This window comes from Polyodon spathula, chromosome 5, assembly GCF_017654505.1.
Source record: "Polyodon spathula isolate WHYD16114869_AA chromosome 5, ASM1765450v1, whole genome shotgun sequence".
Lineage (NCBI taxonomy): Eukaryota > Metazoa > Chordata > Actinopteri > Acipenseriformes > Polyodontidae > Polyodon > Polyodon spathula.
The window spans coordinates 68,839,515-68,911,603 of NC_054538.1; the positions used below are offsets into that span (position 1 = coordinate 68,839,515).

Below are 72,089 nucleotides of genomic sequence, written 5' to 3' on the forward strand. Positions count from 1 at the left end.
CCCACATGTTGGGTCTAAAGTAATGTCACTTCCCATAATCACATTTTTTTTTCATCTTAATTTTGCCATCATATTGCCATAAAATGCCATAAAAGTGACCTCAAGATCATCTGCATGACCAAGTGGGCATTTTAGAGAGGTTTATTTTTATATCATATCTATATAAATCAAACATAAAAGTGCATGCATGTAGCAAGCACAGTATTTAAATAGATAAAGAAGAAATTGACACAAATGTAACATCAGCTTTCAGTCTCCTGGGAAGAAAAAGGTTTAAATTCTGGCCCTTGGCAGTGTTGCCATGCAGAGGTGGAATGCCTTGTGCACCAATGAAGAAATAGGAATAATTGCATGGTAATCACTGTTTTACACAAGGGGAAATACCCTCTACATTGCATGTACAGTACCATTGCTGAGGGGGGTGCCTTTAGAGCAGTCTGACCCTTTTTTACCTACTGTGTGCATGCCTGGGAAACAAGCGTGAACTTAATCAGTCTGCTCTGATAAAATTAGATTATAAGAGTGTGAAATAGTGTCAGCTCGACTTAGCCCAGAGTAAATAGCACAATACATAACATTCTAAAGGGCTTTGACATGTTATTGGTATAGTACTTCAAATCGAAAACACACTTCAGCAAGTGGCACTTTGACTCACTCATGCCAATGTACCGGGGGTGGTGTATGTACATTAGCCAGTAGTCACAAAGAAGACATTAGCTTTATGTGACTTCTGACCAATGTGCTCTCTAAACTGTGCGCATGCGCAGCCACTCAGCAATCTCACGCACAGCATTCCTCTAGCTTTAGGAGTATATATATATATATATGGAAACTAGGATTTTTTTTTCATAATTGACAATGTTTTACATCGCATACGTTTCTATAAATACTTGAAAATGAAAAAACATGTTACAATATACAAAACAAAACATAAGGAGTATCAAAGCAATGTTCAAGAGAATTGAAAATTGTCTCTAAATCTTGGATTCCTCAAAATAGCCACCCTTTGCCTTAATAACAGCTTCACAAACACGAGGCATTCGGTTAACAAGTTTCAGCAGGAAATCACCCTACTTGTCTTCCCAGCTCTTCTGCAGCAATTCCCAGAGATGTAGGACACTTCTGGGTAGCTTTGCTTTGACTCTTCTGTCCAGTTCATCCCATACAACTTCTATGGGATTGAGGTCTGGAGACTGGGCAGGCCAGGTCATTAGATTGAGTTGTCCTTCACTTTCCTTCTTCACCAGATAGTTCTTGTACAACTTTGAGGTGTGTTTCGGGTCATTATCTTACTGAAGAATGAAGGACTGACCAACTAGCCGTAATCCTCATGGAATGGCATGCCTCTGAAGTATACTATGCTAGCCAAGATCACCAACTCTGTCACCAGCAAAGCAACTCCAGACCATGACACTGCCTCCTCCATGCTTGACAGTGGGAACCACACATGCAGAACTCATGCGCTCACCCTCTCTGCATCTTATAAATACTCAGTGGTTGGACCCAAATATTTCAAATTTTGACTCATTGGTCCATAAGACCGATTTCCACTCCTCAAACGTCCAGTTTCTGTGTTCTTGCAGTTAAGCCAGCTTCACGCAATCCCCTCTGAACAGTTGATGTTGAAACATCTGTACTTCTAGTAGCATTTAGATGAGCTTGTATTTCAGGGGCAGTTAATTGCCGGTTTCGCAGACTTGTGACTCGAATGAACTTGTTCTCTGATTCTGAGGACACCCTTGGCCTGTCTGACTTTGTTCAGTTCTCATGAGTGCTAGTTTCTTCAAATCGTTTGATGGTCTTGGCCACAGCAGTTACACTTGCAAAGTTCTTGCGATTTGTCTTAAAGATTGACCTTCATTTCTTAATGTCTTTTTTCTTTGCTTAACTGAGAGTATTGGGCCATTTTCTGCTCCCTTACATTCAGGAATGACAAGCTTGTGCCTATGCTACCTATATTTATAGTAATCATGGACCCTTGCCTGTTAACAATAATTGGTGACAAAAGGTTAATTAGGTAACATGCTAGTTAACTCAGAGAACATCTAACAAAGACACTTTTATACTTAGGCCAGTGTCCTAACACTGTGTTATACACATTTCAGACTTTTAACTGACTTGGGCTTCAGACTGAAATCCTCTTGCTTTGGGTGACCATTTCATTGAAATTGACAAGATTTACATTTTCATTTAAAAATTGAATTTTTGAATGCAATTCACTTATGATTATCAGCTTATATAAGTACACGTACAAGCATAGATAATCATGAAAAACCTGGTTTCAAGGTGTACTGACTGGTACTGTGTGTATGTGTGTGTGTGTGTGTGTGTGTGTGTGTGTGTGTGTGTGTGTGTGTGTGTATATATATATATATATATATATATTTTTCTGTCGATAAAAATTGCATTGCAGCGGAGGTATCAATCACCTGCTTTGCGTATATCAGAAACGACATATAGTCTAACCTATAGCTTTTAGGATAACCTAGCTCTAGCCATCGTTATCGGTTAAGCTGCAGTGCCAAAATTCTGATCGTCTTGACATAGAACTAAAAACTAAACATTTTGAATGAGACTACGGCGTGCCGCAAACGTTTTAGAATTATTATTATTATTATATATTAATTATTATTATTATTATTATTATTATATTATTATTTTTATCTTTTGGTGTTAAGTTACAGCAAACAAACACAAAAGGAAAGAAGAACGGTTTCTGACACCGTTGCAACGTTTCAAAGTTAAGAAGTACTTTTTTTTTAAAAAAAGACAAATATGATTAAATTGTGTGTGTGTGTGTATATATATATATAATATACCTCCATATATATAGCTGTATTATCTATGATATATATATATATATATATATATATATATATATATATATATACGTAGAAACATAAATCCCTACAACACAAGTGAGCTCTCTTTAGTAGTACGTGAACTTTTTGATAAGTGCATTGGTGTGCGCTTCCTGCGCTTCTCTTTGATCGTAGATAATACTGTGTGAGTGCAATGTGTTATTTCTTTGGTTTGATAATTAATAGGAAGGCGCTGAAAGAATGGAAAGTGTGGTCGGACGATGTTAAAACCATAATTTATTTAAAATCTTGAGCATTTGTAGTGTCTTGTTCTTGCTGATATTTTTTAGTGTATTTGTTGCGTGTGTTGCATTTACTGACAGCGACGTTTGCTGGTGATCATTGTTTAGGAGGGCAGTGTATATCAACTATGATGTCACTTATTTAATATTCAACTAAGCTGTCCATTGACAGAAAAGTAAATAAGTTTGTAGTCGGCTCAGAACAACAACAACAACAAATAAAATAGAGGGAACTTTGCTTCTGACACTTATTTAATATTTCCCTTTTACCCTTAAAATAATGCATGTCTCTGGTCATTTGCAAATTAAAATAATACAGTTAGGTGGGAAAAGGCAACCATTATTCACCGCCCTTTGAATTCGTGCCTCTGTTGATACACTGTTACCATAGTAACGAGACTCCGAAACAATGCAATAACAATGCACAACAAAACCACTAATGATAACCCTTACAAAAAAAATTAAGCTGCCACAACATGATGTTGGTATATAGCAGCGATATTGCTGAAACTTACCTGTAACCAGTCTGCAGCATTATTGCAGCTCCACAACTTATCAGCAAATTAGGTTCCTGCAGGCTCTTTCCTTTCCAGCTAATCCATAGCAAGATTGCAGGAAACTTTGTTTTTTTTGCTGCTTATATTTATTTATTTATTTATTTATTGTAAATTATATACCTCTTATCTAAAACAAAACAAAAAAACCCTACACACTGTTCTAAATGCATTATTATTAATTTGTTTTCAGCAATTAAATTAATTATTTTAAAACTTTAAAAAAAATAATAAATACAATATTTGTACGAGACATTTTAATCAAATTTAATCAATACATGAAATAAACTAAGAAAACAGCAAATATCTATAAAATCTAGAATATTCTAAAAAAATATATTGTTATTGCATGTAAGTAGTTACATTAAATTGAAAACAAAAATCACTGTATTGTACATTGATTAAGCCAAGAGATCACCATACTCTTGACTAAGACCTTTGTTTTCTATACCAAGATGAACACACTCTTTCCCTTTTCATCATACTTTTAAAAACAATACAGGAATACATTGATTCTTAACATAATTGAATGAAAACATTTTGGAATGTCGTTGGACTGTTCAACCTAGCACTCCAGAGACATAGCCTGTTATCTTTCATTGGTACAAAACACAGGAACAAAGGGAATAGACGAGAGTTACAGTCTGTCTCCTCTGTGCTTTCTACCATGTGCTGGTAATGACTGCAATATATGGGCTGTGTGCTAAAATGTGTTTGGTTTGTTTTTAAAAACTTACATATTTTCCCTGTTCAAAGCATGATTTCATGTCACCACTAGGGACTGTGGAAGCCACATTCATCTTCTTTCATGTGTTTCCTTTAAGAACATTTTCAGGTGATGTTCGCTGGGGTATGGCTTGGCACATTCCTTGCTGAGCTCTGTCACATGTCTCTGATAATCGTCACAGTTTATCAAGATTGCATCCATTCGTTTTGGGTCCATTCTAAGTGAAACATTTTTGCTTTTTGTGTGGTATTTCAGCCCCAGTGCAAGTTAGTAATTCAATTAAGTTTAGTAATTAAATTAAATTCAGTAATTAAATTAAATTAAATGTTGGATGCGAGCACTTCATGTTTTGCAGAAAAAAAGTAGCTAGAAAATAAACACATAGCTGTTAAACAGTCAATATTACTCTATGCTCACACCTTCAGCATCTATGTAAAATTAGACACATTTCAATAATTAAACATAGTTCCACAATTAAAGATTCCACAAATCGTTGTTTACTATTGACACCCTGACAGCAGCTTTGCAAAATGGTAAAATAATGACCTGATACATATACAGTACATTTTCTGTAACTTCCCTTTCTAAATGAATGCACTGCCTCCAATATTTCCCTGATTTGTGTATTTATTCACAACCCTTTATTCTGGCTGCAAGTCAGAGGCTCAAAACCCAGCTCTAGCATCCTCCGCATTGGATGCTCATTCAGTAACTTGTTCCATGAGTGAATTTTCTGTGCTCCAATCTCTCAGCGTTCCAAATAATTCTCTGCTGCTGATGGGAAGACTGAAATATCCCTTTCGCTCAGTCTCAGTGGCTGATGGAAATAATGCTTTAGTCTTAACAGACAGCAGTCTGTAACACATCACAAATTGCTCCTTTACATCCATGCTAATGGAGAAGCCCATATTGCAATTGGCTGTGCTGTCCCTCCTCAGAGTACACTAGTAGTTTTCATGAGCACTCAAATCCAAACAAGCAATGAAAAAACCATTTTCTTTAAATTCATGTTTGGGATTAATACAGGAATGTTGAATGTCGGCAAGATTACTGTGGTGTTTTCTGATTCTATTTTTTTTAAAAGATGATTTTCAAAGTTTAAATATTTTCTAATAGCAAGTCAGCAAATTTGACCAAACAATTTAGGAAATAAATATGTCATTTCTTATCTGTAAATACAAATTGAAAGATTATTTTTCTCTTTTGTCATGCATTTAAAGTATTTTGAAATTAATTCAATGTTTTTGAAACTATGTTAATAAAAGTATAAATCTGTATAGCTGATAGGAAGCTAACAGGCTATACAAGGATCATCTATAATTACCATAGAAAACACCCAAAATAGGTATTACACATAAGAAATCATAGGCATTACAATGTTAATAATCATACAGAGGATTCTAATAGGATTTGTACAGTTTTAAAACTGAACCAGTGCACTAAGAAAACAATAAAAAAAGTGTCAAATTTAGGCTGTACAAGATTGCTTTATTTCAAAATAATAATAATAATAATAATAATAATAATAATAATAATAATAATAATAATAATAATAATAATTGTATTTGTTGTGTTACAACCTGAAATCTCGATGTATTTAAATGGGATTTTTTTCCCTTTGATTTACACAACCTACTCAACACTTTCAATGTGTGAAAATGTTTTCCTTAGATAAGTGTTCACCCGCTTTGCTATGACACTCCTCCTTGACACTCCTAAATAAGCCCAGGTGCAACCAATTGTCTTCAGAATTCACACAGTAAGTTAAATGGAGTCCATCTGTGTGCAATAAAACAGGTTCACATGATTTTAGATTAAATACACCTGTCTCTGTAAGGTCCCACAGTTGGGTAGTGCATTCAAAGCAAAGATACTACCATGAAGACCAGGAGCTTTCAAAACAACTCTGATAAAGTTGTGGAAAGGCACAGATCAGGGGAGGGGTATAAAAAGATTTCAAAGGTATTGAATATCCCTTGGAGCACAGTCAAGTCAATCATTAAGAAGTGGAAGGTATATGGCACAACCCAGAATCTGCTTAGAACAGGCCGTCATCCGAAACTGAGCAGCCAGGTAAGAAGGGCATTGGTCAGAGAAGCCACCAAGAGGCCAATGACAACTCTGAAAAACCTACAGCGTTCCAGGGCTGAGATGGGAGAAACTGTCCATGTGTCAACAGTAGCTCAGGTACTCAACACATCTGGCCTGTAGGAAGAATGGAAAGAAGGAAGCCATTTCTGAAAAAAGCGCATTAAAATCCTGCTTGGAATTTGCAAAAAGGCATGAGGGAGACTCTGAAAAGATGTGGTAAAAGATTCTGTGGTCCGATGAAACAAAAATGGAACTATTTGTCCTAAATGCAAAGCGTTATGTCTGGCACAAACGCAACACAGCACATCACCCAAGTAACACCATCCCTATTGTGAAGCATGGTGGTGGCAGCATAATGCTGTGAGGATGCTTTTCATCGGCAGGGACTGGGAAGCTTGTCAGGGTGTAGGGCAAAATAGATGAAGCTAAATACAGAATCATTGAGGAAAACCTGCTTCAGTCTGCAAAAGACCTAAGAATGGGACAGGGAGATTCACCTTTCATCAAGACAATGACCCTAAGCACACAGCCAAAGCGACACTGGAGTGGCTTAAAAACAAGAAAGTGAATGTTCTAGAGAGGCCCAGTCAAAGCCCAGACTTGAATCTGATTGAGAATCTGTGGCAAGACTTGAAGATTGCTGTCCACCAACGATCCCCTTCCAACTTGACAGAGCTTGAACAATTTTGCCAAAAAAAATTGGCGAATATTGCATGTACCAGATGTGCAAACTTGGTACAGACTTACACCAAAAGACTCACAGCTGTAATTGCTACCAAATATTGACTCAGGGGGGTGAATACTTATTTAACCAAGACATTTCAGTTTTTTTTTTTATTTTTTCAACTGTTGTTTCACAATACAAAAATTTTCTTGCCTCTTCAAAGTGTCGAGTAGGTTGTGTAAATCAAAGGGAAAAAAATGTCATTTAAATGCATCAAGATTTCAGGTCGTAACACAACAAACTAAAAACTCCCAAGGGGGGTGAATACTTACTATAGGCACCGTATTATCAATGATTAGCACTGCTTGCATCGTCCTGAAGTACTTTTGGGCTAGATTTTGTTGTCTAGATTAAAGGTTGCTGAAGAAACACAAAGTAAGCTATTAAGCTCTAAATAATAGGGCTGAAGTTTAATCCTCTTATTATAATGGTGGTTAATACAGTTGAAAGTTGTGATGGTTAGCGGGCCCAGAAACATCCGAGGGGTGACTGAGTGTTAACCCAGCCCTGTGGAGGAGGGGTGAGTGTCGTGCTGCTGCTTGCCTACCTTTTTTTTTTTTTTTAACGTTTACCAGTTTAAACTGTTTAATCATTAAATGAGCAGTACTAGCTTTTTTTTTTTTAAGTCTATATATAACCTATTTTATTGAGGGCTTTACCTATTGGTATAATTGTGACAGCTGGAGGGGGTCTGTCTATTTACATGCTGAGCTCAAAAAAAGAAGTACACCACGATGGTAACTTATTTTAGCTGCTAAACTTTGTAAAATATCCACATCTGGAGTAAAAGAAAGGACCCCCTAACTCATGTGAGCTCTAGTTAAACTCTCTGTCCTGATAAAAGGGGCGCATCTTGTACAAGGGAGACACAAGGTGTAACACAAGGTGGCTAAAAAGAAATAAAGAGAAATTATGATATGAATTATGATATATATATATATATATATATATATATATATATATATATATATATATATATATATATATATATATATATATATATATATAAAAAATCAATCCATTAAAATGTACATTGGATGGTTGAATCATTTGTAAAAATAGAGAAAAAGAACCGCTATGTACATCTCATAGTAACTTCGAATCCCATGTATAGTGTGCTCGCACTTCAGTTGAGGGGCTAAGTGTGGACCAAAAGCCAGTCTGGGATCAGGTAAGTTTAAATCGGAACTTTGATGGATACGAAGACAGACAGTCTACCCTTGGTCAGCTTTGGACACTGCTGTACAATACACACGTCTTTTTCATGCGCAAGGCCTAGCCCCGTGGAGGAGCACGCGGCTGGAAGAGTCACTTGACAGCAGGGTTACGGCAAAGCCTAGCCCTGCGGAGGAACTGTGTACTTTCAGGAAGAATAGACAACCACTCAAGGATGACTGCACAGGCAGTCGATCACACATGAGAGACAGGTATAAAGAGCAGCCTACCACAAAAGCAAGTAGGCCGCTGAAAGACAGAAAGGCAAAAAAGGTTCTGTCTTTTTTCAAGTCATTGATTCCTTGAAAAGCCGCAAGCCGGCTTTCAGCATGAATATAAGGGAAATACAATCGACTCAATTTGACTCGAGAAGCTCTTTTCTATCAATACCCTCAGCTCAGCACAGATGTCTTATTGTACCGTCTTGAGAGGGAAAAAGAGAAATGGCTTCCTTTGGATGGCAGTTTTATCCCGTTGGTGGGCGAGACCGAGTGCATCATCCCAGGAAGGGGCCTATGGGTAGCTCTGTTATACCGAGCTCAGCAATACCTACCCAAAGGGCACGAATATCCTATACCTAATGTTGTGGTGGTCGTCTTCGAATTGAAAGATCACTTCAAATGTGTCTACAGCGAACACCAATAAGACATGCAAGCTGAGAACCCTCCACTTTTATAACCACATCCTGGCATGTTGCATGTCCAGTGAATGCAAGTGAATACTGCAAGTCTTAAGCAAATGGTGTTCATTTTGGGAATTTTTGCATGTTTTGTCATTTTGGTGTACGTCATGCGTTTTCGATCCTGACAATGTGACACTCAGTCAGCAAAACGTGTTTAAATAAAATACAATTCTTTTGATTAAGTTTTGTTGCAATTTTGATTGAAGAAAAAATATCTGCTATGCATTTATTTCTTTTTTTGAATATATATATATATATATATATATATATATATATATATATATATATATATATAGTTCCTTGCAAAAGTATTCAGACCCCTGACCAATTCTCTCATATTACTGAATTACAAATGGTACATTGAAATTTCGTTCTGTTCGATATTTTTTTTAAAACACTGAAACTCAAAATCAATTATTGCAAGGTGACATTGGTTTTATGTTGGGAAATATTTTTAAGAAATATAAAAAACTGAAATATCTTGCTTGCATAAGTATTCAACCCCCACACATTAATATTTGGTAGAGCCACCTTTCGCTGCAATAACAGCTTTAAGTCTTTTGGGAAAGGAAAAAAAAAAGCAATAAAGGAAGAAAAAGGAAAAAAAAGCTAAGTATGTACCAGCTTTGCACACAGTGTCGGAATGATTTTGGCCCGTTCTTCTTGGCAGATTTGTTCCAGGTTGTTCAGGTTGGTTGGACGATGCTTGTGGACCGCAATTTTCAAATAGTGCCACAGATTCTCAATTGGATTGAGATCAGGACTTTGACTGGGCCACTGTAGGACATTCACTTTTTTGTTCTTGAGCCACTCCAATGTTGCTTTGGCCTTGTGCTTGGGATCATTGTCCTGCTGAAAGGTGAATTTCCTCCCTAGCTTCAGTTTTTTAGCAGACTGAAGCAGATTCTCTTGCAGTATTTTCCTGTATTTTGCTCCATCCATTCTTCCTTCAATTGTAACAAGATACCCAGTCCCTGCTGATGAGAAGCATCCCCACAGCATGATGCTGCCACCACCATACTTCACTTTAGGGATGGTGTGTGTTGAGGCATGAGCAGTGTTAGGTTTGCGCCACACATAGCACTTTGAGTTTTGGCCAAAAAGTTCTATCTTGGTCATATCTGACCACAAAACCTTTTCCCACATCGCAGCTGGATGACTCTCAAGCTTTCTGGAAAACTCCAGATGCTCTTTCAGACGGTACTTTTTGAGTAACGGCTTCTTTCTTGCCACCCTCCCACACAGGCCAGTGTTATGCAGAGCTCTTGATATGGTTGACTGGTGCACCATTACACCACTCCCAGCCACTGAACTCTGTAGCTCCTTCAAGTGATTTTTGGCCTCTCTGTGGCTTCTCTCACAAGTCTCCTTCTTGTTTGAGCGCTGAGTTTTGAGGGACGGCCTTTTCTTGGCAGTGCCTGGGTGGTGTGATGCAGCTTCCACTTCTTGATTATTGATCCAACTGTGCTCACTGGGATATCCAAACACTTGGATATTATTTTGTACCCTTTCCCTAATCTATGCATTTGTATTACTTTATCTCTAACTTCTGTAGAATGCTCTTTGGTCTTCATTTTCCTTCAGATTCACAGCCTTACCAATGATCCTTCAACAGTGGGGTTTTTATCCAGAAATGTGACAGCAACTTTAATGGTTCACAGGTGGAGGTAATTGTGTCCTCGTTAGGGCAATTTCTTTCATCGGTGCAAACTGGGAGCTTCCACAGCACAGGGGTTGAATACTTATGCAAGCAAGATATTTCAGTTTTTTATTTTTCTTAAAAATATTTCCTAACATAAAACCAATGTCACCTTACAATAACTGGTTCTGAGTTTCAGTGTTTTAAAATAAAATATCAAACAGAACGAAATTTCAATGTACCATTTGTAATTCGGTAATATGAGAGAATTGGTCAGGGGTCTGAATACTTTTGGAAGGCACTGTATATATACTGAGCATCAAAAGAAACTTATCACTTATATTTGAGCATCAAAAGAAATGTATCACTTATATTTGAGCATCAAAAGAAACTTAACACTTATGTATGGATAAAATTCACTACATGTAATCTAAAAATGACAAACTCTCTTTCAGAGCAGATGCAGTGGCTTTTTATTGTGATAATTAACAATTGACACCATAAAGATGCTGCAAAATGATCTGTCGATCTTGGGCAGGTGTCGTGACTCTTGGTCTCCCAGTTTGTGGCCTGTCATTCAGAGTGTGTCTGGTTATACCAACTCGCCAGGTTTGAAATTGCTGGCTGTGAGCACCCAAGACGGAGAGACACAGTACCCTGCCCTAGTCCAGCCTCCAACATTCTGATTGCACGAAGGCGCTGCTCTCTTGTCAGACGTGGCATATTGTTTTTTTTGTGTAACTTTCTTTATTGCTTTTATTGAAGCTTGCAATTCAGCAGCTGAAATCACTCATATCCAGTGTCCAATCAACTGTCTCCTTAGGTGATTAAGTGCATATGCTTCAGTCATAGTCACTCAAGCGTGTCATCGTCAAGAATGAATGATCAAGTGATTAAAAAGAAAAACATTTTGTCAATATCCATCATTTATATACTTTTTTTTTTTTTCAAAATAAATGTGTTATAATAGTGATAAGTTTCTTTTGATGCTCGGTATATATATATATATATATATATATATATATATATATATATATATATATATATATATATATATAAGTCTTGGTTGTGTTGTACAACATTTGTAACACAGAACACATTAAAGAAGACATCTGTAACAGATTTTTTGTGTGTATATATATATATATATATGCATGCTGGAATCGTTTTTAAGAATAATAATGAATGATCAGAAAGGGAACACAAAATTGCCTACCTTTGTTTGAATAATTCATTGTTTTGTTTTTACTGACCCATATTTTGAAACCCTAACATATCTGTGATTTTAAAGAAAGCTGAAATCTAAGCAAAATTAACTGGCTACAAAAGAATGCATTTAAAGATTTGTTGGTATTTTCTTTTTTCTTTTCTAACAAAAGCGATGAGATAATTGAATCTGTATTATTTCTCCTATTTTGCAAGAGTTCCCTGAAGGTCTAAACTTTAAGAAAAGATGTCCTGCCGAGTACAGCAGACCAGGTCAGACCCATCCCAATTCATGGTGTCTGGATCACAGACTTTGATGCAGCCATTCATGTGATGTTCAGGTCCAGCCTCACACAGATCTGAAGAGGAATGGCTGCAAGTATTCAGAGTTTGGGGGATTTGTCCCTCCCCCATCCCCCATGAAACCCTGTAGACTAGCTATGGGATCAGGCTCCAAAAAATTCACAAAGCCAACCCCCCCCCCCCCACCCCCACCCCTTTTTTTTATTTTGTTGTATTTTAAAATTTACACACACCAGGAAAACCACATTAAAGTTGTCAAGAGGGACCCGGGAAACAAATTACACAATTTCACACACACACACACACACACACACTTCTCATTAGTCAGTGATTGCATTTACTTTGAACTAGAAAGTAATTACAAAACAAATATAACAGTAGTAAACTTAAATTATCTGGTCTTGTACTTGCATGTTCTTGTTTACATTTGTCTTGTTTACCATTAAAGAAGACATTGTCGATTTTTAGTGTATTGTTCTAAATGACTAGTAGTACAGCTAAATGTAATGTACTGCACAAGGATGCTTAAGCCATGTTATAAATAAAACCATTGGGTATAATAAACTAGAATGTAGGTCTGCCTGATAGTCAGTTTTATTTAGTATACAGCATGCTCAACTGTCTCATAATGATAGTTTAGTATACTTTTTTTATTTTTATAAAGGATATCATGGTACACAGTCGAGCTTAAGGTTCATTCCTTAAATAAAATTAAATTAAAAAACACAAAGCCAAGGCTACTTTCAAACCTGACCTCAGAGTGTTACCGATTTTTAGGTAGATGTACACTGGTGCCACAAACTTTACCTGCTACAAAAACTTGTTTTACTTTACTCTAAATGGGCGGGTCTTTTTAGTCAAACTCCCCTCCTCCTTTGGTTTTCTACACTTCAGATATTAACCGTCCCGGGCTAGCAAATTCACTCATTTTAGAATTTGCATGCCACTGCAAACTGAGCTAAAAGCATTCACTGAAGTTATTGGTGAAATTCTGTGAAGCTTCGACTTTTGTATTTTTAAACGGGCAGGGAGGAAAAAGTTTCATGTCACACGACAAAGTTGTGAGTGGTTTGCATACGGTTGTGAGTTCAAAAAGACACATAAGAAGACAGACTAAATGTTGTAACACGTTTCAGACTTGCGAGCATGCGCTGAAGCTCCCAATTCAAACGGTGAGACTTTTTAAAATATATATTTTGGTTTAAAAAAAAAAAAAAAAACCAATGATAAGCAAATTACTGGAAGATTGGTGGGTGATTCCGTAACACGGGAATGATGGTGGACAAAGGTCCTTTGTTAACATCCGCTATTATTTTTTACCTGTCCATCGGGGCGGCAATTTTTCAAGTTCTTGAAGAGCCAAATTGGAAGAGTGCTGTGCATGACTACGAATTGAAAAAGACTCAAATTCTGAAGGATTACCCCTGTCTCAAAGCACATGACCTGGAAAAAATACTCGAGGTAAGAGACATTTCATCAATTCTATTTCTAAATGTAGCCTGGTTACCGGTGAACACATGGGACAGATCTAGTTTACTCTAGTTTTTATAATTTGTTTAAACCTTTCTCGCTCTACTGTCACTCAAATCAAAACACTGTTTTGCTTTTAAGCCAATTTACCAGAACTATATTGAACAGAAGTTTAAAAAAAAAAAAAAAACTGTTGTGAGTAATTATCCTACTTGGACTTGATTACCGCGCTTTGTATTGTTGTGAATCTTAAGTTCATGGAACGTCGCGGGAAGGTTTGTCGAGTAATTTGTCAAGTAACAATAGGTTATATCCTATAAATAATTTGTTAAGATTAATGTGTCGCTGTTTTGTTTAGCTAGGTGGTGTTTGTGTGTGCTTTTATATATATATATAAATTTGTAATGGGATATAAAAATTCATATGCAAGCACGCACCTGCTAGACGTACCATGCATATTCAATGTGTTGCAATTAGGCTCTGGGGCATTCGTTCCTTTTTCAGGTACAGTTCTAGCAATGTTCTGGGTGGAGTACACGTTTGTTTGAGTGTGTAGATCGCAACGAAATATCTCAGAAATGCGTGCAATGATTCTAACTACATTTGCAACAGTGCTGGCATTTCGCGAGTCACTCTTATCTACTACAAATCCGTTTCAAAACAAAAAATACGGTAATTGTAGGTAGTCGTGGCAGAGTTTATTCACATATAAATAAACCCACGCGTGTGTTTTCATGCACATCATTCTAGTAAGAGAGAGAAGTGTTGTTGACTGTCATTATATGACTCACTTTTAGTTAATTTTAGAACTGTGTTGTTGAATTTACAGGAAGTGTGACAAATTTGCGTAAACTCAAGGTTTCACACAAGAAATGACAGCAGTGCTCCGGTCCCTTACTCTGACTGTACACAGCATGCACATGCAAAAATAAAATATGTTTTCTAAAATGTTGTTCCTGATATATAATAAAGATTGCGCGCATACATACACAAATAAATAATGCTCAAAATATTTGTCAATAGTATTGATCTGTCGACTGTGAGTTAGGATCGAGTTTATCATTACCAGTAGAAATTCTACTTCCTATGTGAAATCACAGACAGACTGTTGCCTCTAGATTAGCACCTCGGCAGAAAAAAAGGAGGTATTTATAATATGAGAGAGGTCCTGAATTCTGAGAGAGGGAAATGGCTAGTTTTATATTAACAATTTGTTTTCTGCAGCTACTGGCAGCTGTGAAAACAGCTGCCTCAGTGTCCCTAAAAAAATTCTTACTGGTAGGACCAGCCTGAGATCAACTTTTGACTCAGTCAGCATTCTCATCTTAAATGCTTAAGTTCATTGCGGAATGTGTTCAAAGTGCAGACGGGTAGACGCCTATTCAGGTTCTCCATCTAATGCTGGGACATTGTTGTGACTGGATCTCGAGCCAGCTCTCTGGCAAAGGGGTACTGTTGCTGCTAGCCAGACTGGGCCATTTTCTGCAACTGTACTAGTTTTTTTTCTTCATATCTGTCTCATAATACAGGAACGGTGAAGCTGAAAGTGACACCATTCACCTTTTGAGTGCCGCAGGTGGTTCTTTCAGAGTGACGACTTTTGATGTAATAGGAATCTCAACACAAAAGTTTGAATGGATTCCAGACAGATTCAACCAGCCAGATGGGTTTTGAGTGTTGTAATGATGCTGATTTAGGAGATCAGAGAACAATGCCAGGGGGCAGGGGGTAATGAGCATTGAATGGTAAACAATGCGCTGATAAACAGATAAAACAAGGGGTTTGCACAGCAATGCAAAGGCATTTAATGAAATTAGCATTTCTGTTGGTGTTTGCTGGTTACAAAGAACAGTGATTTAAAAACAAAAAAAAAAGATGTAAGTGTGTTTTTTTTTTTTAAGCATTGTAAAGTGGAAAACTGATTTTTATTTATTTATTTTAAATATTGTTTGACAACAAAGTAACTGGTTTTCTCTGATTCTAACTAATTCTATCTAACTGATTCTGTTTTGACCCCCTCAGACTATTAACTTTCAGGCTGTTGCCTCGTTTAGCCTCCCAGCAGTGTGCAGAAATATTTTAAATCAACACAGAAATATACAATTTCCCAATTGTAAGCTACATCAAGATAATTTACAACGCCCCCAAGTCCCCAGTAAGTCCCCAGGTTTTTTTTGGGGGGGGGTTCAGCAGCCAGTAAAACCTGTTGGAACTGCCTCAAGCAGCAGCTGCAGTGGCTGTCCTCTTGTTATTAGCATCATACAAAGAGCGTATTATACTTGCTGCAGGACTCTTTAAAGCTAGGGGCAGTACATTCTTCCTGCTGTACTTATGGATTTTCTTGGGAATTTTATTTATTTACCAATGTATTTATTTATTTATTTTTAATTGATCCCATTGGATATTTGAGGCTTAATGATTTATGATTCATGTCACTGTATTATGGAACAAATCTTTGTTGGGGAAATACATTTTTTAATTGCTGTTCTGGCAATATTTTTACTATTTATTTATGTATTTGTTTGTTTGTTCGTTTTAGTGCTGGGGCAAATATCCGAATATTCGACAAATAACACTTGTCATTTGGCATGTATTCGGATACAAAAATCAGATGTTCATATTCGCTACAAATTACAGAAATACCTTGCGGTTATTTTTGGTCTTACCAGAAGCAGCTTTCGAGCCTCTGTTTAAAAGTTTGCGACAGCAAAAAGTAAACAAACCAGATTATGCGCACGCACGCATATTGATCTCTATGGACAGCCATCTGGGACAAAAATGCTTTGTGCTGCTTTAGAGCGAGCCAGAATCTCATGGGACAGAAAAAGGCAAGCACGTCATTCTGAAATGCCTGATTTAAACAGGGCCCAACATCCAGAAAATGTTGTGTAGTTATTCCTATATAGATTGTGTGTGTGTGTGTGTGTGTGTGTGTGTGTGTGTATATATATATATATATATATATATATATATATATATAAATATAAATTTGTTGTATACTGTATATATTAAAATAGACTTTGTTATATAACTTTTGTACTTTGTAAATGAGAACCAAAACGGTGAGTTTTTTTTCTTCCTTCACATTCTGAGATGATTACTAAAGCAAAGTTCATGAATAATGGGAGGTCATGTTTTGTAGCCTCTGCTTGGATACCAGGTTACTGTTGTTGATAACATAATCTTAACATGGTGTAAGACAGCTGTACTAAAATACATACAAAAGTAGATGTCAACATTAGTAAATAAATTCCAACCAGTATAGACAGATGGCTTCCCCCCGCCCCATCTGTGCTGTCTGATTTTTACCCACATGCCATATAGTCGTAAATCAGCATTTTATATGTAAAGTGTTCTAAATAAATGTACATTCTGCATGACAAAATGCACAATTTGAAATAACGTTTACAAAATATATTCCCATTATTTATTTCATTTCCATTTGCGCATTGGTGGAGGCACCGTCTCGCTGTACGCTAGTAGTTTCCATAACCACGAATTATGCTTCCATTCATTTTTCTTGCTATCGTTAACATGCGTTTCCCCTTATTTAGTCGTTGAGACAGGAAGTGATGTACGTAAACAGTGACAAATACGTTTTTTTTGTCCCCCCCCCATTTAGTAGTTGCCAATTGTTTTAATTTTTTTTTTCCCCAATTTGGAATAGCCAATTATTTTTAGGCTCAGCTCACCGCTACCACTCCTGCGGTGGCTCGGGAGGCCGAAGACATACACACGCTGTCCTCCAAAGCATGTGCCATCAGCCAACTGCTTCTTTACACACTGCAGGCCCACCATGCAGCCAACCCAGAGGTACAGGCAAGCCTGCAGGCGACGGCCAGACTACAGGGGTCGCTGGTGTGCACTGAGCATTGAAAACCCAGCGTAAAATATGACATTTTTATTTTCTCGTTAGGATATTTCATATGCCTCGCGGTTCAACAGCATACTCTACTGGTTTAGGGAGTGTTGTTTCAGTGAGTTGTTTGCATTGCGTCTATGCGGCTATCCAATCACCTACAGTCATATGATGCGGTATGCGTCGTGTTTTTCTTGGTGCATGCGTCTGGTTTTACTGGCGAAGTGTCATGACGGCTGTTGTTGTTGACGAGCCTGTCACTAAAAAGCAAAAAAGACAAGTGCAAGTACTGAATGCAGTCGGGGGGGAAAAATCGATTCAATCATATACTCATGGTCAAGTCATCCAATTAAGATTACGGTTATAATTACGATTTCTCTGACATTTCGCAGACCTGTTTAAACATTAAATACACCTAATATTTCAGAGCAGTATAAAAGCCTAAAAATAGTGGTACTAAAACAGAGTGCTGTCATTTGTTAAAAGGCAAGCATGCAACATCTCCTAACGGTTGACATTCCCTGTCTGGTGTGGACTTGCCCATACATTGAGACTGCACGTCTGCATCCACTGAATTGGTTGGAAGTGTAAGGCAAAGCTTTGCCAAGTTATACAGATGTGGACATCAATTAGAAACAGTCCCAAAACTAGGTTACCCAAAGGTATGTGGTATACTTTATTAAAGTCCATATATGCAGCACGTTCCTTGTCATGTTATTTGTCCCATCCAGGAATTTATTTTACCAGTACAGAGTCAAAACAAAGAAAACATGCCTATTTGGGTCTAAAATTCTAACTGCGTTTAAAAAGTAAACAGCAGATTGTTTGAACCGAGGTAGCTGTGCTTGATTGTACCTGTATTGCTGATTTCACTTGGTTACAACCAACACAGGAATACTTTTCTGTCTGCGCTGACTTTCCAGTTTGTTTTCTGAAAGTTGTTATTTGTTTTACGTTCTGTTCAGCAGCCTCTGTAGTAGCCTTTTGTTTAATGTGTGATTCTGAAGTTCTAGTGATCGATTGTATTTTCTTTGTCACATTACAAGATGTGCAAAACAATTACCTCCATCTGCATGTACAGTTTATTTGGGAAATGACTTGGCACGATCCTTAGCCTAAATATACTTTGCTTGTTTGGTTTTGTCATCCATTTTTGATATTTTACGTCTAATGCTGAAAACTAGATTTTAGCAACCTAAATCAGAACAATGCAGCACTGATTTTGTCCCATCTGCTACGTACACAACAGCAGGTCCCAGAAAAGCCAGTACGGACGCACTGATAGGCTGATTAAAACATTGTTGTCATCTGAACAGTAAATAAGAACGTTAACTGCTTTGGAGTATTTTATAATTTCTTTGGATATTTATATATATATATATATATATATATATATATATATATATATATATATAAAATATTAAATATAATTTTTTTATTTTTTTTCCTCTAAGTTTTTGTTTTTTCTTTCCTCTCCTCACCAGCTGACATTGTCCTGATTTTTCACTCTTCAATCTGGTCACCCTATCAATGATATTAAACATGACAAATTGAGTTATAAGATGTATATATGTATGATAGATGGAATGAGGTGAGCTGTAAAAGGTTTTATATGACAGAAAAAAAGTAAGGGTTCTATCAGATTAGGAGCAAATTCAGATGGAAACACTTTAATGATTATGCTGCTGTTGTTAGCTGTAAGGAAATGATTTGACATTCATTACCGTCTGTGTGTGCAGATTATTGTCTACTGAGTTTCAAGTTCAGAACATCAAACAAATTTTGCGTGTGACCTTGGATTCCAGTCCGTCATGGGCTGGGTATTACAGTGAGTTGCTCATCCTTATCGTAAACCTGCAAACCTGTCTCTAAAAATGTGCCATTAAAAAACCCGGAAAACAATTAACCTTGTCATTATCTTTGCTGTTGATGCTCCAGTGAGCTGTCTAGTTATTGGTTAACTGGAAGCATTTTGACTTGTTCTAGCAGAAGACTGCTGAGACAATTAAAACTGTGAGCTTCCAGTGAACACCTTGGTTCCCCTTGTCCTACATTTTAACACCATCCGTTATCTAAAAATTGTCTATCAACTAATGTATAGGCCAAGAAAGCCATTATCGATATACTGCTTATTGAAATGGTCTTATGCAAAGGTGATACCATGGAAACTTACTGGTCTGAGGTTAAGTGACCTGAGTTCTGGTGGTCGCTGCTTGAATGTTTTCGCAATAAATTAACTAAGGAAGTAAAAGCTCTCTCACTAATAACCTGTCCTCCATCCTTCAGAAACATGTTGGCAAAAGTAATCGGTAATAGCCTTTCTAATAAAAATGAAGCCAGAAACGGAAATTCGTAAGTGATGGACTTCAGTGTGTTGCTGTTGCTGGTCAGAGCAAATTATTATTAGTTTATTTAGCGGACGCCTTTATCCAAGGTGACTTTCAGAGACTAGGGTGTGTGAGCTATGCATCAGCTGCAGAGTCACTTACAGCAACGTCTCACCAGAAAGACGGCGCACAAGAAGGTTAAGTGATTTGCTCAAGGTCACACATTTGAACCGGGGACCTCCTGGTTACAAGCCCTTTTCTTTAACCACTGGACCACACAGCCACCTTTGCTGATTTGAAGTATCTTCACAACTAGAGCGAATCTGTACAAAAGTCAACAACTGCATAAGTAAATAATTGCTTTTAGTTATGTGACACTTTTTTATGTTGTTGTTAATTATTTAACCAGCAGAAATCTGTGTACGTGAGCAACACATTTGTTTACTAAAAATTAATGTGGACATTGAACCTGTTTGTGCTCTCATTAACAGCAAGCTGAACAATAAACAATGAACAACCAGCTTGCTTACGTTTCATAGCAGTAGGCCAAGTTCTAGGTTATGTCATGTGTTGTAAAGTGTCAGTGGGGCATAAGGTTGGCTCTCTTGGTTTATATTGTTATCTGATGGTAGGGTGACACATTGTCAAGTAGTGATGGGACGTCAGGATCCAATGGCTGCAAATGGAAAGTCTCCAACTGCCACCTGCAGTATTTGTGTATTTTCGGTGTTACTGAATCCCTGGATAAAAATACTAGGAGATCTTCAGTTGATTACTGGGACATTAAGAAGTTTCTTTTTTGACCATATACTGCATATGTGGTGGTGTTAGTAACTTCAAACAATCTGAATACAACCACTGATCCCTCAGACATAATATTTCAACAATACAAGCTATTTAACCTAATGGGTTAAATAAAAAATAAATAAACCGTATGATACATGCACAAAAGTTTACAAAAAAAGTACTGCATTGGCAACAAAATGCCTTGCTGCATGTCTAAGATTCTGCTGAATATTCAGTTTCTTTGATTTCATTTTACAACATTTGAGCATGTATAATAAAACAATGAAATGTGAAAAACAATCTGTTGACCTTTGTTCTTTTAACAAGCGGGTTTACTTCGGATCAGTTGATAACGAAAGGTGTGTGTCCTTGTGATTTGAGCGCCTCCTGATATCTGACAGGTGCAGTTAGCACTCTGACCTTCTCTTACCAGGAAGACCTTGTCTTCTTACCACTTTCATTTAATCTCATTTGGATATGATGAGTGCACAACAACTGAAGGCATTTTCAACGCTTATCCTTTCCCCATTTTCTGAATTGTTCATGTCCTCCTGTGCTTATTTTAGACCTTTTAATGTATATATAGCTGTTCCAGTTGTTTTTCCCCTGGGTTCCAAGTGCATATACAATTAATGTGGAATGCGAACAGGATTCCCTGTCTTCTCATTCATAAACCTACCCAGTATAGCTCGGCACAGCAGTGGCTACCCAGATCCTTTCCCAGATGTCCAAATAACAGTTAATGAAAGACAGTTCTGTAAGCCGTTAAAAGCATTTCCTTTGTATGTGTAATCGATGCCTTAGTTGCACCTGTTAGAACACCGTCCAAAGAAGACAATTAGATCCCCAAGCTGGCTTGACACATGCACTCCTGTAAATGCAAAGAAAAGCATGTTGTTGTTGCCGCTAGTTGTCTCAGGAAGAGGTCTGCATCTCCCAGACACCTCCTGCTAGCTCAAAACCCTTCTGCTGTTGCATCTTTGAGGATTTGAGGGTAACCACTTAGAGGGGCAATGGGAAGCAGTAAGGCTCTGAGAACAGAGTTCTGTCTTTACTATGGGGTAAAATAAATAAAAACTAAATTATAAACCACTTGCTCCGCTCCTGTAATGACGGGCTAGATGGTTGTGGACAGGGGCAGAGTAATTAGAGATTGGACATCCCTCGGGAATCCTGGAACACCTAACAGGAAGAGTTAGTGTGATTGAAATGGGAAGCCAGGTGCAAGTGAAACGAGAAGAAATCAATTATCGCACAAGGTACTGTACAATACAAGCTGAAATCCACTCCACCAGAGGTCAGAGCTGATATACCTCTCTTGCCTTTATTTATATACAGTGGTAGTCAAAAGATTACATAGCCCAATGGAAATGTATAATTTGTAGAAATTTCTCAGAAACAAATAATTATAGGAAAAATCTATTGTAGCAATTGTTTTTTGTGGATGAGGAAGATGAGCAAGCTATAGATGTCTACAACTGTTTATTTCAGCAATTATTTTTCAAAACTCCAAAAATGCTAATTCAAAAGTATTGGTACCCTGACAACTGTAATTTATAGCTAGTTGAGGCACCATTAGCAATAATAACAAATAGCTTCATTTTTGTTTCATCATTCCACAAAAGCTTTGACCAGAACTCATATTGTACGCGATTACACGCGATTGTCCTTGTGACGTTTTTCTAAGACTGTTTTAACATACACAGGGCTAACTAATGTCACTGCTTTTTAACAATAAATAAATAAAAACCTTGGTTGATATCCCTTATTCTGTTATTCTTAGTTCATTTCTTCAAAATTGTACAGCTTTTAAAAATGCAGTGAAAAGGCAGAGTGCGAGCATACATATTCATGAACAAACCAGTTAGTATAACACGTTGCATGAATCTTTTAAATGTAGGGGTACCGTTCGGGAATTAGGTTTCATTTTCAAAACAGCTGTTTCTTTTTATAGGTGTGTATGATTTGTTAGTTACCAAAATCTTTGTCAACAACTTACGGCATAAGAGGATAATTTCGTAGCACTTAATTTGCACCGATGAAACAACATTACCTGGTTAACCATACTGGTGGCATATCAAATGCTTAGATGACAGATATGGTTGCATTCTTGTAGAACTTAAAATGCAATAAAACAAACTACATTTCAACAAGGAATTGCATTAGTTCCATTACTTAGCTGAGCACAAAGTGGTGTTTATTTTTATATATTAGTAGAATAGACCGCTACCAAATAACCATTTTGTTACATACTTTCCAGGCAGGTAGCAAATCCTCACTACTGCCTTAAAGTGAACTTCTAGCACTGATTTTATATATAGTTGAGACTTTATGTGGAATGTAAAAAACGAGAAGCAAAATGATGTTTTATTCACCTTCATTTTACAACGCCATTTCCACGTTTATTTTATATGAAGTGTTTGAAGTGAAATTTCAGTTTTCGTTTGCTTGTTCAGCTACAAAAAGGCACAAGTAAACCTTGTGTTATTAGTTTATAAAAACGTGTCTATCGCCGCTGTTTACTGGGGAGAAACGGCAATGGCAATTTATTTCGGGAATAAACAAAACAACGTTTAACTTGAACGTCATTTTTGGCATCCTTTGTTTTGTAGTTAATTCACTGGAGTAAAATAAGTCCTACACAACTTATTTTTTACTCCTGGGATATTTTTCTATTTTAACGTGTTACGTATTGTAAGGTCTTGCTGTAAAATAAAGGCACACACACAGGGGCCACGGCCATGCCCACCTACAACTGCTGCTATGCTGTCTCTGCCTGCGTTCAGAGCAATATAATGGCTTTTATTACTTTTAGAAAAAACAAATGAATATCCGAACGAATATTTCAGTTTATGCGCGAATATCCGAACGTGAAAATCTAGCGTTAGTCCCAGCATAAATATATAATGCCAAGGCCCTTCTATATGCCAGTACAATGCAGAAACATAGTTCACAGTAAATGAAGCTACCTTTTCAAACAATGAACCGACCTGCTCACAGAAGCATTTTGCATGAAGCATTTCATGTAAACTGCGTCCAGATATTTATTCGCAGTATTCGTTTTGCTTGTTTTGGGGCTTTGCCAAGTTTAGTGCCTGTATTAACAGGTTTGTCAGGTTTAGCTTTGTACAGCAGTCCAATATGCTCTAGGCTCTCTCTAAATTTAAATTCTTTGGAAGCCAATTTGAAATTGATGCAGTAAAATCCACAGAAGCACATTCTTCCCAGCTCTTTGCTCAGTGCCCCACTTTTGTTTTGGACAGGTGTCAATGAAAACATCACAGTGTTAAAGGTAGTGTGTTATTCCATACCAACTCACCCAGAGTCATTGACTGACGGTCTCAGATTTTGCTAGAAAAATTAATCTCAACAGGAAAAATTAATCTCACACCAGTGCCTCACTTGCAATGCAACTCCTGCACAAAGCAAGTTTTGTTGTTCATCTTTTGTTATTATGATTGTTATTTTTTTGTTGGTTTTCTTATTAAATGTCCCACTGCTGAAGAATTTGAAATTATTGTATAACAATGTTACTTAGAAAGTGACATGCGTAGCTTTCAGATATTTATCATGCCATAGGCAGAGGCTGCTCATCTGCTTGCTTGTACTCTACAATTTTCTTCATGTCGAATCCATCTCTCTGTGTGGTAAGTGCCATTTAAGTTAAGGTGGATGTTGTGTATTGCACCGTTTGAATAATATTTGAATCTCAAACCTCCTGGCTTTCACTGTTAAGCACTCTGGAATCCTGCTAGGGCTGACAGCTGCTGGACATTAATACATCAAACCGTACCCTTGGCACTAACACTTAGATCAGGACTATATCTCCAGCTCAATACCCACCAAATAATGATTTTTTCATTAGTTTAGACTTCAGATTAAACTGTCTGATTGTCCATGTCCCTCGAGAGGAAGTGGTTTTATGTATGGTGGACCTACGGCTCTTTTCTTTACCATGATGTCACTGCACCCCCTGGGTCATGCTCACAAGTGGTTCCTGCAGTTCCAGTCAAAACTTTGTAGTAATTATTCATGTAGATTATGAAGCTTGCTAGCAGGTGTCTCTGATGGATTCTGCAATATTATAATTTGAACCTATTTGTGACTGTTATACCCCTTTCACACATACATGCCGTTATTGAATCGTCTCAAACATTTCTAAAAGTCTTTTAAAATACCCATTCACACAGCACAAAATTGCACAATCTATGCCGGTGTAATGCCGTCATAACCCTTTCACGCAACCAAAGAGTCTGTCAATTGCAGGTGGTGTCCAGTGCTGCTGGACAGGGAATCACCATCACAGGGAACAAGACCTTCAATAATTGGAACTGGCCCAATGCTGTCATCTTTGCTGCTACAGTCATCACCACAATAGGTATGTATCTAACTATGCTTGTAGTTTTTATTTGTGCATAAGAGTTTGTCCAAGCAACAACAGCAAACTGCCATTAACCCTCACCAGTACATTCGCTGCTGTCTGGTCCCCAGGGAGTACGAACGTGCCGGTACATTCTGCAACTTTAAACTTGAATTACTGAGCCTACAAAACCCCTGATCACATAATAAGGTAACACTAGGCTTCTGTAACACCTTTTATTGGTCTCGTGTGCCCTCAGCCAGATATTGACTGAATTACATATAATTATCCCAGTTACGAAAATGTCAAGTGTTTGTAAACCGGCAAAAATTGCTCAGCGAGAAAGAAGTATTAGTAATAATACCGATTTCAGATTGCGATTTAAATTCAAATACATACAATTCTTCCACTGAATCAGATGTCAGCTAGTGTGTCCTAAGAATATTTACCATCAACATCAAGTGAAAGTGAAGAGGTGGCACCAAGATCATACACTGAAGCATTAGACACTCTCACTCCTTTCGCCCCCACAGTCTGTTTACTCGGATATGATATATTCATGTCTCTCTCTTTCACCTTTTTTTTTCGTTAGGACATGTTGTTGTGGTTGGTCCACCCCCGTTGTTTATTGTTTATTGCCTACTTGTTATTTTTTAGTCTTTCCCTATGACTAAATTTTTAAAAAAAATTATTTGTTTTATTTATTTATTTATGGTAAAAAATGATTTGTCTGTATTTTGTCAGTATTCATTACATACATACAAACATGTAGCTTTCAGCTTGTTTGTTCACTGTACTTGTAATAATCAAGCACATGCAGAAAACAGAAAAAAAAAAAAAAAAAAAACTTGCTCCCATAGGACTGGCAGTACATTTTAGAACTCACTATTCAAAGGGTTAATCTTGAAGGGTTTTTAACACTACTCATTTAATGAAGCATGAATTAGTTATCCAGTAATAGTAAAGAGACCCAGTGTTCAGTCTAGTTTTCTACCGAGTGTTTAGAACAGCCTGTTTGTTTTGCACTGTGGCTCAATACTCTTGACCAGCTGAAATTTCTCTATTTTGCACACCAGTAATCACTGTACATCAAAATACTGCTGCCCAGTGATAACCAATGATCTCATTTTATCTTTATTCTGCAGCAACTGCCTAAACACACCACTATCTTGACTGTAGCCGATCCCTTACCTAACAGCTTAGAGCTACAACTAAAATTCTGCTTGAGTTGCTTGTGCCACTTAGTGATTCTTGTGCTGAATACTGTTCTGCATTGTCTGACTTTCCTTCTGTACTTTCTCCAGGTTATGGGAACATTGCTCCCAAGACCTCCCCAGGCAGGGTGTTTTGTATATTCTATGGGCTCTTTGGAGTCCCTCTCTGCCTCACATGGATCAGTGCCCTGGGCAAGTTCTTCGGTGGACGGGCCAAGCACTTGGGACAATTTCTAACCAAGAGAGGCGTGAGCTTGGTAAGAATTGTTTATTTCCCACTGTCTCCTTTGCTGTCTAAATGTATTCCCTATTAAAGTTTAATTTCAGTACTGTAGTATGTCCTGTGTCCATGAAACACTACTGGTCTCAAGAGCATTAATCTACCCGCTCCTTTGTTTCAGTGAAGAAAGCATAACCCATAATATTTATAGTGTATTTTGTGACCTGGCAAGTTTGCCACCTTACGAGCGGACAGTTAATTTAAACTAGAGCACTTGCCTAGTTGACTGCACAAACAGGGGTCCCTGGTTTATCTTGAGTTCTCCTGATCGATAAGCGCTCGAAATGTGTTCTGTTTGCCAATTGTTTACAGGGTCACAACTCTGAATAACTTTGCTTCTCTCTCTCTCTCTGGTTTCAGAGGAAAGCCCAGTTCACCTGTACAGCCATATTTGTCATCTGGGGAGCGCTGGTGCACCTGGTCATACCCCCATTTGTGTTCATGGTAACAGAAGGCTGGTCCTACATTGAGGGGCTCTACTTCTCCTTCGTCACCATCTCCACCATAGGCTTCGGGGATCTGGTTGCAGGTACGTCTCTGAGACGGCCTCCAAAACTGTCTCCATTATCCAATTGTTTGTTTTCTACTTGAGCCCACCCTCATTTCTACTAATCATTTCTTAAATGTAGTTCTAAATGTGTGTGTATGCATTGAAGCAGAAAACTGAAGCAGGAGGAAGGGTATTTTAGATGCTGAGAACCCTTTCTTAACCACTTGCACTAAAATTAATGGTTTCTGGGGGATGGAGTGTGCTCACCAAGAATGGCTTGTTGAACAGGATTGTGAACAGCGAAAAAACTTTTGAAGTGCTAGTCTTTTTGTTTTGTTTTTTGTATTTTACCCATGAACCCGCACACAAAACTGATTTCAAGCAGAAAATAATAAAGAAATAAAGCAACATGTGTATTACCCATTGCACTTTTAGCTTGTACACTAAAGCTCATGATGGTAAAGTGGAAAAGAATTAAGGGGAATAAAATTACACAACCAACTGTCAGACCGATTTAAATTCCTTATGAAGTCTAACTTCAGGTTTATCAATACAAGCTCGAAGACCTAGCATGTTCATGCCACATGCTTTCCACTGTTCATAAGCAAAAATGTTCCTGTTTACTGTGTAGCAAAATGTAATATTTATATATTGTATAACAATTATACATAAAATGTAGAATATTATTAAATAAAATGGGCAGTAATTATTCATTTTTAATAAAACTATAAGAAACTAAGTCAAGCGGACAAACGTTTAAGCTAGTCCCTGCTTCAATGTACTTGAGTTTTTATTTAGTTTTACCTTAAAATTCTGATTAAGCTATTTGAAGTTATGGATGGTGATTAATCTTTATTTCTCTCTGTCTTTTAATTAGGGGTTGACCCGAATGCAGACTACCATGTCCTGTACCGATACTTTGTGGAGCTGTGGATCTACCTGGGATTGGCCTGGCTTTCCCTCTTCATCAACTGGAAAGTCAGCATGTTTGTCGAGGTCCACAAGGCCTTGAAGAAGAGGAGGAAAAGGCGCAAAGAGTCTGTTAATGATCAGCATCACCACCACAAGAGTAAGAAGGACCTGCCCCCGGCCACAACCACAGCCAGCAAAACTCCCACCAAAGACGTAAACATTTTCAATTTCCTCTCCAAGAAGAAGGTGGGTTACCTTGATTTGATGAAGGAGATTGGCTCTACAAATGATACAGCTGTGCACAGAGGTAGTAACCAAAACAAAATCCTGAGCTTTGACAGTTCTCCCCGGCTGAAGAGGAGCTGCACCCAAGGAGACATGGAGATGTACTCCATGAACAATGGCTTCCTGTATGGTAACCCCTCCATTCTGCAAACTATGGAGAACAGGGGCCTCCTGCACCCTTTGGGTGAGAAGGAAGAACTAGAACTGGATATATTTGAGAACCAGCTGGACAAAGATGAAAGGGAGAATGGGGGCCAGTGGAACTCCAAGGGGTATCACGCTCTCATTTTCCAGAACGCCAACATCTCTTTCATTGATGAGGATAACCTGATGGAGGAGGAGGAGAGCAAGGGGGAGTTCTCACTGGATGACAATGTGCAGTCGGAGCTGGAGTCCAAGGAAGAAGAGGAAAGAAATTCAGAATCTGAAGGGTCCTTCTTTTCCACAGACAGTTCTGAGAACTCCCTGTCTTACGAGGAACTGGTCGGGGAGTATGTCAAAGTCGATAACACGGCTGTTCGAACCTGAGCCGGTTTGTTTTAAACAATATTGGAGATGAAAAATGAGTATTACTGGCTACCAACATGGATTCCAAAGCTGTTGCTAGGTGTCTGCATTCAGCGTGCTTCGAGAGCTCACAAAGATCGACAGCTGCTTTTATTACTTGCACACATAATGGATTCTCCACAGATCAGCTGTGGCACATCTGCTTGGAGATACAGCTAATGTTTCCTGGAGGCAGCTCTGTATAACAAACTTGCCCATGCCACTCAAACTGTGAACATGTAGCCTATAAGAGACTTGTGAAATTTTTCTTATAGCAACTGTAAAACCGGGATATTCACCCTTTTGCTCCCAAAAAGGGAATACAAGAGAATTGTGACTTGTTTATATAGCTGCAGCTTATGTGTCTCAAACAAGCATACAGAATATTATAATAGTTATTTCTTAAATCTGTTTTTATATAATATTGTATTATAAATGGTAAGGGTGTGATTCCACCAAAAAAAGTCACAGACTGCCTCCAAGTTGAAGATACAAACAACTGAATCATAATTCAGAGCTTTTAAATCTGACTTAAATTTATTTATGAACTATTGTATGTGTGTGTTCTTTTTATTGCCATTCTACAACACTGCCAGCTTTTTCTAGGGCCTAACAATCCAGACATACACTAACGACAAATCAGTATTACCCGTCTCAGTGTTCTCATTTCAAGCAGACATTCCTGAGATGAAGATGCTGTTGTCTACCGTTAGTGATCTTGAACTGTAGTGCTGCCAAAATGGAATATATTTCAAAACGGAACCTGTGCAATGAGCAGTGAAGATGTTTTTCCACTTCTTCTATTTCCAGTCTTAATGTGTGAACATTTTGTGCTGTCTTTTTTTTTTTTTTTTTTTTATGGAAATGTATTAGCAAGTAGTAAAAACTCTTGAGACGGTTGTAGTTGGGAAAACCTGATCTACTGCCCAGGGTTTTTTGGTTTTTTTTAGGAGGGGGGGGGGGGGGGCTCCGGGCTATATTTTGTAACCGGAGACATTGTCTCTATTGTGCATTCATACTGTAAGCTGTAACCTTTTATAACTATGTCGCAGAATTAAAACAGGTCTAATATCATCTCTTCAGTTTCTGTGTTTGAAAGGGTAGTGTCGACCTATGCTTGGTTAAGACATTGAATTCCTGTACGTGTTTGTTTGGTAGATGATGAGTCATTGCCAGGTTCCTCAGCTAAAAGACGACGAGATCAAGCATTCCAGCTGTTCAGAAGCTGAGCAGCCAAAGTGACTTTTGCTGCAGTTTATCAGGAGTGGAATTCTGGAGTCCCACTGTCAGTCTAGGGCCCTCCTGAGAGAGGTTTGGAATTGCAGACTTCTCATTTAGTTCTTAGATGTAAAAGAACCATCTCCATAGACCTTAGGATTGAAAAAGAGCACTCCAGTAAGACGGTGGGATGATTATAACCATGATGCACGGTAACTTTTTACAAACTTTGGATGAATAACACATTTTAATGGACTTTCGTTAGGACTTTGACCTTAGAAAGGTGTTTTAGTTATCTTAGTGTTATGTCTTAATACTGTGCCTGGTTGTACAGCATCACTGGGGATGAAAACATATACTTAAATCGATGAGAAAAAACTAATCAGGTAATCAGCAAACTGATTCAATGTTGTTGTTTTTTTTCCCCCCCATTGTTGTGTGTCAGTACAAACACTGTAACTATGTAATACATGGGTCCTATTAAAAAAAGCGCACTTCTTTGATTATTTTAAATGAATACTCCAGACCAGATTTATTTATGAGTAACAAAGTTTTCAGATATTACAAACCTTATTTAAACATTGTGAATAGAACCTAGACTTTGTACCACATGGTGTGAATCAGAACACTGGGATTGAAGTGACAGGGATGGAAATGTAGGCTGGGGAAAGTTTGGTTTTATGAATTTTGTGTGATTAAATAATCAGGATATATATATATATATATGGGTGCAAATGATTGATTGATTGATTGTATAAGAAGTATTTCTTAGTTTTGCCATTTTTGTGACTCCATTTCTGTATAACTTACTCCAGCATCAGTATTCTTTTTTCTTTTTTTTAAATATTATATATAGCTGAATACTGTTCTATACAAACTGAATGGTGTGTTTAAAAAAAACAAAAATGTACATAATTTAATTTCAATGTTTTTAAGTAAAATAAAACAAAAGCCTTTTTTTTAAATGTGTGTGGTTGTTTTTGTTTTCCTTTCCGGACTGGTCTGGAGGTTATTCTCTGTGGCTTCAATACTTGACAGTTTAAACGTCACTGGGGTCTAGGGGCTCCTGAGTGGCGCATCCAGTAAAGGCACTCTACATCAATGCAGGAGGCACCATTTAGCCTGGACATCACTAGTTCAGACCTGGGCTATTCCACAGCCAACCATGGGCAGAAGTTCCCAGGAGACAGCGCCCAATATATATAAAAAAAATAAGAGACCACTGCAAAATTATAACAATGTAACAATGTCGTCTCCACAAAATGTAAGTGGTGCCAAGTTTAAACAGATAAGAGACCACTGCAAAATTATCAGTTTCTCTGGTTTTACTATTTATAGGTATGTGTTTGGGTAAAATGAACATTTGTGTTTTATTCTATAAACTACTGACAACATTTCTCCCAAATTCTAAAAAAAAATATTGTCATTAGAGCATATATTTGCAGAAAATGACAACTGGTCAAAATAACAAAAAAGATGCAGTGTTGTCAGACCTCAAATAATGCAAAGAAAATAAGTTCATATTCATTTTTAAACAACACAATACTAATGTTTTAATTTAGGAAGAGTTCAGAAATCAATATTTGGTGGAATAACCCTGATTTTCAAGCACAGCTTTCATGCGTCTTGGCATGCTCTCCACCAGTCTTTCACATTGACGTTGGGTGACTTTTGGCGCAAAAATTCAAGCAGCTCAGGTTTGTTTGATGGCTAGTGACCATCCATCTTCCTCTTGATCACATTCCAAAGGTTTTCAATGGGGTTTAGGTCTGGAGATTGGGCTGGCCATGACAGGGTCTTGATCTGGTGGTCCTCTATTCACACCTTGATTGACCTGGTTGTGTGGCGTGGGGCATTGTCCTGCTGGAAAAAACAATCCTCAGAACATTATCAGAGCAGAAGGAAGCAAGTTTTCTTCCAGGACAACCTTGTACTTGGCTTGATTCATGCCAAAGCTGCCCAATTCCAGCATTGCTGAAGCACCCCCAGATCATCACCAATCCTCCACCACATTTCACAGTGGGTGCGAGACACTGTGGCTTGTAGGTCTCTCCAGGTTTCCGTCTAACCATTAGATGACAAGGTGTTGGGCAAAGCTGAAAATTGGACTCATCTGGGGGTGCTTCAGCAAGGCTGGAATCGGGCAGATTTGTCTTTGTGAAGGACGCATGAATCAAGTCAAGTACAAGGTTGTCCTGGAAGAAAACTTGCTTCCTTCTGCTCTGACAATGTTCCCCAACTCTGAGAATTGTTTTTTCCAGCAGGACAATGCCCCATACCACACAGCCAGGTCAATCAAGGTGTGAATAGAGGACCACCAGATCAAGACCCTGTCATGGCCAGCCCAATCTCCAGACCTAAACCCCATTGAAAACCTTTGGAATGTGATCAAGAGGAAGATGGATGGTCACTAGCCATCAAACAAAGCCGAGCTGCTTGAATTTTTGCACCAGGAGTGGCATAAAGTCACCCAACATCAATGTGAAAGACTGGTGGAGAGCATGCCAAGACGCATGAAAGCTGTGCTTGAAAATCAGGGTTATTCCAACAAATATTGATTTCTGAACTCTTCCTAAGTTAAAACATTAGTATTGTGTTGTTTAAAAATGAATATGAACTTATTTTCTTCGCATTATTCGAGGTCTGACAACACTGCATCTTTTTTGTTATTTTGACCAGTTGTCATTTTCTGCAAATATATGCTCTAAATGACCATATTTTTATTTGGAATCTGGGAGAAATGTTGTCAGTAGTTTATAGAATAAAACAAAAATGTTCATTTTACCCAAACACATACCTATAAACAGTAAAACCAGAGAAACTGATAATTTTGCAGTGGTCTCTTAATTTTTTCCAGAGCTGTATATCTTCAAAAGCAAATCAAAATCAAAAGGTGTTTATCCTATCAATTTTTTAATGGAAACTTGGAGTAGGATCAAGACCAGTTTGCCAAAAAAGCTTTTTATACAGATTGATACTATACTGATGCTATCTCAGCTAATGGATATTGCTTCTAACCTGTTTAAACTTGGCACCACTTACTTTTTGTGGAGACGACATTGTTACAAAATAATTAACCCTTTAATCACCTTTAGTAGATATGAAGAGTGAAAAATGTAAGTAGGTCACTGAAGTTCGGTGTACAGATTGAAACAGCGGTGTGGGAAGTTCATAAACTACATACTGTAAAGTAAAGGGCTGGCTAAGCTATTGAAACGGTTGAATTGGCAAGATTTGCAACCTAAAAGCCAAACTGTGACCTGGGTGTGGCAAAAAAAAAAAGTTAATATTGTCCAATATTAATATAAGACATTTTAGAAGAAACCAAAAACCATACTGTTTTATGTGTGAGGGTTTTCAACCCTGCAATCATTTTGGTCAAATATGACACCACAATCAGTGTTTATGGAGCATTGTAAATGTTGCAACTTTCTAATGCATATCATGTATAAAACAAATTGTGTCCGTGATGTTGGACACTCATAGAGACATGCTTTTTGAGGTGAACATGTCACGTTGAAGGACTCTGCCTCAACAACTGTCTTCTTGCTTTGAATTCTCACAGTTGTATAGAATTTTAGCATTTTCTATTAAGCGACAAATATAATATTTATAAATTGCAACATCTTATATATGCCTATTACAAAATTACTCAAATGGCATGATTTACTCCACATCGTATATTGCACTTCCTAGGTAATTTCACCTCAGCGAGGCTGGAGCAAAGCGTGCCTGTTGTGATGGGAAGTAGGTGGTTAGTTAATGACAGGAAAGGAGGTACTGTATAGACTGGATGGAGAGCTAGGAGAAAGGACCCATACAAGTGCAAGCATAACAGACTACCTGAAAGTAAAGCATCCTTGTACCCTGCATTGTGTCATCTTGCTATATCATGCGCTTCATTTAAAACAGCTCAGTTGAGGACTACATAGTGAATGGAAGATATATGGTTATTTCTATAAGCTATATAACCCATTTAACAAGAATTTCTGAATATCTTATGATTGAGTGTTGACATTTTGATTGCTGAATCAGTAACGCTCCTTTTTATTGATGCCGCTCTCGCAAGCAGGTTCAGAGTCCACAGCTCTGACAGCAACACTGCTTCCAGGTACAAAGACCCCTAACATTCTGGCACAGCCCCTTTTTATTACCTCAGTCTCGCCGTTTTATATGCAAATCAGGGTGCGGAACCCTACAGATGTTACTGGCCCTACCCTTGACTTGACCCAATCAGAGCAGACATTTTTGACAGCCAAACAAGACAGAGCAACAGTACAACACAGTGAACTTTACATTTCCCCCAAAATGCAACTCAGCGTCATGTCAGTCGCCCATCGCCCGTCGCCCGTCCCCCCTCCCTGGAGTGACTGGAGTGCCATGTGCTCTGGACCGGCAAGGTCCAGAAAACGAGCAGAATAGTTGGGCAGTGGTTACAACACCCAGCCTGGCTCGACAGCGAGTAACACAAAGTAGGCTTCCGGCAGTGCTGGCGAAGTCATTCCCCACCGCAGGGAGAGTTCATTGCAAGTTCCGGGCTGGTGGTGGTGGTCTGTGATGCCGGTGGCGAAGGGTCTCTATTGACACATCACCAGGTGTGGCTGGACCTAATGGAGGAGTGGTCAGCAATGGAGCCTGTTGCTGGCTCCGGCCAGTTGTAAGGAGCAAGGCGGTGGCTGTGGAGGACAACTCTCTGATTCCTGGACTGCAACTGCACCTGGTAAACTACCTCTCCCAGCGTTCTAACACCGTACATGGTCCGATCCAAGGTGCGTCTAGCTTTGTGGAGCGCCTTTTCTGCCAACACTCCCAGTCCAACTCACCAGCCTGGAAGTGGCTGCCCTTCTCCCGCAGATCATAATTGCAGTGCTGCCTGATCCCGGCTGAGTGGAGCTGCTTCCGAGCAAAGGTGTGACCGCTGTTCAGGCAGTCTTGCAAGCGCTGGGCATATTCAGTTTCCAGTGGTTCCCTTACCCCTGGCAGCTTCCCGTATGAAGTTGCATTCTTAGCTTCCATCCCATAATTAACAGGGCAAGGGTGCAGCGTGACAGGCAAGCAGGACAAACAACAAGTGCTGATCCCAGTCCTGCTGGTGTTTGTTGGTGGCGAAGGCCAGTTGGATGCACAGTGTGCGGTTGAAGTGCTCAACCAAGCCATCACTTTTGGGGTTGCAAGAAGGTTGTGTTGGTGTTGCTAATCGCCAGCCGCTTGCAGACATGGCTGAACATTTTGGATTCAAAGTGGTGGCCCTGGTCAGAGTGGCGCGCCTATAGGACCCTAAACCAGGAGAAGAACTACTGGTGAGTGTGTCTGCTATCGTCTGTGCCTCCTGGTTTGGCAGCAAGTATGCTTTTGGCCATTTCGTGAGGTAATCCATTGCTGCCAGCACAAACCTGTTCCCTTGTTCAGAAGTGGAGAAAGGTCCTGGTACTGTTGAAGGGGGGCATGAGACCCTTCTTTGCAGTGCAGTCATCACACCGGCGACAATGGGTTTCTACGTCGCTGCAACAGTGTCTGGTAGCGGAGGTGCCACACTCCAGGTGAGCCGTGGTTATCTCGGAGCACCGCACACCTGAGTGAGGCAGGCACCACCAGCTGCACTTTTTGTTCACCCCTGGCCAGAACTTGCCTCGCCGGTGCAGGACACCATCCAGGAGCTCCAGAGCTTTCCACTGTGACCACAATCCTTTAACAGCTTGAGGGGGGCTACTTCTGCTCAGCTGGGCTGGTAGTTCCCCTGCTTTTCTCAAGAATGCTGCAAGCCCTGGATCCTGAACTTGCTGGTCACACCAGGGTGGCACATCTTTCACTGTCACAACGTCTCAGTCTTCTCCCAGTGCCTCTCTTTCCCTTATCTCCTGTTGATCACAATACCAGCAACCCACCTCGCAGCACGGTCACCTTGACAGGGCATCTGCTTTGTTTCAATCCACCCTTGGTTGATGCTGGATGTCTAATTTGAAGGTTTGGAGCATTTCAAGTCAGCATGCTACTTGCTCTTCTGGTTCCTGAAATCACAACAACCATTGTAGTGAGCTGTGATCGGTGAGGAGCACAAACTGGCGACCGCAGAAGTAGGGGCGGTAGTGTTTGATGGCCTCCACTACTGCCAATAGCTCTCTCCGGGTCACGCAGTAGTTGCGGACGGCTTGATGACCCCCACTTCCCGCATCTCTTGAATTATTTTCTCCACTGCCTCCTGTCTGAACAGGGGTAGCCGGCCTGGTGGTTTCCAACTGGGGGGGAGGCTTATGAATTCAGATTGGGGTTGGAAGAATGGGCTGATGGTTCCCTGTTACAACGACCCACACTCATTTCCTGCCGGTGGCTGGTTTGGGTCTGGGTCATGGCTCTTGCTCGGGGGCAGTTAGCACGGTTGTGCCGGCTTGCTGGACAGCCACAATCTCCCATAGTATCTCAGCCAGCTGCATGGTGTCCTGTTCGGCTTTGCCTCCCTCTCATTTGACCCTGCACTGCGGGCTGCTGAGTGCCACTGGTCTCTTCCTGGATCACATCCTCCCACTCCGTGGGCAAGTCAAAGGGCAGATTGCAGGGACTAGTGGAGCACACCCAGTCCCATGGCTTCAATAAACTAGAACTGCGCTTGATCCTCCTGTTCTCGGGCTGCAGCATCAGCATAAACTCGCCAGGCTTCCCTCTCTATGTCCATCGCTAGCTGGGCCACGCTCTCTCTCGGATCAACTTCCATCCCGCTGCTGACGGCAATAATTTAAATATTATTTTTTGCTCATTGTTTTGTATGGGATGCTTTGCATAGCTCTGTTCCCTTTTCTGCCTCCCCATCCCAGCTTTGTCAAAAGCTGAAAGCACTGCCATTGGTCTTCTGCATGACCTAACATCCTGAAAAACATGACAGAGCACCTCGTGCTGCCAGCTGTACAGGAGCTGCGCTGCAGTTTTCTTTTGTTTCTTCCAGAGCACTGTTCTAATTCCTCTGCTGTATTTCAGGTCAAGTTTTGGCTGCCTGTGCACTGGTGTGGTGCTATAATGTAATTGCATGCATCTTTGAATATCACTATGTAACACAATTTTTGTTCCTGGGTAGTAAGTGTTATTTCCTAATTGCTTATGCCTCAAAAGTATAGAAAATTGTTATTATTCCCCACAAACTTTGCTTTTGTGACCAGGACAGTGATATTTTGAAATATCACTATTTCCAATGAGAAAACGGGAGAAATTCGTTCCCCACGGTGTTGCACTTACTCTGTGTTTGTTCCAGACTCTAGTACGGCACGTAAAAGTTGCAGGAGAGCTGTCTTAAAACCAGTGTCAAAAGGTTGTTCTGTGTTATTTTCAATTATGACATACCAGTTACAGTTACCAGTGAGTTAATGAATGACTGGCTCCTCAGCTGATGCTGCAGGCTCAGTAACTCTCCCAACAATACAGTGTAGCTGGTAATGTAGGAAATAGCTTATATACTTTTTATGTTTGACTTTTATCTAAATTGTTTAAAGTCTTTCATCTCCTCATTCTAAATTAGAAACTGTGATTCAGTGACCGTACAGCTTTGTTGTATGTATTTGTAATAAAAGAGTTGTAGAAAGTATTATTTTTGATACCTTAAGTTGGGCATTAATTCAACAAACCTGAAAAACGAGCAAACTACACAATAGAATACATGAGAGGATTGATCACTGTGTCACTCAAGGAATTATATGAATATATAAATCAAGCATCCCTGAAGGACTGAACAATTATCTTCACTTTATTTGGGTTTCCGGCCTCTTAAATGAGGCGGCTGCTGTAATTCTTCCATCGTTACTTCAAACTGGAACCCGTGTGGGGTGATTGTAAAATGACTTGTTTTTTGTGTTTTATTCACATGCTAGCACATTCCTTTGATTTCCCTTAATATGCCCTTTGTTTACACAATAACCAGGTATCTTGGTGTTTGAGTAGAATCAACACAGGTTTATTGACTATAGCAATGTACATACGTATCTGATAGCACCAGGCAGCACCACTGCTGTATACGTAATACACAGCACCATTAACCTTGAAAAACATCCAAGAATCAGGACATTCAAGTAGCAAGTGCATGCCCAAAGCAAATTGGCATAGCATGAATCTTACATCACCAAGATGAGAAGAGAAAGACAACCTACACACACTGTTTCCAGAATGTTCTACGGCGAAATATTCTGTTACTCAAGATGGCTACCCAAATTCCTACAGCAGTTGAAGTAAAGCCTAAAGTGTGAGGTTTACATTTGAATGCATTCCCGAGTCATTGAAAATATTTTTGGATTATAATTGGCATGCTAGCTATCTATTCTTTAATACAAGTGAAAAAATAGACCCTGTGTGTTTGGTCAGCTGGAAAATGTACATGTTCCAACATAGGCTAAAATGACATGCCCGCTATTCATTCTGAGGGGTTGCATAACATTGTTATTAGATTTCTTTGAGTAGCAGCTTAATTTGTTGATATCTTGTCCGTACAATGACAATGCACTTTTGCTTTAGGTTGTTTTAATGCTAGATTCCATCCATAGTCTTGTGGATTTGTGAAGCTACAAACAGTATTACATGGCCCAAAAAGCAGAAGAATTGCAGTAGCGGTGTGAAGTGTAAAAATAAGGCAAGATAAAAGTCCAATCCCAGTTAAAACGAAGGCAACTGGTGCAGCCTTGCTTGCAGGATCCATAAGCCTACCCCTGGGCAGTCCTTTCAGCTTAGTTATTAAGGAAACAGGTTGTCAGTGAATTGAACTTTCAGTACCACATAAGCTATATAGATACATCAAGTCTGGATTTACATTCACTTAATTTACAAAGACGTTTTCAAAGCATGTCAGTAAAAAGAATAGAATAGACAAAAGATTCAATTGTAAAAACTTCAACAAGAAAAACATCTTTGAAAGTTCATATTTAAAAGGACTCTTCTCTTTAAATGCTATTATTCCTATTTTTTATGGCATTAAAACGAGTTATGCAAAAGCAGTTGGGAAAAGCAATGTTCCTGTACTTCTCAGTAACAAGCTCTAATGAAATGCACCTTTTTACAGCTCCAATTTAACAAGAGCACTTACAGTGTAATACACTACAAGTTAAAGAGACTGAATGGAGTAGTGTAAAACTAGTCTATAAAGACCTCTAGCACACAAATGAATTGTTTTAACTGAATTGTAGTAACACAGTTATTACACATACTTCTGTGTAGTTGCAATGCAACATGCTAACATTCTACATGAAAGATGTGGTGACTGGTCAGTTGCTAGAATGCTTTGTAATTCCATTGTATTTACACATGCGGTCCGGTAACTACAACATAATTGCCATGTAACAACAAATAATAAACGATGCAACAAAAGTGGTAGTACAGTGTGGATACAGTTTACTTCATGTGTCTGTATTTGAAACTATCCAAATAGTTTTTGTATTTGTCACCCTTTCAGGACCAGACATTCAGGTTTAGCTACATTACATAACAACCTGTATTACCCATGTGGAAAACTCCAGCTCTGTTTTTGTTTCCTATAAAACATCACCAAAATGATATTGATTTAGGATTATGACGCATGTATTTGTGTTTGTTGCTGCACTGCACACACCCAAACCCACAGTTCCCTTATAAAAGTTCACCAGTGTATTTTTGTACAATAATTATGCACTTTTTGCATGCTTTCCCCATGGTGATGCTATGCATTTACTATAGTTTACCGGATTTTGCTGTTTTTTTAAATGCTCTACCATACTGGGCTTTACAATGTGTATTTATCCTTTAAGTAAGCATGCTTTCAGTATGCTTTATTACACTTTGCTTTTACCCAGTTTTACACAAGTGCACAATAACAGCCGTCAATCCTGTTGTTGATTGTTTTTGTCAAATCATATTTAAAACAATACAGGGTCCCAGGGCACTTTGAAATGAGATACTGATCATAAGCTTGATAAAATACAATTATAGTTGAAAGAGAAAGAAAGAGAAAAGGCTTAAACAATGAGGTAAGAACAATAAACAATAAGGTAAGCACATTGGAACAGCTTCCTGTAGTATAGGAGGTAGGGGCAGCAGTTTTTGGTAAAATAGTAAAATGTTATGGCATTTGCCCAGCATATGGACACAAATACAATTCAAGAAATACAAGTAAACAAATGAAAACCTCAGTTATAAACTGCAATCAAGATTGCAAACCAAACAGGCAAGTATCACCCTTGCACCTGACCTCCTTTTGTAGCGACAAGGTATAATCAGCCCAGGCTAATCTAAAGTCTTCTAGTTCTCCTCCTCATCCTCCTCCCTGCCTTTTATTGAACACTGGCAGAGCAATGTGAATTAAGCGTGTTCCCTGAGGCTGCACAGTGTGCCTCAGACAGCAAGGTCAGATGTTGTACCACAGTAAGTCAAATATCAAACTATGTACCATGTTGTTAATGTTTATTGGTAACTTGTTAATAAGTCTTAAACATTATTGCACAAGTATAATGTAAGGCCCCGTGGAAGTTCTGAGTTCCTAAAGTTAGGACAAAGATAAAGCTCTGTTACTTGTATTAATCACTGGCCAGGTAACCTGAACAAAAAAAAAAAAAAACCCAACCAACTCTGTCTCAACTTTGCTTTAAGCGACAGGTTAAGAAATCACTGAGGGTATTGACGACTGTGCTGTGTGGAACTTACTGTGTGTTTGAGTTCATCTGTGTTTTGTAATGACGCACAGTACATATTAATCTATCCGCTGTTTCATCTATAAATGTTGTAACTCATTCACTAGTGGGAGTTTTGAAAAAGAATGTCTTAGATAACCCTTTGTTCAATTAATGAAAGACACATACCCCCCCCCCCCCCCACCCCCACCCCCCGCGAGATCTGACGTGCATTTCCCAAAGTAAAACTTGATCAAGATTATAATACAATTCCCCACACCCTTTTTTTACATTGCTAGCCTGGTCAGCTAGTCACAGATCCACGTGCATTCTGGGAGAACCCCTCAGACCTGGGGGGCCCTAATGTCTCTGCTGGTTGGGAAGGCGCTGGCCTGCATCTCTTTCCCTTTTTCTGTTGTGCAATAATTCGGGGCTAGTGTTTTTGATCTCCTATTGGATCGAACCAAGGCAAAGGGGGGGAAAGGATAAAAATACATATTTAATGTGTTAAGTAAAAGCTTTTTGAGTGTAGTTTGTATATTCAATGCTGCATCTTAATGCATCACATTATTATCTTGAGTTTTGCTAAGTGTACTGTGCTATTGGCATTATTACAGGGGGTTAAGGGAGTTATCCCCTCTATATGCTCTGCATCATTTTAGGGAAGGAACAATGATATTATGTAAACATGTTTTTTTGTATAAGGTCTCTTCCCTTTGTATATAATGGTGGCACTCAATAGCTTTCACAAAAATAGGGCAGGATTCGAGAGGAAGAGGATTGTGAAAACGGATCTGGTGAACTAAGTCGAGATAGGTGAGGCTAAGTACTCTAATAAACTGGCATCTCAGCCCATTGAATTGAAAGGAAAGCCAAGGGCTGGATGCAAACTGTGACCATACGTTTCAGAGATGAACGCCTTAACATTCAACTGAAGAGCAAGCTCTATAGTCAAGAGGTAAGTACGTGTCTACGATGTTAGTATTATTTACTCATCAACCACAAGGTAGAGATTCATTGGTCAAATCTAATTGGATGCTGTCTGAAGGTCCAAATACGCTCTTATCTCTGCATGTGATGGACGGAAAACAGTGAGTGTAATGTTTCTGATCTGAAAATATTGTATTCCTTATCTATTCACAAAGCCCTTCCCAATGAGTTACTGTATTTAAAAACTGTTTGTTCTGTTTGTATCAATAGAACAAACTTTGATCGTCATGAAACCAATAACAGCCTGGAACAAACCCACAAATATCAAACCAAGAGAGTGAATTAAAGCTTTGTAAATTGGGCTCAACGATTCCTACATGCTTAGTTTGCTCGCCTATTTCAGCATCTCTTAGCAGAGCATCACATCATGTTCATTCTCTAAATCCACCTGTATAATTTAGTTGTATTAATAACTCATGCATAATTATGCATATAATTTCCTTACAATATAATACATGTTGTATTTGGATGAATAGAAAGGAAAAATATCTCTTACTACCTAAAGGGGGAGAGGGTGGCAGGGGAACAGATTAATGGTTACACTCTGATGTATTTAGAGATTAGACATGTTTCTGAGAGCTCTTTTCAGGTCACTGGGGTGCTTTTGAGTTTTAATCAGTCAGCAGGAAGTGATGATACACAAAGTGAATCTAAATAGCAAGATTAATTAGCTAAGATAAATCTGATATCCCAGATTTGCAAATATAAGCCTCAATTGCCTTGTTTGGAATGTTTTTAAAAATTGAAGTGCTACTTTAATAAAAAATTAATAATCTTTATATGGCGCCTTTCATAGTGGACCACCATCACAAAGTGCTTTACAAGATGCAAGGCTAGGGTATGTGAATTATGCATCAGCTGCAGAGTCACTTACAACAACGTCTCACCTCAAAGATAGAGCACAAGGAGGTTAAGTGACTTGCTCAGGGTCACACAATGAGTCAGTGGCTGAGCTGGGATTTGAACCAGGGACCTGTGGTTACAAGCACATTAGACCAGCTGTCCTTATTTTTCGAACATATATGATTTATGCTGAGTTTACATTATAAATCAGTCCAGTTGCTTATATCACTCCTGTCCAGGTACTGTTAAGTAATTATTGTTTTCTGTGATGCTTTATTGGTGTTTTTGAGAATGTAATACATTTGCAATGTCTCGGTAAGCAATGGTGTTATCTTGTTGTGTCTGGGGAGGGTGTTCTCAGAGAGTGTGTGAGACACAGCCACCATAGAGAGATGGTTGCTGTTACTGCTGATGTGAGCTTCTGTCTCACATTATCTTTTGACTGAGCAATACCTCTTGCAGACCAGTTTAACAGAAATCAAAGTAGACACAAAAGCGTCAGTTAGAATTGTGTGGTTGTGTGAAACTGAATTCGTGCATCCTGTTTTTTTCTTGTTTGTTTTATTATGAAAACCTCCAGGGAGTGGTGTGGTGGCATCTTACATGGTCAACTCATGTTAAGTTTTGCACTCACTACTTGCTGGACTAATGACATGCACTCACATTTGGTGTCTAATTTATTTACACTCAATTCTGGTCTCTTATTTTAGCCTCCTATGCACTACTTTTTTAATTGGTTGAAGTGTCCTACAACTTTATGACAAATGAAGAGTTCAACACACAGTGATCCAGTCCCCTGATTCATGTGTCTGTTAAACATTAACAACAGTATCCTGGGAAGAAAACATAAACCTCACTTATACATCCAGTAACCAAAATGAAGAACATACAGTAAGTAACACGAAAAGACTTTATAAATACACTTTAAACTTTTCAGGTTCGTGGTAATTTTAAAATGTTACAGAGACTTACACTTTCACAAAAAGAGTATTCTAATCTAATCTAATCTTGATTCTATAGAAAAAATTTAACTGGAGGTGTTTACAATGAAAATTACAATCTTTGGAAACTACCAATCAGATTTATTGATACCAGTGAGTGTTGCACTGCCGGTTTGCTTATTAAAGATAGTATCTTTCAGTTAAACAGCCATTTCCTGTCAAAGACATTATCATACTCCCCACATGGTAAGATTACAGTTCTTAGAGCAAAAAACCGGTGATGCTTTGGCAGCTGCAACAGATAATGCAAATAAAAACTTGATTAGCCAGAAAACTGCATTGGACCTGTCAAATTAAACAGAAATACAGCACACCAGTGTTAACAACATGATACAACAAACAAGCCCACATAATCATCAGTTTTCAATAACCGAGGAAGAGCTGCTCCAGTCTCCAGTGACCGAGGGAGAGCCTCTCCAGTCTCCAGTGACCAAGGGAGAGCCGCTCCAGTCTCCAGTGACCGAGGGAGAGCCGCTCCAGTCTCCAGTGACCGAGGGAGAGCCGCTCCAGTCTCCAGTGACTGAGGGAGAGCCTCTCCAGTCTCAAGTGACTTGAGGAGGGCTGCACCAGTCTCCAGTGACCGAGGGAGAGCTGCACCAGTCTCCAGTGACCAAGAGAGAACCGCACCAGTCTCCAGTGACCGAGGAAGAGTCGCACCAGTCTCCAGTGACCGAGGGAGAGCCGCTCCAGTCTCCAGTGTCCAAGGGAGAGCCGCACCAGTCTCCAGTGACCGAGGGAGAGCAGCACCAGTCTCCTGTGACCGAGAGAGAGCCGCACCAGTCTCCAGTGACTGGGGGAGAGCCACACCAGCCTCCAGTGACTGAGAGAGAGTCTCACAAGTCTCCAGTGACCGAGAGAGAGCCGCACCAGTCTCCTGTGACCGAAAGAGAGCTGCACCAGTCTCCAGTGACCGAGGAAGAGCTGCACCAGTCTCCACCACCAGGGAGAGACTACTCACTGCTCCCGCCTCCACCACCAGAGGGAGACTACCCACTGCTCCCACCACCACCACCAGAGGAAGACTACCTGCTGATCCCACCTCCACCACCAGGGGGAGACTACCCACTGCTCCCACCTCCACCACCAGAGGGAGACTACCCGCTGCTCCCACCTCCACCACCAGGGGGAGGCTACCCGCTGCTCTTACCACCACCACCAGAGGAAGACTACCTGCTGCTCCCACCTCCACCACCAGGGGGAGACTACCCACTGCTCCCACCTTCACTACCAGAGGGAGACTACCTGCTGCTCCCACCTTCACCACCAGAGGGAGACCACCTGTATTGTTGTCAATCTCTTCCTGATCTGATGTCACCATCTTGTGACACACTCACTGAAGCTTCAGCTTCTTGGCGGCAGAGCCTGGGCATTCCCCAACAATTTTATTTCCAGATCTGCATTAGTAATGACAAAAAACATTAATTCATTCTTCTTCTTTTTATTATTATTTTGTGTTATGCAGGTTTAGCCAGCTCAATCTTGTTCCATCTGAATACAATTTTGTTATTTTATTTAGTTTCCCTGTTACCCTGTGCCCACTCCTCCCTCTCTCCTGCATCACACAAGAGCTGATAGACACTGGGACTCCTCGGATTCTCACAGACAGTTTATTGAAGGCAGTACTCAGCAAAAAAAAAAAAAAAAAAAAAAAAAAAAAACAGCTTGCAGTCATTCCCAGTTGTGTAGGAGCTGTAAAATAAACCATTCAAATGGTTTTTCTCTTTCCATTTCATGCAGTAACTGGGCAAAATACAATTGTATTTATTGATAGCATATTGAAATAAAATATATTTCTCAGAAAATAAAATACATTATTGCATGTTTTATCACACCATTTATATTGAACCCCTTTCTGTATTTCTAATAGTTTCATAAAACATTTAACACTACAACTCCATTCATATAAACAATACAAATAAAACAAAATAATTTACACACTCCACTCTGTATTCCAAATAAACAATTATTTGTGCTTTTATAGGGTGTGGCCAGGGTAAATTGACAATCAGTGATCAAATTTCCACCAGGTCACGTTCCACAGTTTTCAATTAATCAATAAGACAAAACAATTACACAATCCCCACACCAATTAAACAATTATATTAACCTGTGGCTTTGCATAGCCAGCTACAAAACACACATTTCTTATTGTGCAGGGCCTCTGCCCTGCCCACATCCTGCCCCTACTCTTCCACTGGGTATTAGTTCAATTAGGAGACAATGAACACAGCTGTATCTGAAGACCAATTCAAGTGTGTTGCTTCAATATTAGTTATATTTTTTATGTACTGGATTGCATCGGGATGTCTGTTTTTTCCTCTGCAAACCACACTGAAAAAAACAGCCTCTGTATGCTGTATGTTATCTACTTTCTTGCATTGCATTTATGTTGAAACAGCTCCTTCTAGCTGTGAAAACAAAACATAATAAAGATACTATTTGCTGTGTCGGTTTCAGTCACTGTGTCAGTTAAAGGTTAGATGCTGGGCCTTAGTATGGAGCTCAGTGGTTAGTGAGCTGGGTTGCAGTGTGGAAGGTACTGGGTTTAAGTAGCTCAGTGTTTATTGTGCTGGGCTGCACTGTATAAGTTAATATGTTTTAGTAGCTCAGTGTTGAGAGTGCTGGGCTACTGTTTGAAAGTTAAGGGGGTTGAGAAGCTCTGTAGTTAGAAAGTTGTGCTGCAGTGTGGAAGGCAGTGGGTTTGAGGAGCTCATGGAAGGCAGTGGGTTTGAGGAGCTCTGTAGTTAGAAAGTTGTGCTGCAGTGTGGAAGGCAGTGGGTATGAGTTGCTCAGTGGTTAGAAAGTTGTGCTGCAGTGTGGAAGGCAGTGGGTATGAGTTGCTCAGTGGTTAGAAAGTTGTGCTGCATTGTGGAAGGCAGTGGGTATGAGGAGCTATGTAGTTAGAAAGCTGTGCTGCAGTGTGGAAGGCAGTGGATATGAGTTGCTCAGTGGTTAGAAAGTTGTGCTGCAGTGTGGAAGGTAGTGGGTTTGAGGAGCTCTGTAGTTAGAAAGCTGTGCTGCAGTGTGGAAGGCAATGGGTTTAAGGAGCTCTGTAGTTAGAAAGCTGTGCTGCAGTGTGGAAGGCAGTGGGTTTGAGGAGCTCTGTAGTTAGAAAGCTGTGCTGCAGTGTGGAAGGCAGTGGGTTTGAGGAGCTCTGTAGTTAGAAAGCTGTGCAGTGGGTTTGAGGAGCTCTGTAGTTAGAAAGTTGTGCTGCAGTGTGGAAGGCCGTGGGTATGAGTTGCTCAGTGGTTAGAAAGTTGTGCTGCAGTGTGGAAGGCAGTGGGTTTGAGTTGCTCAGTGGTTAGAAAGCTGTGCTGCAGTGTGGAAGGCAGTGGGTTTGAGGAGCTCTGTAGTTAGAAAGCTGTGCTGCAGTGTGGAAGGCAGTGGGTTTGAGGAGCTCTGTAGTTAGAAAGTTGTGCTGCAGTGTGGAAGGCAGTGGGTTTGAGGAGCTCTGTAGTTAGAAAGCTGTACTGCAGTGTGGAAGGCAATGGGTTTGAGGAGCTCTGTAGTTAGAAAGTTGTGCTGCAGTGTGGAAGGCAGTGGGTTTGAGGAGCTCTGTAGTTAGAAAGTTGTGCTGCAGTGTGGAAGGCAGTGGGTATGAGTTGCTCAGTGGTTAGAAAGCCAGGCTGCAGCGTGGAAGGCGTGAGTCTGAGGGGCTCTGTAGTTAGAGATCCAGGCTGCAGTGTGGAAGGTGTGGGTTTGAGTCGCTCAGTGGTTAGAAAGCCAGGTTGCAGTGTGGAAGGCATGGGTTTGAGGAGCTCAGTAGTTAGAGAGCCAGGCTGCAGTGTGGAAGGCATGGGTTTGAGAAGCTCAGTAGTTAGATTACAGGGCTGCAATGTGGTAGGCATGGGTTTGAGAAGCTCAGCAGTTAGATTACAGGGCTGCAATGTGGTAGGCATAGGTTTGAGTCGCTCAGTGGTTAGATTACAGAGCTGCAATGTGGTAGGCTCAATGGTTAGAAAGCTGGGTTAGTTCATTTAAATACCATGTGATGTCCTCCCAGCTCTGACACATATTTGCTAAGCAATTATGGCAGGTGTGCACAGAATTCCACAGTTAGTCGTGACACACACAGGGGGGCTTAGGGAGCTGCTGTTGAATTGACTAGAGTGGGAGAGCATGGGGGCGTTGCCAGCAGGGGAACAAGACCCTCATTTGTAAATCGCAATTTAGCTGGGATTCCTTTCATTTGTCAGAAACAGATATGTACTGTAATTAAAAGGTCAGCCATTTAGCCACAGAGTCAGGCACAAAGCAAGTCATCATCTTGCCAGTTTCTGCAGGCCGCAATGTAAACTGGCATTTTTGTTCAGTGGTAAATCCAGTGGTGGCCCTAGAATTATCATACTGTGGAGTAACAATACAAGTTGTAAGGCAATTTGTTGGTCACCATTTCAGAAGAAACAGCTGTCAATGTGTCAGTGCAGTGTGCAATTGATCGCTGGAATAGTCATTGTTGTCTTCTATTATAGGGTAAGTGAAGCATTATGGGCCACACCTGGTCAGCTGCCAGATCATGCAAATGAAAGCCTGTCTGAGCACTTGCCATAAAATAGTCAAAACAGTCTGCAAATTGTGTAAACACTGATTAGTCTGATCTCATAATGATTTTAAGGGCAGTTTTAAGTAGTACTGTTTTACAATGTAATGTAGTTTTAAACATTCTTTTAGATTAAATAGAGTTTTGAAAAATAAGAATACACTTCTAACCCTCTCTAAAGCACATGGAAAAGGCTCCATGAACTGTTTTATAAAAATGGTATTAAAAAAAGAACAGTTTTTTGAATAGGGCCTATCATGTTTCTCCATGTCTGTTGACAATGTTGTTAGCATCATCACAGGCAATCTTCCATGTTGGGATCCGCAACAAGTGGTTTTCTGAGAAGTATACATCAATGAATAGTCAGTCTGTCTTATTCTCTTCTGCTTGACATAGTTTGCTCTTTACTTTCATTATGAAATGAGTCAGTGCTTTTTAACATGTCTGGTACCTATCTGACTATACTGTACTAGCTGTTGCAGATGTCTTTTTCCCTTCCCCTCAACACCTCTGACCACTCAACAGTTGTTGTTTTGAAGGTTTATCACAGCCACGAAACGACAGTTTTTGATGTACTAGTTGCATTTGCATATACAGTCAGTTTGGCTATGACTATGAGGCCCTCTATGAGTAAGTCTTTTCTTCTATTCATCTCCCACACTATGTCCCTGTCAGATCTAAGCTTAGGGAACGACGGGATCCACAGTTGTTTTTAGAGGGCAACGCAGAAATAATCAATGAGTGAGGGAAGGCATGAATACCAAGGGACGAAGTTTAAGTTTAATCAAATAAATTATTGAGGTTGTTAACCATTTATTTTAACCATTTATTTTAGAAAGTTGTGCTGCAGTAAGGAAGGCAGTGGGTTTGAGTTGCTCAGTGGTTAGAAAGCAAGGCTGCAGTGTGGAAGGTGTGGGTCTGAGGGGCTCTGTAGTTAGAGATCCGGGCTGCAGTGTGGAAGGTGTGGGTTTGAGTCACTCAGTGGTTAGAAAGCCAGGTTGCAGTGTGGAAGGCATGGGTTTGAGGAGCTCAGTAGTTAGAGAGCCAGGCTGCAGTGTGGAAGGCATGGGTTTGAGAAGCTCAAAGCTTGGAGAAGCCATTATTTTGATGTCACTGCTGCAAGCTGCCAAAAAAAAAAATAAATACACCTTTGAACATCTCCACACATTGTATAAAACCTTTTATGGCATGAAGTGGTAAGGGCAGTTCTCTAGTCAGCTAATAAGGGCTATCAAAAACAGGTGCAGTCTGACTGCACGGAAATCACTGGGACTCGTGCACTGATATTTGGATGTGTTCCTTTCAATAGCTTAATTCCGGGAGAAGATGAAACAACATAACATGCAGTTACCTAAAGAATAAGGGTGTGTAGAGAAAGATCTCTTTAAAATCCTTATTAAAGAAACTGGTAAAACAGCCAAATCAAAGAGCCAGGTTAGAAAGTGATGGTAGCTCAAAGTACAAGGTGATAAAAGAGCTGCTTGGATATATTGCTGTGATAGTATTATTATGCAGTGCAGATAAGAAATCTAATACAATATGTAAAGATTGTGTCAGGGGTACTGGATACAGAAGGAGGAGGTTAAGGAGTGCTAACCAAGTCTTTTAAACCACAAGTCTCATTAGAATCACACACGTCCTGACTGGTCCCTGTATCTTTGTGTTGATGATCTTTTTGCTCTTTCCTCAGAATAGCCAATGGCACAAAGTTTGTGAGACCTGGTTTGGGTTTGAATAGTATGTAATGGATTACAGGGACAAGACATCACAGCTAATTATCACATTAATGTGACAGCTTCTTTCAACTCATTTTACAATGAATCTGTAAACTGTGGATTTGATGACAACTGTGGAATGGCGAAAGAAATCACAGTCAGCCATTTCAAAATTCATTTTCTCATTCAAACGTAGTCATTTACAAAACATGCATTCAATTTTTATCAGCTGTTTTGAATGAGTTTCAGTTTTATAAAAGATGTTTTCAGAGGGACAAACAACTCCAAGTGTTCAAATCACCCACAGTTCGGTCAGGACAGCTCTGAGAGAAATAAACAATTGTTATAAACACGCATCCGAGCAGTGTTGCTTGGTTTTGGTGCTTGGCCTTGCCTGTCAGGGCACTTGGTGCTGCCTCGAAGTGTGATTGACATCTTTGTTCAGTCAGCACTGAGAGCAAGGCAGGGAGGCAGTTCACCTTCTGCCAAGACCAGAGGTCAGCCCTGCAGTCTACTGAACTATACAACCGTGTAGTAAAGCTAGACTCTCGGTTTTACCTCTCCAGCTAGTGGGAACATGGGTGAGATTACATATTTTGACACATGAAATTGAAGTCACTTCCATTAATTACTATACTTACCAGACAAACTACCTGACGATGACATGAACTTGCACTGAAGGCTTCCATTTCTAAATGGAAGTGCCCGGCGAACAACTAAAACAGCATTATAAGCTTTTACATTTAATTGCTCAATAAAATTTTCAATGTATTTTTTCAACTCGTGGTATGAATCCCACCCATGAGTTGTTTCTTAAGGGTTTTTCCTGAATAAATAAATAAAACCTCAAACTTGCCTCTTCTATATATATAAGAACATAAGAAAATTTAAGAATGAAAGAAGGCTATTTGGTTCATCTAAGCTCATCCGATTCCTAGTAGCTGATTGATCTCAGAACTTCAGTAAGATGGGTCATAAAGGATCCAAGTGATTCTGCTCAAAAACATGACTAGGTAGCCCATTCGATAGTGTCTCCTTTCCTCTGTCATAGATCTATCTCCACTTCATTTCCAACTGTCTCCTCTTGTTCTGGTTTCTGAATACAATAAGCCCTCTTCCATATCCAACTTCCAATTGTATTAAGGGTACAGTAGGTGAGCACATCTTAGTAATTGGAACTTGCTTGGGGAAACAGTGACCTCTAGTGAAAATTCAGCTGTCATCCACGGTGAAATACTGTACTGTAGTACAGACTAGCTTATCAGAGAACCAAAACCTTATTCCTTTTTCAAGAAATGCACCCCAATAAAGCTACCAAATCAGTAATAACAACTGAATTTAGGAGCTTTTTTAAGTGTTTATGCTTTTCTTACTCATTTTAGAATTGGAATTATGTTTGGTACTTTCAGGAAAAAAATAAATAAATGAAAGAAAATGTGCAGATAATGATTTGGAGTAAATAACTTTGAGAATCTAGGCCATTGTCTACACTACAGGTAACTGGGATTGCATTTGATTATACAGAAGATATATACTATCCTTATAGCACCTTTAAATAAGTACCAAAATAACAAAATAAATACATACAGTCTTGAACTGCAATTATCATATGCTGAAATAGTAAATTATTTTATTGAAATGGGTGTAATGATGTAATTATCAATTTAAATGTCATACCAGCCAGGTGAATGGTTTAGCATTTTATCATCCCTAACTTGTAAACACGTAGCAGTGGTAAATTTAGAAATACTGAAAGAAACGTAATCATTCAGTGGCAAACATTTCAACTAGAAATGTTTTTCAACATCTTCAATGTTTATGAATTTGTATTCCCATGCTTGTATCACTGGATGATGTGGACTCCATCTCAATTTGATAACATGTGAATGATCTCTTCATGATCTCATTAAGGGGAACATGCAGAGGCTGATTTTAAACAAAATGAGGTGTGAACGCCACTTGTTATATAACAGGTCTGGTAGGCAAGGGAGAAAGTAAAGTGTGGAAAATTAAGATAACATTTTTTCAGAAGGTAAAGAAAAATAGAAAATGAAAAACAAAATTGAGGATAGGGGAGAATTGCAGATGTGATGATATACAAAAGGAGCACACACAGTAAGTGGCAAATCTGTTCTAGTACAGTGATGTTAATTGGTAATTCCGAATGGGCTATCTAGCTAAGTCAAAACACTTGTCATGAACATTTAATATTTTAAAAAATTAAAATAAAAACTACTTTACATGAGTCTGTTAGAAGCACTACAGCAATTAAACTTTTTTGGTGAACTGGTGCTGTTACTGTTGAACTTGGTAAAAAAAACAGTTGATAAAAACAAATTGATTGTACTTGATATTTCACAACATATTTAAGAAATTAACACTGAGGTTTAATTGCTAATATTTGATCACAGTGTTAAACAGAATGCATTTTAAATTTAAAGTGAACTTGGAATGAATTGGAATGGAGGATCGATTCAGAATCATAAAGAGAAAATGATTACAACCAGTTATTGTTCCATACCCTACAGTCATATTGATTTGGAAGGTTTCGTTCTCGAAACACTTTGGAATGCTAAATTTAACGTCATTAAGTTTAGAAAATGCTTCTTTAAGCACGTCTTTGCAGTTAGGATTTGGGGACCTATACAGATAGACAAACACAAAATATTTGTGAATATTCTTGTTCTCTGTCCACCTGTCTGTAAAAGGTAAGGAAGTTAGCAGTGGGGTAATTTGTTTGTCTATTAAGTTTTGATCAGTACACAATAATGCTGATTATGTGCTACAATGACTTACTTTTCTATTTTTTAAATTCTTTGTTCAAATAACTCAATGCAAAGGCACCTCAATGTCTACGAAGTCTAGAACAATTTCATGAAAATCAAACTTTAGATTTTTATTGATAAAAGCAGTCCCACACAATCTTTAAATGCTTGGCCAAAAATATCGTCCCTGTGTGTATTTTGTGTTGTATGTTGTGTGTTAATGTTGGTGTATAGTCATTGGTACACGGGGTATAAACGGGTCTGTGTAACACGAGTGTTTAAAATGTATATTTGGATTTAGGCACGAGGATTGCACAGCACTTCATGTGCAAGTAAAATGTAATACTATGTGAGCACGGGGAATTGCACTTTATTAATTCACGTGCAGTTGTACCGCGATTCCAATTGAATGATTGATTAGCAATCGAGTCTCGGTACAGCTGCATAAAAGCAGCATGTTTTCACTCACTCGGGGTTGTGTGTTCGGTGAGTAGAGAACGGGATTGGAGATGGAGGTAATAAGAAGAAGAAGAAGAATAGTAATCGTTAAAAACATCAGCTCACCGTGTTTGTGTAGTGCTAGTCCGTTTTTGTTTCATCTCTTTGTTTTGGCGAATGTTTCATGTCCTGTGTTTTTGTTTGTCTTGCAAACTTTTATTTTCTGTCTGTCTGTGCACTATTAAATGCTGACGAGACCATTCGCTCAGCTCCACCCAACTCCACCTCTCTCTGTCTTTTATTTCCTGGTTCCTGTTTCTGGCCTGAAGTCACCCAGAATCTTACCTTTACTTTTCAAAGTAAAATAAATAAATAAATAAATAGATAAAAATCAACTCAGAGATTCTACAGTTCTGCTCCAGCTCTGCTCCAGCCTTATATGCACATAGGAGGGATGTGCAGCACAACCAATAGTGTGACTGAAACTGTGGCGTGCGTCTAATCAATCTGGTTTCAAGAGCAACAGCAGTTACTTTTGCCTAATTAATGGTGGAGCAACTACTGTGACCAAACTGTATAAGAAACTAATTAGGGAATGGCCACAACTGTCCAAATGGAGAACAAAAGCCAGCCCTGAAGCTGTCTGCTTTGGGTCAGTAGAGTCCACTGTAGTGTGGGGAGGAGGAATCTGCTGATTTTGGCACTTGAACCTGTGGGAGCACCAAAGCCAATGAGGGATTGCTGGTAAAGATTTGCAACTTTTCACACAGACACTACTAGCACTCCCCTGACTATATGACTGCACCACCACTCAGAAGTGCCTCTATCAGGTGAGCCACTTAGAGGACCCAGTGCAAACTGTTTCAACGCTAATTTACGCCCTGATTTGGCAAGTATAGTAATCTAGAATTGAAGTAGCAGATATATTACATTACTTACAAGTGAAATGATCTTCAGTTTTGCTTTGTCTTTACAACATAGCAGCGCTGCAGAATTCAACTCAGTCTTCTTGACTCCTGTAGATGAAGGGGAAAGGACTGTGTTCCACTGCTATCTATTTATAAGGGCAGTGCTGATAACTATTACTCTGCATTTAGATGTTTAGAAAAAGATCATTTAATATGAGTAGAATTCAAGAATACTTAGGCGATCAAAACTCTCTGATCAAGTGACAATTTACAATTTATTTTTCTGATAGAAACCATGTGCAGACCATTTGGTGCAAGATAACCATAATAGTTCACTATAGCATGTTACTTCTTCCCCTGGTCTAGGCTAGTGCAAAACAAGTTTTAAAACTGCTTATTAAAATATAAATTGTATTGAAAGGGTATTCTAATTACATATGACGTGATGGGAATGAAGGTTCACTTGGTTTGACCTTTCATGAACTAAATGAGGCAGGCAGTGTCATGAAGCAAAGGTTTGTTACACATGACCTGTGAGTGTTCCTTTTATACGCACAATGATAAAGCTAGTGTGAAATTTTTAATGTTAATGTGTTCATGTGCTGTGTAAAAGTTGTGCCACTATTCTACAGCTTCTACTAATTCCATGCGATATGATCAATGTTTTCTCAATGAAATCCCAGACACCAGTAAAGAGGCTCTCAGGGACTGTTGCTGGTCCCTGCACTGGTCATTTAGAAACACAGAACCAGAACATAAACTTTGCTTAGAAAGAACATATGAATACAAGTAATGATGAATAACACACTTGAGTTATTCAAATGCAGGATGTTTGCATTGCAGTTAATGCAGTAAGTAAATAACTATGAATGGGATATAATGGGAACATTTTGTTTGTTTGTTTTTTACACCTTCAAACAAATAGACTGAAGGTTACATTGCACAAGGATTTTCCTGGACCGGATACAGTAGCTGAACTTTAATTTTTTGGCTTGCAAGAAGGTAACAAAGTAAACAGAGAGGTTAAAAAAGCACTACAGTATGATTTAAAAGAAAAACAAGGGATAACAAAACAAATTTGCCCCAGTAGTTTCTTTAAACCCTCTAATTTAAAAAAAGGTTAGTGTTTGGCGTCTGTCTTAAACCGACAAGGGGAAAATGCACAAACAAACAAAATAAATATTGGCAGGGCCAAAACATGGTATGACTTAAAGGGGTGGGTAAATCGTCTTCTCACAGTAAAAAGCTACGCAACTTGACTACAAATTGAAGCTTGCATGGAAACATGTCCGAAAGCTACGTCCCTGAGGCTTCAGCAGTTAAGATACCATTTGCGCAACTTTCTAGTGTAACTAAAGGCTGTACCAAGCAATATTTTATTAACAACTGAGATCTGCTGGAAATAGCTCTGGCAAGCATCTTTGATCAAATAGGAAAAAAATAAACATACAGAACGAGGTGTTAGAGATTTATTTATACAAAAAATACTGAAGCTACTACTGTTAAGCCTAGGTTTTTCTGTCCCCTAGAATTAAGATACCTACCAAAAACAAAAAAAAGTCATGTTTGTACCCCCAAAATGTATTCAATTAGCATAGCTGGGAATGTATGCCAGTGGAATCCTGTATTATTGCTTTGAACTACCCACAGAACCAGGCTTAAGCTAGAGTTGAAAACAAATGCTTAAACCTAATTAATTGAGCAAGTTTTTTTTTTTTTTCGAAGAACAGAAACATGAAAAAGGAAAAAATAAAGTGCTGTTTCCACGAATTTGTTAAAAACTATTATCATAAGAATATTATGTATTAGGAAATGTGGGTGAATAGGGTAGGCTAGTTAGATTTACCACCGGTATTTTGAAAATGTTCTGTACTAAACATTTTTAATGGATTATTTATATGTCATTAACCTAAAGACTGCTAAAGCTAGAGTTCTGTAGGAAAACTTGTATATTTTATTTGCATTTCTGGAACAGGATTATAATCTCTCTCTCTCTCTCTCTCTCTCTCTCTCTCTCTCTCTCTCTCTATATATATATATATATATATATATATATATATAGTGTCAGTTTTTTACACATGTTTATTATAATAATATAATTATATAAACACGTCTCAATGACTAGAATAGTGTGTTTGTGTGTGCGTGTGTGTGTGACCATCAACTGTTTTTTAACTTTGTGGATACACTTACTTTACTTGTTCCCGAAGGTGTGTCCACACCCAGAATACAAATAAAATCGTTATTGTCGGGTAGTCTGAATCCCAGGTACATTATTTTTACGACCTGTTCAGACTTATAATTATGGCTAGTATGGCTGCAAGAGGAGACCTCAGTGATTTTGAAAGAAGGATGATTGTTGGGCGCGTTTGGCAGGAGCTGCAAATTTCAACCTGGGGGGCAAGCAGCCAGTTTCATCAAAAATGGTTCGCCGAGAACTCTGCAGAGCGGGATACCATAGTCTGGTTGCAGTGCACAAACCACTCATCACACCTGGCAATGAACATTTGCAAGTCCAGTGGGGTAAAGAGCACAGGCAACGGACTACGAAGCAGTGGAGAAATGTGATATGGTCAGATGAATCATCCTTCACCATGTTCTCGACAAATGGACGAGTGCACGTGTGGTGCCAACCTAAAGAACTCTACAGCCCTGAGTACTTGATTCAAACAGTGAAGGGTTCTGATGGTTCCATAATGTTGTGGGGCGCATATTCCTGGCATGGTTTGGGTGCACTCATTCCTTTAGAAGGCAAGGTCAATGCTAATCGCAACTTAATGATCAGCTTCACCTCATGTTGCAGCATTTCTTTCCTGCCGGGGGGGGTGTCTTCCAGGATGACATCCACAGAGCCCGTGTGGTCGCCCAATGGTCTGATGAGCATGACACTGACGTTATCCGTATGCCATGACCTTCTCAGTCACCAGATCTGAACCCAATCGAACATTTATGAGATATTCTGGAAAGTCGCCTGAGACAGCATTTTCCACCTCCATCAACCAGACGTGAGTTAATTGACTTTCTCGTAGAATAATGGTGCAGCATTCCTCCTGAAGAATTCCAGAGGCTGGTAGACTCTATGCCACAGCGCATCTATTTAGTGACTTTACATTGGTGTTTCCCTTTTTTTTGTCCACTACCTATATATATATATATATATATATATATATATATATATATATATATATATATATATATATATTTGGTGGCCAAATGAGTCAAGCTGCTGCCTGTACTTTAATATTAATTAACATTTGGAAGGATGATCCATTTTTATTATTGCATAGAAACCACGCCATTTTTACACGGCTGATTTACTGACATTTCTCTTCCCCGCTGAAAATTAGGAAGCCTGTGAGAATGCCTGTTTTCATTTATTTTACTAGAGGGGCATGAAGCTTGGGAATGGAAGTGCATCTTTGCATCAAGTGTAACCGGTATCAGTCATGTGTGCTGAATGCTAAGGGTTAATAAAGGGTTTATTTTTTTTATCAGTTTGGCATGACTGTCTGATCCATACTCTATATTTGCTTCTCTTCTTTGTAACAGTACCCAGTTACCCTCTAAAAGAGGCTGTTTAACTAACACGAGCAGTGAGTTTCAACAGCAGTGGAAACTCGGGGGAGGGTTACCTTACCCAGGGCTGGAGAGAGGTTTTGGGAGTGGCGGCTGATTTGAGTACTGTCATGTGAGCATGTGCTTTATTTCCTATTAAGCCTATGTGTGCCACCCCTGGCATGTTCCATAAAAACTGGAAAATTAAACAGTAAGGTTTTTAAGTCTTGTCCCTAAACAAATAAGGGACCTGGCTTGCCCTTGTGATTACAGAAGCATGAGATCAATAGTCTACATATAAAATGCGGTGCACTTCTTGTTTATCTGTTTGCGTGCTACATCAAGAACTCTTGTGTTTGTGAAGAGTGGAGGGGTCAGTGGAAAAGAACTGGAACACATAAAATGTTTACTCGGGATCATTCTGATTCCAACCATTGTATCGAACTCATATGTAAAGGGCAACTGCAACACTCCTAGTTGCTTTAGAATGTACAGCAGTAAGAAATAGAACATAGAGAACATAGAACAAATGTGGTATTTTTGACATCCACTGGGTTTTTGCAGGACAAGTGGTAAATGTCTGTAGGGCTGTCAACTTATTAGGAAAATAAAATCAGGTCAACATTATGGATCAATCTATGTATATATAAAAAAAAGTTTATCATTTACCCTGCTTCTGTGGGACGGTAGGGTTTCTGTTTCTTCAGAAAATTAAGAGCACAAACTCCCTAGTGGCTAACCTTATAAAATAATTTCTGCTTGTAGTGCAAGGTGAGTCTTGCAAGCTTGGTTCAAATCCCATTTGTGCAGAGTTACCGATCTTGGCTGGGTATATTGGTGTTTCCGCAGGGTTAGGGAGGCAAGCCATCTGGGGATACTATAGTTCATCTTTAGGGACCCCTGTTGGTCAGACTGGCCTTGCTTCCAGGGTTCATTAGCTTGGTAACATCTAAAATAAACGTCCATTGCAAAACAATTTCTGCACCAAAACCTGCATTTAGATATGAATTTCTGAAATATGAATTACACATGCTGCACAATGTTAACGTGGTTGCATGTCTGTGTTGCTAAAACCTTCTGTCTTGTCATGTGATCTGGAAATTAAACTAAGAAAATATTTACAGTGTAAATGACCCTTTTTTATAGAAAATAAATACAATACAAATGAAAAAATAATAATAAATCCATCCTTTGTCATAGCTTAATATGAATTATTGTTTTGCTTTTGTATGTAGGAAACTGAACACAACCACTTGTGAAGAAATCTCTAGTGTCCTGGGAATGTCTCAGCCTGCAGCATCAGCTGTGTTGCATCAGACGTTCAGAAAGCTGTATGTAAAAGATAGCCTTGAGAATTATAAATAACAAATGAAGTTTACGCAGGCCTCATTATCACAGCCTTCAGACCTACTATTCTAACACTTGTTTGGCATTAATAGTGCCACTGTGTGCGCAACTCCATTCTCCCCATACGGAAGCACTATATATTTAAAATACTGGTATATGGTAAAGCATACAAATACATGTCCCATATACATTTCTGAAATTGTCTGTTTGTATATGGTCAAATATATTTTAAATACAACAGAACTGGCTGTTTTATGTTATATTGTATTAAATCTGTATTTAAAATAAATGGTCAACGTAAATTGAGTAACCATTTCCACTGTTTTTCCAGTGTTTTTCTGTTTCTTGGCAATACATCAATTTTATTTATTTTTTTGTATTCTGGGGTGTTGTATCTTTTTTTTTTCAATTAAAACTGAAAATCAGAAGCCCTAATTATATATTACACATATATTTGATCATATATGGTGCATTTATGTAAAAAATATATGGACATTAAAATAATATATTATGTCATTTATTCTCTCGCAAAATGGTCAATCAGCTTCTGCATCATTAACCAACTGGAGTTATGAAGAGTTTCATTTAACACGACAAACCTTTACGTGGCTAGCATGGACACAAGCATGACTTTAATTTTTATCTTCAAATGAGCAGCATTCAAAAACTCAATAGCTTACTTGTTTCATGTACATTAAGAAAATAATGATATACTATTTGTCTCGTAGATACATATATCTTACTTTTAAATAGATTTTATTTCACTTGCCCCAGACACCAGCTATGTTTTTCTAATTCCATCATATTCATTGTTTTGAAGTATTGAAAGAAAAAAAGCTAAACTATTAACTAGGAGACTAAATTAAACGGTAAATTTGCTTCAGATGTCATTCATTGAATGAACAACCGTCTTACTTTCCATTTCTTAAATAATTAGTAGTCTCTCAGGAGAGGGTACCAACAATGTTATTGACCAATCATATAAAAATATATAGGCGGATGAGACTGACCGATTGGTTTAATATTGATTGGCACCAAAGCTGCCAAATAACTTCTCCTCCTTGTTGCCGAAAGGTATGGTATATAGATCATCCATTGCCATTGGTTCATTTCAAGAATATATTAGTGATTGTTTAGTTTCTGTAACGAGATTGTTTTCTAACAGAACGCTAGTGGACCGTGTAAAATAAACAACTGTATGAGTGAATTTCTCAAACTAGCCACCCCGGACCATGGATCAAGAGGCTGTTTGCTTAATTATTATTTTTCCAAGTTGATGTAGGCTTGATGCCTGTGTAACCAGTATGCAAAACACTCCTATGCAACAGATATCTGGTTTTATTTTTGTATGGCTAACTCTAGGGCTGTTATGTATGGTACACATTTAGAAATAGATGCTTCTGGTTGCTAAATATGTTTTGCAAACTGTAATGGTTTGTAATGTTGTAATGCTAAAATTGCAACAAAGCAGGAACACCCAAGAAGCGCTTGATATTGAGCTTGACATTGAGCATCTACCCTGTACCAAGAAAAGAACATTATGTTCCAGCTACAGATAAAAGGGGAAAAGAAAGAGAACTTTATATGTCACGGCTATGTGTTATCATCTTTAAGAAGCAAACAGCTTGCATATAAAAATAAAGTACTTTGGGACTTCACGACAGAGCTGCTTTGGGTTGCGACCAGACATTCTTCTGGCTTCTCCAAGAATTTTACTTCACCGCTCTCAAGCTAGAAGTGACAAAACAAGTCTCCTAAACAGGAAAATACAGAGCATTAATTTTGTGACTTTCCATTCTGGGAGGATGTTCCCTTTTCTAATGTGCTATAAGGACACAAGGTACAAGCTGTAACATTATAAGCATTAATTAATTATTATTATTGATAAATGCTAAATTATTTAGGCTTGCATTGGATCATGGCACTGGATAATTGCACTGGATTTCTAACCACAATAAAAGTATGCCTGTTGGACAGATGTGCCATCAACACTTTTTAACAGGGCTACATAATGAACAACTTAATGCTGTGGGAAGAAGCATTTGGACAGCACTGCCTTTGTAAAAGCGTAACATCAGAAAGAGGTATGCATTTCTGTATGCTCTGTACCACATTCTGATGGTTGTGTTGTAATGTCAGCATGCAATATCTCAGATACTGAGAATGCACCAGTATCTAAGGACATTGAATGACTGATACGTATTTATGGAGACGCACTTGTGTGTAACAGATACGTGTAAATTAATGGGTAACCTTCTGCAACCAGATAGAGCTGTGATGTAAAAAATAAAAATAAAAAAATAAATAAACAGTTTGCTCTCAACTGTTTTATCTGGACTTCCCTTTTCTTCTCTTGATAGACCTAGTTATATATTTATCATTTTACTGAAGAGGGCTGTTCAACCTGTTTCAGCTGGTTGCTAATGTATCCTTACCCACAGGGACAGACAGGGTGTGTGAGGTATGTGGCAGTTTTCCGCCAATCACAACAGAGAGGTGTCTGTCAACAGCTCTAAATCTAAACCCTTGTTTGGTTCAATACAGGATCTTTAAAGCATGCATTTAAAGTTATACTAAATATTTAATGATTGCAAAGTTATGGATACAGTGTATCCATATCTAAACGTCTTGAGTACCAGTAGCATACTGAGTTGCTGAACATTGGGTAAAGACAATGACAAGTTTTTCAGTTTTTGTTGATATTTCTATAACAATATCAGTGTCAAAGTAAAGAAAATTAAAAGAAAAAATACCCAAAGGGGAAACATTTTAAGGAGGGGTAGTCAAGGCTTCACGATACATTTTGGTTCCCCTTATTAGCATTAGCACAAGCAGCATTCTTATCACCAGGATTATTGTGGTATAAACGCACAGCAAAGTAGTAAATGCATAGAAAAAGCATAGCATATTGAATTCAATATAAAATAACAATTATACAGCAGAACCTAAAAATAACAGTAAAAGGCAAATGTGTATAAATATATACACATATATAAATGAACAGCTGGCTTACTATAGTCACGCAGTTACAATCCCAAATATACTGTAACCCTGTGTGTAACCAGGAAGTGCGAGAACTTCCAAGGTAGGCGTAGAATGCGGGGGCGGACTGGGTCGTGCTACCTTTTTTCTAACCAATGACAAAGGAGGCGTGTACCATTATGAGTTTCTGATTTGCCCAAAGTGCTTAACCGGAAAAAATTATAAAACAAACAAACACACACACACATTTTTTTTTTTTTTTTTTAGAAAAACCACCAAAAAACAAAAGTAGTGCTCATGGTAATAGGATCGGTTAAAGCTTATTGGTAGAAAAAAGAGCTGACAGTTTAAGACATTTTTAACGTGATTTATAGTTTATTTTTAAACCGTTTTCATTTTTATTTGACACCGCTTTTATTTTTAAATAGATATTTCTTTATTTGGCAGGGATGGTAGACAGTGTGTACAGGACTCGTTCTCTGGGGGTAGCCGCTGTTGGTCTGCCGGATCAGTATGCTGACGGGAAGGCAGCGAAAGTGTGGCAGCTGTATATCGGAGACACCCGGAGCCGGACCGCCGAATACAAAAGCTGGGTACTGGCGCTTCTGAAGAAACACGGCTGTCAGAGGGTGCTGGATGTAGCATGCGGCACAGGGTACGGTGCTAAAATGTGTCATGTCAATCGTTCATTTTCCGACTACCGCTAGGCCTTTAACTAAACAGAATTATTTTGAAAAGTTGATTAAGTTGCAAACACGCTTTATAATAAATTCCACTGTGATTTAATTGCCATGGTTACAATGCAAGTGCCATGACTTAGCAGTTTGATCCTGTCTGGGTACGAGAGGTTCGCAAGAGTTGTAACGCCATGCTTTTTCGAGCATCGTCCTACATACATAATATGACGCAAAACATTCGAAAAGTTCGAATTGGTAATGTCCACGCTACATATTTATTTAATGTATGAATGTAAAAAAACAGCCTTTGTTGTCCCAGAATAGTTAGGATTAGAAGTATAAAATCGTGTGTGTTTTACCCATTGGTACTTAAGGTGGGGCATCCACAGGGTTGATCTAGTATTGCTTACAGGTAACCAGTATTTTTTGTTGATCTACAGTCTTGTATAGGCAGTGCAATCTCAGTTCATCATTGTGCAGGGGACTGATTAGCTTGGCTGTTCCTTTGAGAATCACTAGGTATCCCCGGGATATGTTCGTACGCACATACTTACATTAATTCAGTATCCGACTGCTTATACAATTATGATGCAACTTGGTTAGCACGTTGCTTAGCATAGGTTATTATAGTATTATAATTTAAGAGCATGGTACAGAGCCCATTACCCGGTGTGTGTGTGTGTGTTAACCAGATTACCAATATATATATATATATATATATATATATATATATGTGTGTGTGTGTGTGTGTGTGTGTGTGTGTGTGTTTATTAGGATCAGGTGTCAGGTCATTAGGCCAATTGTGTGTTAACACACACAGACACATTATATATATATATATATAATATATATAATATATATATATATATATATATATATATTATATATTTCCCAATCCACAATAAAATCGAAAGCAAGAAGGTACACAGCCAGAATGGAAGTCCTACACCCTCACTGACTGACGATCGGTGGAGATAGTCAGGACAATAAAACTAAAACAACAAGTCACGTTCTAAGGTGCAGATTCAAATCAAGTTTAGTTCTAACGTGAAAACACGGAGATGACCAGGTCGATTCCAAATGTTTGGAAAAAAATAATTAAATAATAAATACAAAATGTCGGGGTAAGTCCAATTTAACATCTCGACTATTAATAGCCAGCTGAAAAAAAATGACACAGGAAGTTTTTACAGGAATCGTTCTTTTTCACGTGTCAAACAAATACTTAAAATATATATATATATATATATATATATATATATATATATATATATATATATATATATATTGTATTATTCTTTGTTTACACCAGGAAGACTATTAACGGACATGAATGCAATTTTGTGTTGCTTTTTACAAAGTTTTTACCTTGTTTTTAATTCTAAACACATACATTCTGAGATAAAACTAGTGAACTGGACAAACCCTTTACCAGTGCCAAGGGAATAAAAGCAAGACAAGAACCGGACAGAGCGGAAAAACAGAGATTACAAATATGCAAGAGGTCTGCGTTAATAATTTGAAAACTTGTGGCTTTCAGAATTCAAATCCAAGTAGGAAAAGTACAGCACAGAATGAGTCACTCCAACTCAAATACAGAAACATGCGTGCGTGCGCACACACACAAGCGCACATTCTTTCTCATTGGCAAAAGTTTATCTGTCAAAACCCAGCCAAAGTACGTGGAAGGGAAAGTACTTGCCAAGCACCCAGTCCACGATATTAGAACTACCTGGTTGTAACGTTGTACTTTGATCAGGTAGAAGCAAACTGAGCAGTCAGGCTTTTTCCAGGACTGCTATGAAATGGCGTGAGTGGTTACAGGAGGGACAGTGGGACAGGCAAACCCTTATACATTTACCACAGTATTTCTGCAGTTTTACCATGGTTATACTGTGAGTTTACCATAGTTTATCATGGTTTGTCAGGTTTAATGATCTGCTTTATCATAACTCACTATTCTTTACAATGCTAACCTATGCTTTACCATGGCTTTACTTTGCTGTGCTTTTACTATGATAAACTTTGTATAGGGCTTATTTATCCCCTGCAAATACCTAGTATGGTTACTTTTTGTAATATCTAAGTCAAGGTTTAAACCAGATGCTATGTGGGGTATTTGGCAATATCTCTCTCTTTCCTGTGGCCTGAACCCTACTAGTGATGTGTGTATGCATGTGTGTGTTTGTGAATTCTTTGGTAGAGTTGATGATGGCAGAGTATGGGACAGCATTGTGACACATTCCAGAATGATTAGCCCCTCTCCAACTTAGATCCAAAGTTCAGATCGTGTATTTAGTGGAGAGTATGTGGAAGTACACATGTATGTTATTAGGGTACTTTTGGTATGGTGTACTTTAGGGAGTGTAATTCAGTGTGCATCAATACTGATGAATGGACAAGCATGGCACAAGAAGCGTTTTTAACAGCCACCTGCCATTACATTAAGCAAAACTGTGAACTTGAGTCAAAAGTATTAGCGATACGAAAATTACATGAGGGACACACAGCTGTGTATTTAGCAGAAGCGATCAATCAGATCAACACAAGAGTTTAAAGTGGCTACAAAAGTAATAGCTTGTGTTCATGAAAACGCAGCAAACGTGTGCAGAGCAATATCTTTGCTTTCTGCATGCAAGCTTGCTGTGTTACTTTTTTGTAGTGTGGCAAGTGTGAGCTGTGCAGGGCTGTGGCAAAGTGGTGAGTGGATACAGGTGAGTGCAATGCAGAGCGGATTAATCACACAGACAATTGCTTTCAGGTGCAGGGTGTTTTATTAATTAATGACAACGTCTAAAGGCCGATGGCAAACACCAGTAAATAATAAATGTTGGAGAGATACAGCAGCGTGTATCACTCGTACTTGTAATCCCCGGTTTTGACCCACAGCCAAACAGTCCAGGTTTTACACACACCTACACTAAACACAAAACACAAACACAAGACAGTGAGTGATATTAGGTGCCAGTGGTGCAGTGTACAGTTCTCCCTGAAATGCTGGAGTGAAAGTGATGTCCGGGTTGATGTCCGGGTTGATGTCCGGGTTGATGCTGGCTTGCGCTTCAGCTCCAGATCATGTTACTGGGAGTCTAGTGAGACAAACAGCCGACACTAACACACACTCATGGTTTTCAGTACAACACGGTATTCCTTCAAGGTCAAATCCAACCATTTACAAAGGAACAGATTACTTTGCTACGCCCCTGTTTTATACCCTCCCTCATGACCTCTTCTCCAATCCGCGGATGCCACAGCGTTTTCCATCCGGGTCATTGAGTTTGGGTAACGTAGATTCGCCCCTTTTCTAGCCAGCCGACTTCCACCTACCCACAGGAATAAAGTGTCATGCCTTTTAGTCCATGATACTTTGTTCCCTTTACCTAGTGCCCTCTCAGGTCAGGAGGGAGATCGAACACCAAGCATCATTTGATCTCTGTTACAAGGACACAATATAGATCTCTGCATTGAGAAAAGCTTGGAGGATGTACGACAAGTCCATACGTTAGTGGCAGCAGCAAGGAGACTGGCTGCACATTTTAAAAAGAGTGAGATGGCAATAAGCGCTTTAAATAGGAAACAAACAGAAATGCTGAACACAGAAAAAGCACCACTCAAGTTAATACAGGATGTACAAAGAAGGTGGCACACGGTTTATTATATGTTTGAATGCCTTCTTTAATTAAAATGGCCAGTTACTGCTATTTTGTCAAACTCAGATTTGACGAAAAAGTCTGACGCAGCTACTTTAGATCTCAAAACTGAGCAATGAAGTGAATGGCTGAGATATTACCTCTACTACAGTCATTTGATTGGCTACAGTACTTTTGAGTGCAGAGAAAAACATTACGGCTCGTTCTTTGTACCCATTTGCAACAGGGATAAAACACTGACTGACTGAAGTTCCTGATGAACAGGAGACACCATCTTCTTCAAATTCAACTGATTGCTTAGTCTTGTTACACAGAGTTTGAGAGATAAGCTAGATAAGCTAGCTAAGTCTCAGCGATTTTGTTTACATCAGCTGAATGACCCAAGTAATGAGGTCATGTCACTGCTGTTTGCATCATTTCTTGACCCTGGATTTCGCCATCTGGATTTCCTGTCCGAACAGGCCAAAGCTCGCCACGTGTCTGATGCACTGTCTTCCAAACTGGTAAGGCTGGTGAAGGATAACCTTGAAAATGATGGAAATCGTGCCTGTACAAGTGAGTGCAGCAGGACTTACCTGTTAAAAAGAAAACGAAGACCGAACAAGCAATGGAATTGTTACTTCGTGGAAGGCAATAAACACACACTACTGCCAAGGAAACCTTAATCCAACAAGAAATCATGATTTATGCTTCTGAAACTTCATTAAACATCAACGAAGACTCCCTGATTGGTGGGAAAATAACCAGACATGCTTTCCCAACCTAGCAACCTTGACAAAGAACATGTTAAGTATCCCTGCAACATCGATCCCAAGCGAGTGTGTTCAGTAAAGCACGGATGGTTGTGAACAAACTCTGTTCTTCTTTGAAACCAGAAAATGTGGATGCCATAATATATCTGAATAAAAAACAGATAAGCTCTGGAGAGCACGACTTTGTTACGTTGGACTGTAAATAGTTGCTGTCAAGACATCTTAAGGTAAGACAGTAATATCTGTAATGTTTTATTAATCTTTTGTGGGGAACCTTGCCGACAGTGTGATTAGAAATGTGTAGTTATAAGTTCAACTGGAGAAACGTTTACTTTTCATGATTAGATTTGATGAAATTATATTTACTTACTATTTACACGTTTCTTTTGCGTTAAGAAAAAAACGATGCAATGGGTCTTTATGAAAAACGTTGCATCGATAGTAAAAAAAAAAAATTAAAAAAAAAAAAAAACACTATTGTCCCAGCCCTAGTGTACTTATAGTAACTATAGAAAGATGCAAGTGTGAGGTAATATACACAAGTGCTATATATTATGTCTTGGTTAAAAAGAAAAAAAATCAAAAGAACATGTCTGTGCAGAACACAAGTTAGTTGCAGATTCCTCCCAATTTCAGCTTGTTCCACAAAAGCCCTCCTGGCATGTTTCTGTATTAGGATTATTTGCGGTCCTAAAAACTTCTGTTATTTCAATAAATAAAAGACGAACTTGCATACACATTTTCAACACTTGGAATTATGAGGGCATCGTGGTTGTGCTGGGCAGTACCACTCAACTGTAACAGCAGCAACAGTGTCGGAGCATGGAAAATGCTAATCTTGAAAAATGATTAAACGGTAGTGCTGGGGCAAATATGGGAACAAACAGCTTTAAAGGTATTCACTGACAAAAATGACCATATTCGTATTCATTCATGTCATTAGAATTTAATAACTATCAAAAATATATCCTGCAAAGGAAACTAATGCATACATGGTAAAATAATTAAAATGCATTTTTCTCATCTTTCTTTAAGAGTTCATTTGAGGTATATTTTATCCTTTATAGAAGTTTACCAGAGTATTTTAGCAGCTTTTTCAATGCTTTTCACATGGTTATACTTTGTATTTCCCATAGTTTACCCTGTTTTGCCATGTTTATTAATATGCTGTACCATACGTTGCTGTTCTCTACAATGCTTACCTATTCTTTGTCATGCTTTCACTATGCTTTATTTTACTTTGCTATGCTTTTACTGTAGTAAACCTTTATAAGCCACTCCTTAGAGATTTGTTTTGCTGTAATAGTGTACAAATGATAGCTTTTTGTTTTCTAGCTGATGGCAAAAGGCCTGTCTTGAGGAGATGAGGTCTGACTGTTCTGTTGTGGTTACTGTGTCCAGGGTGGATTCCATCATGCTGGTGGAGGAAGGCTTCACGGTGATGAGTGTGGATGCCAGTGACAAGATGCTGAAGCACGCCCTCAAAGCCAGATGGGAGAGGAGGAAAGAAGAGTTGTTCGATAAATGGGGTAAAGTATGGACTGTTAGCAAAAAAATAATAGTGAATGCCTGTTTTGTAAAGCTGCCCTGATCCATTTGTTTTCCTGTTTGTTTCCCTGCTCAGTGATTGAGGAGGCTAACTGGCTGACTTTGCTGAAAGACGTGCAGAAGCCAGGCACAGGCTTTGACGCTGTAATTTGCTTAGGAAACTCTTTCTCCCATTTACCAGATTTCAAAGGTAAGGTGAATAAAATGCTATAAGCTTGTATCTTAGTCTTCCTTATTACTTTAGAAAAACTTGAAGAATGTAAGAAAGACTAACCCTGGGACTCGATTTATGTTATGGTGCTGTTATCCTTGTTGCAGTTTTTAAAAACTACCAAATCACAACAAAAACTAATAACTGGAATTATTTAATGCTAACACTGAATAAAGTGCCAGCTATCTGTTGTTGTTGTTGTTGCCTGTTTTGTTATTATGTATTAAAAGCAGCGATAAGGCTAGTGGCGCACACATGTAAAAAAGTAATTCTAGGGTAGTTGTGTAGGTGTTGTTTTAATACATTTTTATTAATGATCTAGAATGTGTGAATAAAAAAAAATCATAAAAACTGTGATTATGTTGAAAAGTAAGCATTCTTCAAAGATAGAGTGTTCAGGTTGTTGTAAACACCACAGGGTGTTCTGTCAGTCTTAATAATTAATAATGTTAAGAAAGGTAATCTTATTTAAAAGCCATGCAATTTATTTTTTCTTACAAACCTTAATGAGAGAAAATATATATATATATATAGATAGTTACATAAATAACTGTCTTACATAGGGGGTTTGAATGGCACTGTTTACATTTTTTTTAAGTAAAAATTGTCCCCTAACACGGATATACTTTAACATGTACTTACTGTGGATGTAAGTCATGGTGCTCTGTCTTTAAGTTACTAACATTCTTGTTATTTACTTACAGGTGACCAAAGTGACCAGCAGCTGGCACTCCAAAACATTGCCAGCATGGTGAAGCCGGGAGGTATTCTGATTATTGACCACAGGAATTACGACCACATGCTGAAAACAGGCAGAGCTCCTCCGGGCAAGAACATTTACTACAAGGTAATGATGAATCAACAGAGGGACTGGAGACCTTACTCCAGACACAGTGAACTAACTCTGTGACCATCTCCATGTGAAGACCAGAGGCCAGGTTCACAAACCACTTCTGGAGCAGCAGCGTGTAAATGCATGTTTATTTCTGTAAAGAAAACGATTTGAGGTCTCCCAATGGTGTTTCTGTTATTTAGTCACTTCTTTGTGCTGCAGGTCAAGACCACTTTAGTGATCTAGCTGCAGTCAAACCATGTGACTGACACAGGAAGTGATATCAAGTACCAAGGAACCAGCATTTTGTTTGACTGTATAGTGTTCTACTTGAAAAAGCAAACCGAGAACCAGATGATTTTGTATTTTTCACAGTGAAAAGGGGAAGCAGTGAAAACAGGGCCTTTGCTAGTAAGAAACATGAAAATAAATGTGTAAGTGTGGGTTGTCATGCCTTTTAAAACCATTGGCCAGCTGTGCTGTACTTTTTGAAATGTTTTTTTCATGAGCAGTGCCTTCATTCCAAGGCTGTCTGCATTGGTGGCTCTAGGACTGCATCTGATGCTTGCTGCCCTTGTATTGGTTTGCTGTGAGGCTGCACCAGAACTATCTTTTCCATTATCAGCCCATTCTTGATAAAGGCTACACAGTTGAAAATCACGGCTCTCAATCAGTTTATGGAAGGAAGAAAATGTATGTTGTCTAATGCCATCTGTGTTCTAACTCCACTAAGTAACTTTTTATTTTTATTTCTGTCTGTATGTTATCTTGTCAGTCTATGGGAGAACTATGAGATTTACATTCTATTAAAATATTGTGATAATGTGATATTAGTGATAGGCAAATGTAGCAAACGGTTATCATATTGTAAGCTAATAATCTCCTGCAGGATGTATTTTTCTCAAAACTGTGTGAAAACATTTTTTTTAAAGTAAGAAATAACCTACACATGACGTATTAACCAATTACAAAACACAAAACTGATCTTGCCCTCATTACAAAAATTTAAAAACTCTTGTTTAGAACTATGACATATGACTGTTCAAAGCACAGGATGACAGTTATACACAAGAGAAGATCCTTATTTGTTTGATTTCTGATGTGGTTTATAATGAATTGTGACTGCACCTTTATACAGATAAACAGTGTCCCCTTAAAAAATGGAATGGTTTGCCTGCACTGTAAGGTGGTTTCCTCTTCCATTTCAGAGTGACCTGACCCAGGACATCACCACCTCAGTCCTGCTGGTGGACAGTAAGCCACACATGATCACCCTGGACTACACCGTGCAGGTGCCACCAGAGCAGAGCCAGGACGGCTGCCCAGAACTAAGGTAGGTCAGCATTCATTCCTTCACTACTGACAATAATACAGGGGTCATTCCAGCTAGGTAGACTACAGCTTAACATCAATTCATATTTGTTGTTGTTGGAAAGTCTTGTAGACAGCCTTCTTAGGTTATATGTTGTTTGGTTAAGTTAGTGGTTCAAAGGTTGCCCATGGGAGTTTGTTGCCAGATAACTTCATTCGGGCTACTTGCTCACTAAATATCATGGTTTTCCTGCCTAAATAATTGTCTCCTCTTTGAAAATGTGCTAAGGATTTTAATGAGCTGTCCGTCTCACAAGTTCAGAGATAACAAACTATTTAGCATATTTTTAAAAAGGAATTTGTTGGCTTCCTTATACACAATTATTCCCTCACAAAAATGTGTGAAACTCTGGTCTGTGATATCCCCCAAAATAAAGGAAAATGGGGCCAAAGGTCATTAAATGGGCATTTTTACCAGCTTCAGACACTTTTTCACCATGACTTGCACAGCGCTTCTTTTGTATGCACATGATACCCTGGAACCTCGTTTTCATCACCTATGGTTTATGTGTCATCATTCGCAAATGGAAGAAATCCATCTTCTCAGAATCTGGTCCACTTGAGCTAGAGCAGTAAAGCAATTGCTTTCCCTTTCCAGTGCTACTGTGCAATTTCTGTCCTTTTGAGGTTTGTTTGGAGGGGAAACCCATCTTATTCACTGCTCCAGGGCCATATATTACACCTCAGAACAAACCCTATTCACAGTACAGGGATTAGAAAAGAGCAATGAGAAGGTAAATCCCCCACAAAGTCTTCAACATATTACATGTCAGACAACATCTTTGAGACATTTCAACAGGACTACAAAGAGAAGTATTTTGTTTTTCTAAATATAGGGCCATATTTTCATAGTGTTTACACCACTCTTTAATGAACTCCTATGTTTGACAGATGAAATTTCAACGGTAATGTACTCAACTGAGAAACAAACAACTTGAGATTCAGAGACATTCAATTACACAAATTAGGTGTTTGATACTAATTTACTGAAATCAAATAGGTATTTTTCCCCTTTCAAAAAACAGAAGTTAGTTAAAGACTGGCATAAACTCTTTGAAAATATGGCCTGTAGTGTGTTGAGGGATTTAAAACCCTGTACTGCTTCAAGTGCTAAGAATGCATGCATTCAAGTCAATCTGAACAGGGAGTTGTGCGCTTTGACTCTCCTCTCCTGAATCTTGTTTTCACAGTAAGTTCCGCCTGTCCTACTACCCACACCAGGTGGATGACTTCAAGGAGCTGCTGAGGAACGCCTTCCAGGGGAAGTGCGAGCAGAGCGTCCATGGAGACTTCAAGAGCTACACCCCTGGCCAGGACACCGTGCCCTGCTACTTCATCCACGTGGTCAAGAAGACCGCCTAGA

At 38.9% G+C, this 72,089-nt stretch overlaps 2 protein-coding genes across 2 annotated transcripts in view; both read left to right on the forward strand.

Annotated features, from left to right (window-relative positions):
* The first annotated feature begins 13,158 nt into the window (after positions 1-13,158).
* Positions 13,159-30,889, forward strand: LOC121316223 (potassium channel subfamily K member 5-like). The gene is made up of 5 exons (XM_041251137.1): positions 13,159-13,705; positions 24,953-25,064; positions 26,351-26,517; positions 26,901-27,069; positions 27,908-30,889. The coding sequence occupies exons 1-5, from the start codon at positions 13,517-13,519 to the stop codon at positions 28,753-28,755; spliced, it is 1,485 nt and encodes a 494-aa protein (XP_041107071.1). The 5' UTR covers positions 13,159-13,516; the 3' UTR covers positions 28,756-30,889.
* A 31,046-nt stretch (positions 30,890-61,935) lies between these two features.
* LOC121316224 (glycine N-methyltransferase-like) overlaps positions 61,936-72,089 on the forward strand; it is a 10,241-nt gene continuing 87 nt past the window's right edge. The window contains exons 1-6 of the mRNA XM_041251138.1: positions 61,936-62,340; positions 68,166-68,293; positions 68,389-68,502; positions 69,228-69,370; positions 70,564-70,688; positions 71,917-72,089. The exon at positions 71,917-72,089 is cut by the window's right edge and continues 87 nt beyond it. Of these exons, the coding sequence (XP_041107072.1) occupies positions 62,135-62,340; positions 68,166-68,293; positions 68,389-68,502; positions 69,228-69,370; positions 70,564-70,688; positions 71,917-72,088 (888 nt within the window). The 5' untranslated portion in view covers positions 61,936-62,134 and the 3' untranslated portion in view covers position 72,089. The remainder of the gene's footprint in view (positions 62,341-68,165; positions 68,294-68,388; positions 68,503-69,227; positions 69,371-70,563; positions 70,689-71,916) is intronic.

Bases quoted from the DNA above. Each gene is read 5' to 3' on its own strand.
- LOC121316223 (XM_041251137.1), top strand. From the start codon at position 13,517: ATGATGGTGGACAAAGGTCCTTTGTTAACATCCGCTATTATTTTTTAC. The intron at 25,065-26,350 runs GTATGTATCTAA...TACTTTCTCCAG, and splicing joins TACAGTCATCACCACAATAG to GTTATGGGAACATTGCTCCC. The intron at 27,070-27,907 runs GTACGTCTCTGA...TCTTTTAATTAG, and splicing joins CTTCGGGGATCTGGTTGCAG to GGGTTGACCCGAATGCAGAC.